The following is a 72,089-nucleotide window of genomic DNA, read 5'->3' as shown; positions in this document are numbered from 1 at the left end:
CTCTATGGTGGTCCCCCAAAGTCCTTATTGCTTGAAGGGACAGGCTGGCTCTGCAGAGATGATTACTTATGTCTCAGATTGCAGCCTAGCCATGGGAGGGGTGGGGGAGGCTGAGACACTTCGTGGCTCTATCCTGCAATGCTTTGCTCTTCCTGGAATCCTACGTGACTGCACGTTTAGGGCAATGGCTTATCTTGGTGCTTCAGCCTTGAAGGGGAAAAGATAAAGGTTAAGTAGACACTCCCTGGGAGATTAACTTGCCTGTGCAGAATCCTGCAGGAGTCTGAGCCAAGGCAAAGGAGACCAACAGATGAAGACAGCTGCGTCAGACTTTCAGGATGTTCTTAGGCCCAAGCGAACGAGCTATGTTTTTAACAAAAGCACCGTCTAGGAGCCTTTTACAGGAATGGCACCCTCTCCCTTGTCCCCTCTACCCAAAACCATTGAAAAGACCTCTACTAGTCAATTCTGACTAAACAAATATACTGCTGTGGGGAGGCCAAGACAAAGCTGACTGCCAGCCACCCGGCCCTCTTACTGGAGACACACCAAGTCAGAAAGCTGAGACCTCAGCTAGCGCATATCCTGCCAGGGAAACTTATCTCCTTTTCTCTCTCTCATGATCTGTTTGGAATGCAAAGGAGTGGTTATTTCCCACTAGAAGGTAAATTGCTTCACAGCATCCATTTTTCTTCCTCTTTGAGAACATTCCCAACACTGAACACACATATTTTTCTTACGTGTAATTTGATCTGGATGGTTTCTTGACCTGCATCCAAATCGAGCCGTGGGTAATTATTACTGTCACTGTTGTTATTAACACTGATATTTATCATAATCTCACAAATGCCGGGGACAGCCCTTAATCTTGCTGTTTTATTTGGTTGAAAGGAAAATGTGAGGCGCTGGCCTCCCTCCCAGTTTAGCCTCTTGTATTCACTTTTACCAAACCCCTACTATGGGGATAATTAGCCCAATTTCCAGGGATCCCGAGTCAGCTATAACTCTGAATTGCCTTCACAGGATCGCGCCAAGGCCAGCAGGTGGAAGTCACAGAAGTTAGATTAATCTCACTGCCGTGAGGACATATCCAATTGTTAAGGATTGTAACCAGATGCCTCGTTCAGCAGTGAGCTCCTTGTCTCTAGAAATATTCAAGTAGAGACAGAAGAGCATCTATCTTGTATGAAGCTGTAGAATTGAAGGGAAATTCCCCTCCGCCCCTTTGAGGAATTGCTGGTCTCAACTGACAAGAAGAAAGCTGGGGGAAAGATTCGCACATTTATTACAAGCATGGAGGCCGTCACAGCATATTTACTAACTGTGATCCAGAAACTGACAAACTCCTTCTTGGTAGTAAACGGGGAGAGTGGGGAAATGGAGAGAGTTTGTAGAAAAACAGGAAATGGCTTTCAGGGGAACGCAGTGCTGTGGCTCAGAGAGTACTCTGTTGCCTGTGACAGTCTGTTTGGTCTGTATAAGAGACGATGGTTTGGAAAAGATTCTCTGTGCACCAAACAATGGTCTATGATGAAAAGTCCATCCAGGTGTGTTTACCAGTCTCAGCCTGTCTTCCTGGGATGTGAGATTAGTTTTCTCTGGCTAATGGAGCTATGTGTGCAGCCTGAAGGGCATTCTGATTCTCTTTGGGCAGATGGGTCCTTTGGAAGATAAGAGACCTTTGTAGAAAATCTCTTTCTACTAGAGAAGGGGAGGAGACAAAGGGAGGTCAGAGGAACCTAAATTCTGCGCCTAACTTAACACCTTTTAGATTAAATTGCCCAACATACCCAAAATGCTGCATCTGGGGATATAAGTCATTGAGTTCTGCTCTATCCGAGAAAAAGAAGGAATCAGGACTGCATTCGGAAAATGTTAGAGTCATCGAGAAGGCATTCTTAGATTTGGGGGCTCCATCCCCAGAGATGGAATTCAGTAAGGCTGAGGCAGTGCCCAAGAACCTGCATTTCTTCTAGATGTCCCCTGGGTTGCTGGCCCCGGGGACAGACCCTGACAATGACCCAGCTGAGTCAGATTGGACTGTTAAACTTTGTCCCTGGTTTGAAGTTTCATGGTCAAGGGACAAATTACTTAAGGAGTAGCAGAAGCTAAGTGTGGCAGTCCTCTTAGGAGGGCCATGCAGACTTTGGACCATAGCGTGGATTTAATCCTCACCTTTTAGCATTGTTCTCTATTCATATGTTGCCTGGTTTATCCACCCATTTTGCAAGGCCTGTTTTTTTCCCCTCCACTCCATCTCAGATTGCTGGGAGTTTTCCATTGCTCACTGAGTTCAGATGGAAAAGCACAGAGTGGGAAAGCTTAAGCTGTGACTTTCATTCTTCCTGTAAGGTTATGCACTTTCTGACTCTGAAGCCTGAAAACAAAACAGAAAAGAAGAAAAAGAAAGGAATTGTTTCCTGGCGTGTGACGAGGACAGTCCCACTACCTTGCCTGATGATCTGTACTCAACTCTGCTCAGGAGTTGTGAAGTCATTGGATTGAACGGGTGTGGGTCCCACAGGCAGCTGTAATGGGGGATAAAGAGAGAAGAGCAGTCTCACAATGCCCTGTAGAGCATAACTTTCTGTGAGAGTTTTTATACTCTATGGTTGCACATCACTTCTCACGGACATTCCTGTGTTTGAGTGTCCTCCCATGCGAGACAGACCCAGGCACTGTTCAAGGAAGGAATGTGACACTCGGGGAGCTTCTGAGTTACTTGAAGGTCACAACAAAATTTTCAGAAGGAACTAAACCTACTAGGGGACTAGGGGGATGGGGAAGGAAGGGAAACGGACAAGCTCCGTTTCACCAGGGAGCCAGGAAGGAAAAGAAACGGCACAAACTCCACAAACTCGGGGGCACTGGAATGGTCCTCCTGGGCCTGTCAGGGACTTAGCCACTCCCATCTCTGCCTTCTCTCATTCCGCCATGCCTGTAGCAATGAAACAACACTCAGGAAGCCCTTTCTCCCTATCCATACCCTCCCTGCCTCTCTTCCCTACCTGTACCACTCTGGAAACCCAGGAAACATATCAGTGGTCCAAAAGAGCGAGGAGATGGACATCAGGCTAAGAAGAGCCTCTTGGCAGAGGTCTAGGGATGATGTGACAGTACCCAGAAAAACAGAGCCCTTCCCTAGGAATCCATATTTTAAGACTACATACCTCCTGAGGTAAGAATGAGACCTGGAAGAAAGGGGAGGATCCTGGCTTAACAAGGAATTGATTTCTTAACATTGGAGTGAATGTTACCAAAAAAGCAAAGAGAGCATTTCAAAACTCTGCCCCCCCTCCTGCCCCCCATACTCTTTGCATTTAATTTGGCTTTGTAGCTATTACAAGAGACCCCAAAGAAAAGCAACAGGTAAAATTCTGGAGAGAACAGACAGAAGAGAGTCCTGGGGAGATGTCTTGTCTTTGAGACTGTAGCAACGTTAGGGCGGTAGAAATGGGTATAGGGGATTCTTTAGGGTTCTGTTTGCATCCTGGAATTCTTGGCCTTGGACTCTTGCATCTCCCACAGGCCTGTGACATCCTAGAGGCCATAGCAAAGGAACAAACTTAGTGACACCAAAAAGGTCCTGTCCTACCGGCTCTAAAAGGGATGCAAAAGTGGTTCCTAAAGCTGTAGCGATGGCTCAGAGGTGCCACAGGAAGCCTGAGGACCCGATTTCAGACTAGCACAGCCATGGACAAAGCTGGGCATTTTGGAGTGCTACTGTGATCCCTGTGCTCGGGAGAGGAGTGCAGAGCGGAGAGGCTTCCAGAGCCCACTGGCTAGCTGGTCTAGCCAATCAGGGAACTCTAGGTTCAGTGAGAGACCCTGTGACAAAAATTAGAGAGCAAAAGGAGACACTGAACATTGACCTGTGACCTACATGTGCATGAATTATTGAATGCACACTTAGACACATGCATGCATGCATGCAGAAGTGATTAGCATCGCTCCCCAAGGAGATAAGTAGACCCAGCTCATCTTAAGTGCTAAGTGGTGTGGTGGTATTGTGTTCCCCAAAATATTGTGTACCTTAATAAACTTATCTGGGGTCAGAGAACAGAAAAGCCACTAGTTAGACAGTGATAGCACACGCCTTTAATCCTACCTAGCATTTCAGAGGTAGAAATCTCTCTGGATCTCTGTGAGTTCAAGGCCACATTAGAAACAGCCAAGCATGGTGACTCACGCCTTTAATCCCAGAAAGCCAGCCTTTAATCCCAGAGAGTGGTGGTAGAAAGCAGAAAGATATATAAGGCATGAGGACCAGAAACTAGAAGCATTTGGCTGGTTCAGCATTTGGCTGGTTAAGCATTCAGGCTTTTAAGCAGCAGTTCAGCTGAGAGCCATTGGGATGAGGACACAGAAGCATCCAGTCTGAGGAAACAGGACCAGCGGAGGAGATAGCTGTGGCTTGTTCTATCTCTCTGATCTACCAGCATTGACCCAATAACTGGCCTCAGGTTTGATTTTATTAATAAGAACTTTTAAGATTCATGCTACAAAGTGGTTGTTCAGTGGCATTGCTACATCCTCAGCAGGGCAATACTCAGGCCCCATGGTCTCCCAAGCTCAGCTAAAAGGAGCCCTGTTGTGGAATATTATTTTTAGGTGTGTTACTTTTGTTTATGTTGCATTTGTTTAACTCTGTGAAGCTGTGTTACTTTGCCTATCTAGAACATCTGATGGCCTAATAAAAAGCTGAATGGCCAATAACAAGGCAGGAGAAAGGATAGGTGGAGCTGGCAGGCAGAGAAAATATATAAAAGGAGAAATCTGAGAGGAAGAAGGAGCCAGAGAAGGAGGAGAACCCAGGGACCAGTCACCCAACTACACAGCAAGCCATAGAGTAAAAAATTTAAAAAGGTATACAGGAATAGAAAAGGAAAAGCCCAGAGGCAAAAGGTAGATGGGGTAATTTAAGTTAAGGAAAGCTGGCTAGAAACAAGCCAAGCTAAGGACAGACATTTATAACTAAGAATAAGCCTCCACGTGTGATTTATTTGGGAGCTGGGTGATTTATTTGCTCCCCCAAGAGAGCAAAACAACCTACAACAGAGCCCTTCTCCCAGGCACTGAGCAGCCTGAGCCAGGGAAGCTGCCAACAGACCACAGGGAGACAAGACTGGCTCCTAGGACACCTGAGGACGTCACTCCATAACCTTGCATGAGTCCTGTCACCTTCTGATGTTCTCAGCAATGAGGACATTCCTCTCATCTCACAATACAGCCAGGATCACCCGAGGACACTTCTTGCAAAGATCCAGCTGGCCTCATCTCTTTGTCACCTGATTCTGTGTCCCTTTCAGGAGATGGCCATCTTTCCTGCAGTAATAAATACCCTGTAACTGAGCCTGTGAGGAGGGTAAACAGAATCCTTTTAATCTACAAAACAATGCCTTGATCCTTTGTCCTCTTTCAGAAAGGGAGAGAGTAACTAATATCCCAACCGTCTTTGTTGAGCCTGGAACTCCTGAAAAGAAACAAATGCTTTGGAAAAAAAATAAAATAAAATTGTAATGTGAAGCTGCCACACATACAAACATCCATCTGCTTGTAGAAAACATGTCCCCAGTGTGACATTACGGGAAAGAGCATCACAATACAAGACTGGCTCAGATCACCTGCCCATGACATAAATATAGGTATATGGAGAAGTAAGCCTAGTTTCCTAGAAGTCACCTCTAATCCCTTCCTAAGTTGTTATTGATAGGGTCTCCAAACCCCAGTCCTACCCTCCATACAATGGGCAACATATCAATAGAATATATATGCTGTCTTCCTTCTCACAGAAGTGACAGTTGAATGTAGGACTCAAGATTTTCTTCCTAGAGGCAACAACTGGAGAACAACACAAAATTTATTATAATTAGAAAATACAAGATGAACAGTAGCTGGTGTGTTTGTCATAAGGACTTAAACTTTTCAGACAAGTTGCCACATTAAATCCTTGGGAAAACAAACAAGAATTGTTATTAGTGTGTGAGAAGTCTGAGGTGGTTCAACGCCTGAACTCAGATCTGTTAAACTTCAGTAAATGTGGGCACCCCCTGTCCAGAAAATGTCCCAAAAGAGAGTAGCCAGCTTCACTCAGGAAAGGTGATGCTAGATGCCAGAACAGTAAGAAACTGCCATGTTCCAGGGCTGCGCAAGGCCTGATCTGAACTGATGCCAACTAAAGAGAAGACAGGCAGCCGGACTCTGGCCATGGCCATATGCAGGAGTCATGTGTCCTTGGCAATTCAAGTTCTGTTCCCAGATCTGCCTAACCAAGGCCTGGAATGGTAGGTAATGTTTTTTTCGTGTCAGAGCAAACTCTTAGGTGTGAAAGGTAGCAATTAAATGAGATATTGTCCAAATTTTTTCTTAGGTACAAGGATCAGAGGGCACAGTGTTATAGTACACGCTACAACCTGAGCTCTTCTGGGAGCTTATCTCCTTTACAGGAATGCTGTATTTATGCACTGAGAGTATCAGATTGGCACAGACTCCACACCCAACACCCAAGAGAGATGGGCACATTTTCCCTGGCCTGCGTTCTGATTCTCCATGCATTTCCACTTGAGGTCTTAAGCTAATGTGAAGTCACCCAGATCGTGAGGATTTAAGTAGAGTAAGTAGAGTGTCTCATCTCAATCATGTGAAACTGGCTTCTGAAAGCCTGGCCCTTGTTAGGGAACTAAGGAGACAGGCAGGACTGGGAGATACTGGTAGGAATAGGAAGAAACAATAATCTTGTGGGTAGTATGAAAGATGGAAAGCCAGGTCCAAGCCCAATTTATGTATTGCATACTGGCTCATTCATTTAGTGGGACAATGGTGTTAAGGGGCATGCTCTGGGAACTGTCTGTTGGATTTCTGAGTTGAATCCTCTAGAACACAACAAGGATATCCTCAGTTTACCTCTAATGCCACAGTGTGCATGTATGTCCCATTCTGGTCTCCTGCAGAATCTGTGAGTTGGGCATTCTGTCTCTCACCTACAGGTAAGGTGACAAGAAGCTGTGCAATTTGTTCGAAGCCTAGTAGATGGGGAATTCTGGAGCCAGAATTCCAACCTACACCTGCCTGAATCCCAGCCCCTGTCTAGTTCTGCCATCTGCTCTGATGGCAATGTGACTATCAAGTCACTTTGCTCCCCCATGAGTCACAAGGCACTCTGCTTTGGACAAGTCACTCATCCACACAAGGAGGTACACAAGTTTACACCAAGTTCACCATGGTTCTTAGGGGTTTCTTCAAGTCAAGCAACCACTGCCACTGGCAACAATGATAATCCCATAAGTAAAGGATTTAAGCAAGGATGGCAAAGCAACTGTTTGGAATCTACAGCTATTATTATTCTTAGGCCTATGTTTTATAGAGTGAGAGCTATACGTCGGAAGTCTACAAGTCAGTGTGTCTGGCCCAAATGTCACCTCTATAACCACCACAATCAATATACAAAAAATCCTGCCTTTGTTCTAGAAGTTTTCTTTTTCATCCTTTCTACTCAGTTCTTACCCTATAGATATCCACCATTCCAGCACTAGAGATTAGTGTATCTAGCATAGGACTTTTACAGTTAGAATCGTAGACTCTGTCCTCATGGGTCTCACTTCTGGGCTTAGCATATTCTTTGACATCTTTTGCACTGTCACAGATAACACCCATAACACTCTTTGTAGCTGAGTGTTAACCCAATGTGTGGCTTCATCACAACTTGCCCACCCATCTTCCTGTTGATGAATATGTGGGTGCTCTGATTTTTAGCACTTACTAATGAAGGCAGGAGATTTTTCTATGTCTTTTTATGGCCATATACTCTCCTTTTTCTTCTCTAGGAGTGGGATGCTGAGTCATCGAGAAGGGGTACAGGTAACTGAAATACTTAACTCTGTCAAAGAGTTCTCTGAGATGATTTTTAGAAGAAGAGAGTCCTCATTGCTCCACATCATGGTCCACATTTGGTGTTAGTTTTTCATTCTAGTTATTCTGTCTGGTGAATGGTATCCCACTGTCATTTTGGTTTGCATTTCCCTGATAGCTAATGATGAGAAACATCTTTTCACAGTCTTAGCAGAAGAGCCATAGTTTCCTGCAGTATATGTCTCCTATAGTTAGGAACTGTTCTGATTTTAGGAGGCTATTGCATAAGAAGTAGAAAAAGACCTTGGAGCCAGCCTTGGGTCCCAATCCTCATCCTGCCACTTACAATCTCAGATGACCTTTGCTCTGGAGGTCATCCTTCTTTCCCCATTTCCAAGTCCCTGTAATGTGTCCTTCCTCTTCTCTCTCCCATGCAGAGCTGATAGAAAGGACAGGTCTCCTAAAATGAGTCAACTAGATTGCTCCCTGGAAAGTTTGAGAGAAAAAAGAAGAATAGTAGGAGGAGAGAAGAAGGAGGATGGGAGAGGATAAAAGGAGAAGGGACGGGGAGCGGGGGGGGGGGGGGGGGGACCATAAAAGGCGTTCCAGGAGCTGAATCAATAACATTGACATTGAACACTGTTGTGTGGAGGGGCTACCCACCACCCCCACATTTCCCCAGAGTGCCCTTCAGTGGGAGCAGCAGGAAACATTAGATAGAAGGATACAGACGGGGAGAGAAAGATAGAAAATACATGATAGCCTCAAGAAGGCCTGGAACCTATTCCAACGAGTCCTGACTAGCTCTGCCCTCAGATATTTATAGGAATGCCAAGGGGTGGAGCAAAAGACCCCCCCCCCACCAGGACAGGCAAGTGCAGACCATCTCAGACACCTGCACTCAGACCCGTGGTCCAATCACCCTCTTTATGCAGACCTGATGGGTAAAGCCACTAGGAAACCTGGAAATGGGCTCCCACACTGTTGGCACCCTCGCTTCCAACAGATGAACCACTAAATTTGAAGGGGCCCAGTCTGCATTACAGAGAAGAATTATTCAAATGGGCAGAACAGAGTCAAAGGCAGTGAATGTTACTTCCCTTCTCTCTGGTGGACATCACAGTACTCACTGGTACGTGGTTCTGTGAAGGCTGAGTCTCTCAGCATTTAATCAGTGTCTTCCTGGTTCCAAGGACCATGTGTCACTTTCTGGCTCTGAGCAATGAAAATCCCCCAGGAGAGTCTCTGTCTCTCACTTCCCCTGCTGGGGCAAATTTATAAGCTTCACGTTGAGATAACAGATCCAACAGTATGAAAGCAGCTTGGTCTCTGAGTTGCCACACGGAGGACAGCTGCCCTGGAGAACCACGAAGGCCTGCAGGCTAGGAGAAATAGCATTTGTTGTCTTGTGCCATGGAGATCTCAAAATTGTCATAACATAACTTAATCTGTTCTGTTAATAGTCTCTCTGAGCCTTAGTTCCCTCTTGGATAAGACAGGGATGGATATGTTCGCTGTTCATGCATGAAGTAATATGTCTTTGAGGTAACATGTGCTTTCCACGGCACCTAGACAGAGATTCTGAAGAAGCATGATTTCTTCTCCTTAAGCATCTGTGGTCTCCTGGCCTGGTTTGTTCTAGTATAGTCTAGGTGTACCAGACACCTTCAGCAGTAGATCGAGTCAGTGCACAGACGGTGTCATGGGACCCACATTCACACCACTCTCAAGGGCTTGTAGCGGTGTCGAGAGGGAGCTGCGTGGGTGACTACGGCTTGTCCTTTGTCAGGCGAGGCACAAAGGAGTGTGAATGATGCAAGGCTAGAGGCTGACTTGCATTGCTGCTGGAAGCTGCAGATCTCACTATGCTCCCGGGAAGCAGGAGCAAGCACCCAGGCTCTGTGGGATGCTCTCCTCCTCCTCCTTGCTGTGACAGATGGACAGTGACCTACAAGCCAGCACTGGGGAGAAAGGAGTTGGCTCTGCCAGCTGGTGCTGAAAAAGAAAGCAAGGAAAATCTATGCTGGAAGCACCAAGGTCAGCTTTGGACATCCTTCCCATACCGCATGTATGCCTGTCTTGCCAAACTGGACTCCATTACCACCGTGTGTGTGTGTGTGTGTGTGTGTGTGTGTGTGTGTGTGTGTGTGTGTGTGTGTGTGTGTAGAAAGTCATATTTGGGCTCAGCACAAAGTATTTATTCATTGTCATTCTTTTCTTCAGTTCTGTCTGTTTGACAGTTACCACACTAGCTGTTTACTGTTGGAAGGGCTCCCGCTATGGCCAACACCTCGCTCTCCAAGTTAGCACATTCAACCAGCCAAAACAGGACACAGTCAGGAGAACAGGACTTGAAACTGAGTTCAGTGTGGCTTTATACACTGAAATGATTCTGTTGTTCGGTAATCATCATTGGGCCCAACAGAGAACAACAATTCCATGATAGGAGTTCGTCGCACAGACAGAGGGAAGTTTCAGCATTTCCTGGTGTCTGAGACCTCAGGCTGGTTGATGAACCTGCAGAAACCACAACACCTCTCCAGGCAGAAAGGAGGTCGTCTGTCTTGAAGAGTCTCCAGAAAGCCCTTCCAGGCTTGCTTCAAACTGGCTTTATGACATAGGGCAGGCAGAAATGAGCCAAGAGAATAAGAAATGTCTCATCTACCTTCTTACCTACTTGTCTCCAAGCTCCAGTCTACCGAATGGCCATTTTCATTTTTACCTTCTTGCCTGTGAGCATTTTGGTGGGTGGGGGAAAAGGGTAGATTTTCTGGAATTTTATTTTATCTAGTTGAGATCCCTAAAATCTAAGTTGAGGGTCAGAAATAAATATATGGGTGAAGGGACACTAGCCCACTGGAGCATGTGACTCTGGCAGACCTTGCCCTTCTCCCCCATCCCCTCTGCTTTGCTAAACTGTCAGATTACATTCCTAAAGCCAGCCACCAAGGTCTATTCTCTTATTTGGCCACTTCCTCCTCCTGAGACTGCCTACCAAGGTCCAGCAATCAAAAGCCCCCTTTGGCTCACCTAATTAACATGTCCAGTTAAACACCTCATCCTAACACGGGGTTCCCCTTTACCTTTATAAACCACCATTTGCCTATGTGCCACGTCTGTCTCCCCTCTGTCCAGAGGAGTCCTTTGTCCCTGCAGGACAAATCCCCTCTTTCTCTTGTCCCTTCCCCTTCCCCCTCATCCCCATCTTCTTCACCACGGCACCCTAGCCCACCTAACACAGATCCCCCTTCTTCCCCTCTTAAAATGACACCTGCAAGGTCGTTTGCTGCTGTTTTCTGCCTGAGTCAGAAAGCAGCCACTTTAACTTTTCTTCCCTGCTTAATAAAAGATCTCTCTGTGAAAACAGGTGTTTGGGTGTGGTTTGTGCCTAATCTGGGGTCTGGGAGAGAGCTCCTGCTATGTGGGAGTCCCCTTCAATGTGTGTTATACATAAGCTTCCTTAAAAGAACCCAGGCCCCTATATATCTTTAGGACTGAACTGAAACCAAACTGCAGAAAGAATTTGAGTGTCTGTCCGTGGTTGAGAAGGCTTGAGACCCCATTTCCTTCTTCCTATGCAGGAAAGGGGCTTCCCCCTCCTTTCTGGAGGGGACTTCCATCTGTGAGTGTGACATTTGTTTACTGTAAGGGCAGCTCCTGGGAAAGTGAGTGGCTGGATCTTTCTTTCCTAGCACATTGGTGTTCTGCACACACAGTGTGGTTATTCAGGGTTTATTTGGTGATTTGTTTCCTTTCTCCTCTCAAGGGGGATTTTAATGACCTTGCCGCTCAGTTGCTCAGTTACTGGGGCTTGTTTGGTTTGGTTTGGTTTTTGCTGGTCTCTGAGTTGGGTGTGGAGTAGAGAGGCAAGGGTAGCAGCAGGGCAGGAGATGTATTACAAAGATAGTACAAAGAGGACCCTCTGGAAAGGAAGAGGATGGCCATGGGAGGTTTTCAGATACAGAATCCCAAGAGCAGGGAAAGAGAGGGTTATTGCATGGAACTAAGTACAGTGGGTTTCCATCATGGAAAGGACCAGCCCAAACAACTACCATCAAGAGATAAGAGCACAGAGGAAAGCTTTATCCCATGCAGAGGTGAGGGGACACAGAAGTTATTCCCAAAGCAGTACATTCCTTATGTAAAGAAAGCATGTCTTTATTGGGGAAGTCTACACATATTTATAAAGGAGATCACTATATGGGGTGGTGCACAGTGAGCATCTATTGTTAAGTCATAGCTGATTCTAGAAGGATGAGTAACAAATGTAGGGATATGCTTAGTTCAAAATCATGGATAACATGTTCAAACAGTTCAGGTGATAAGCAGAAACACTTTGGGGCCTACTCAGCTTTGATCACAAAATTTTCATTAAAAAAAAAAGAAAGAAAGAACATTTTGAAGGTGTTTTTATATGAGTTGCCCCTAAACATGCCTACCTCGCTTAGTGGCTGACCATAGCTCAGAGCAACACTCACACACTTGAAAAGCAGTCTAATTTATACACCTATAAACTTTCTAATATCCTCATTTAAAAAGTAGAAAGAAAAAAATTTTAATGGAAGCAGGGTCTCATGTAGGCCAGGTTGGCCTCAAAGCTTGTCTGTAACCAGGAACGACCTTCATTTCCTTCTGCCTCTGCCTCCCAAGTGCTGTGACCACAGGGGTACGCCACCACACTGGGCTGAGAGATTCCATGTGTCATATGTTCATAATACATATTCCATGACACAAGTCAAAAATAGCACCATTTGAAGTTGGTGATGCTTTCTATTTTATTCATCCTCTTTATCTGTACTCATGTCGGTCTTGTATTTATAGTCCTCGACAGTAAGGACTGGTCCCATCCTAAGCGGCCAGTCCCCACCTGCACTCAGCCATCCAAATGATCAGCCCAGGCTGAAAGGATTAGGAGGATGTAGGGAGAGGGGAGAGGGAGATGTTGATAAACATCTGCCGCGCTGGGTCCTGGTGTGAGGATCTGAAGAACATTAGAGAGAAAAACCGCTGGAGAGAGAGCCCTGACTGGTCCAGACAGGCTGGAGGTAATAAGAAGCCCAAACACTGTACTCGAAGCACTCTGGGAAGGCTCGGTCTCGGCTCCCTATCGACAGTGCACCACTTGGAAAAGGAGCAGCCTGTGTGCAGCAAGCAGCTGGCCTCTGAAACCTGAAGCCTATTCCTTCTCCCCCCTGTCATCTGTCTGTCTCCAAGTCATTATCCAGCATACATTAAGGTTTCGGGTTCTTTGTGTAGGAACCATCTGACACTAACCACTGATACCTGACCTCTCCCGGTCAATGATGATCCCCTACATTCCTTCCTAGCCACCACTTCCATGTAGACGAATTTCTAAATGGTCTTATTAAATAAAAAACACAGAGTCAAATATAGGGGTGAAAGCCTCAGAGAGATCAGGGAAATAGGGAAAGCCACCAGCCAACCTTACCTCACCAACTCTGTAGCTTCCAAACGCGAGCTACTTCCTGTCTTACCTGTGCCTTTTTATTGCCTTCCTGTTCTGCTCATTGGCTATCTTCGCCCAGCTACCTCACTTCCTTGTCACTGCCTGTCTGTACAGACCTCCAGGTCTCTATGGTTGGTACTGGGATTAAAGGTGTGTCACCACTCTTAGCTCTGTTCCGTAGTGTGGCCTTGAACACACAGAGACCCTGCCTGCTAAGTGATAGAATTAAGGGCATGTGCTACCACTCCCTGACTTCTATGTTTACTTAAAATGGCTGGCCTTTTTCCGCCTGATCTCCAGGCAAGCTTTATTTATTAACATACAAATAAAATATCACCACATTTCAGCACAAAAAAATATCACCACACTTCCATTTCCATGATGAATATCCTCTGTGGTATTTTTTCTTCTCAGTTTTTATTGAGTGTGTGTGTGTGTGTGTGTGTGTGTGTGTGTGTGTGTGTGTGTGTGTGTGTGTGATAACACGTGTGTGTGTGTGTGTGTGTGTGTGTGTGTGTGATAACACATGTGTGGAGGGGTCGGGGAGTGTGTGTGTGTGTCATACCACATGTGTGGAGGTCGGGGAGTTGGTTCTCTCTTTCTACTGTGAGTTCTGGGGATCAGGTCATCAGGTTGGCACAGCCAGCCCTTTCAGCGGCTTGCTTTACTCACTGACCCACCTCATCAGCCCCACTTGGTACTGTTCTATCTTGCAAATACCAATTTACTTATTTGCAAACCACATACATACACACAATCTACAACAGCTCCCCAATATGTCTTTCAAAACAGAGAGATTTTTATTTTCTGTTATAAAAGCAGTATACACTAATATATGTATATACATGTACACACACACACACACACACACACACACACACAGAGCCCTCTTAATGGCAATGCATAAGAGCACTGAAGAGATTTTAATCATCTATAAATCTGGTATAAGTCCCTTTTTGTTAAAAAAACAAACAAACAAAGAATGTTTGCATTTTATTTTCATAAAGATTGAGTCTCTAGTCCATCACAAGATAGGAAAAAATAATATACTTCTCTATTTTCTTAGAGAGATAAGTTAGAATTTTCTTGAAGGAAATGCCAGTTAAGATATTAAAAAAGGCAGTCTTGGGAAAGTAAGTTTGCAACTTCAGAGGTAGCAGAAACAATCATTTGGGAAATGGCTCTCAGCTGGAACAGGTTTCTCCACTAACATTATCATTTTTATTGCAGATGGAGATTCTGCACTGGATTACACACAACATTGATTCCACAACATCTTTAAGCACCTTCTTGATGCTAAGTACTCCTGAAAAAGAAAGACTCTCTTGCCAGTTGGCAGTGGGCATGAGCAATTTGGGGACTGATTATTCCAAATACGCCCTTAATTTACAGTGAATACAAAAAAAAATCAGCTAGCACAGCCTTTTTTTTTTTTTTTTTTTTTTGAAGGGCTTATGGTCTAAAGGGCACACAGCAAGGCTGTATGAACATGTAGGCAGTATAGTACCTGCCTCTGGTGCGGTGATGAATGTGGTGTAGTGAGAGATGGATTCATTGTGCAAGATCCTGGCACATCTCAGGCTGAATCTAGAAAGGATAATGTGCAACCATAATACTCAGAATCCTGGGAAACAGACTTCAAGTAATACAGAGGAAAGCAATACGTGATTCCAAAGGACAGGGATTCTAAAAACACCCACTGCCTTCAAGATACTCTGCTAAGCAGGTGTTAGAGCTACAGAAGTGTGGACGGCGAGAACTCTCCATGCCTAGACCATCAGATGGCACCAGCGTGCTCCAGTGTGGCTCAGCCTCTAATGTGACTTTCTTTTTCAAACTGAGGTACATTTTTCAAGCTGTGATAATAACAGCTCTCATCCATCCTTTTTTACTTTTCTAGTTTTATTTCAAGCACCTTACATATGAAAGCTCATTTTATCCTCGGATAAATCATATAGCTGGGGATACTGGGATGCAGCAATGTAAGCCCAGAGCATGTGAGTCACCCATCAAGGCCATCCGGTTCCTAGGTGGTAGAATTAAAATTTGACGCCGCGTTTGATCATCTGTGTTCGTCATGACTAGTCAGCAAGCAGCTGCTGTGAGCAGACTGTGTTCTGAGCATTTACACCATCCATCCCAACATCCCCTGCACACAGGCTGTGTGGCTGATACCGTCATCAGCTGGAAGAGAAAACTGAGCGTTAAACAGTCTCCTTGAGAGGTGTAGTTGTTTCCACCAGGTTGAAACATTTCCTCCAGGAGGAAGGAAGACAGCTTACCGGACTCCTACGAAGAAGTTCATATGAGCAGGAAGCAATCACTAGGGAAGGAAGACTCCTGGGCAATGGGACCAGCACCAAGTTATACAAGAAGCTGCAAGGTTGCAGTTTTCGGGAGTCATCACTCATGCTGAGGTTGACTTTTTGGTACTGCAGGTATTTGATCACCCCTGCTTATAAGTTACCTGTCACCCAGACTCCCACGATACCAGTCAACTCGCTGGTTCACCAAGCTAGACTTGGAGGGTATTGTTTCCGTGATCTGTCATTGGTCCCCCTCTCTGGGGCAAACAGACATTTGTTCACGTCTCCTCGCAGAAGGCCCTGTACAAGTTGCTTGTCTGAGATTGCAAAGTAGGAAGTGGAAGTGTTAGGCCCAAGGGACAGTGCACCTGAAAGCGTCAGAACCTGTCGACATGTTGTGGATGCGTAGAGGTAGGAGGGGCCCCGAGGGCCATCTAAGCAAGAAAGAGAACTGGCTGCTATGGGAAGCCAGAACGGGCTGCATTGGACAGCCACAAAAACCAAGACGGTTTTTGATAGCTCCAGCAACAATTGTCTTTGGCTGCAGCAGAACACGTCCAGGAGGTCACAGCAGCAGTCATGGACGCAAAGGTGATCAGAATGTCACTTTGACGATGAGAAAATTCCAGTGTACATAACTGTCCTATAATGCCCTTCCGATGACCCATGTTCCTGCTGCCTTACCGTCACATGGTAGGAAGAGAGACAACTTAACAGACATGGCTGGGGACTCTTTGGATGGGTGCGTGTCCCCCTCCCCTCCAGACTTAGCAGTATTGTCCTGATTGATCCTTTCACAGTGCATCATTTGTTTATACACAACCAGCCCACCAGAACCCAGCGGGACCACTACCCTTCAGCCCATCTGAATTCCTGCACACAGCACTTCACTGTGACTGCCACACCACTGCTCCAGCCTCCAAGAGGTAACCTGTGGCCGCCGCAGGGGGACTAGTCCCTGCCTCCACCTCCAAGACTCCAGGCTCCAGGTGCAGAGGAGGATTCACTCCTGCGGAAGGACTGACACTCTGCCTAGTCCCTTACCCCCCTGAGAACCACTGCTCCAGACACCTTCCAGAGCTGAAACACGTCTAAGGGCTGCGACACTCCTAAGCTTTGTTAGCAAGGTCTCAGCGACATGCTGCGGGCAAGGGTTCGGATCTCTCACTATTCTCCTCACGCTCTCTCCAGTGGCTGGCCTGTTTCTCATTTGAGTTGTTAATGCCCCACTTCTCTGTCTTCCCACTTCCCTCTTAGAGAGGACAAGATAAGAACTCAGTTGGAGACAGAAGAACCCCCTCGGAAGGCTCCCATCTCTAAGGAATGTGAGGGCCCTTTGAGACCCAGACTTGAACCCACACAGCCACCATCACAGTTCTCGTTGGAGGTCTCACAACCAAAGGGATGTTCCACAGATGGCCTTCAAAAGGTTCCAGGTAGGTTGTGAGCTTAGCTGGGAAAGGAAATCCGGGGGTGGTTGAATGTCCAGAGTGTCCAAAGATAGCAGGATGAGGCTTACGATCCACAGCTGGAGGTGAGAATGCAGAGACATTTTCATGTAAGGCAGAGGCAGGCAGATCTCTGTGAGCTGCAGGCCAGCTTGGTCTACACAGTAATTCCCAGACCAGCTGGGGCTGTACAGAGAGACCCCATGGGTGGGTGAGTGGGTGGGTGACTGAGGGGCATGAAGATAGATTTGTTTTCCAACAGTAAACTCATAAATAGAATGTGATAGTGAGTTCCCATTTATCAGGGGGCTTTGACAGAAAGCAGGGAAAAGGTGTCAGAAAGTCTACAAAGGGGAATTCTGTGCTGGTGGAAGAACTGGTTGAAGCTGCCTTTCAGGCCACTCTATTTTATTAGTTTATTGAATCTTAATCACCTTCAAATGCACTCAACACCTCTTAAGAAAAGTTAATGTATGACAAAAATCAAGACACAGAAGTTCCATAAAAGGCCAGCACCTGCATGTTTTAGCAATTGTTTGGTGCCCAGGGTTTGTAACGATGCTCTAAGGAAGCAAGAACATCTTCCATCTTTTAAAGGATAGCCTGGATCACATTCCTTGCAATTTACAGTTGGCAGCATTGTATGATGATCCACTTTGATGAAAACTCAAAGCTGCCCTTCAGCCACAGTCTAACACACACACACACACACACACACACACACACACACACACACACACACACACACACATGAACTGGGACAAATGGCAATCATTCTGGAACAGTCTCCAAATGGAAGGATTGAGTCTGGTCAGATGTGTCTCACATTCTCAACAGAAATACCCAAAGGTGGCAAAGCCTGGCTGCTGTTCTGCCCCCACTGCTCCCGGGTGCCAGACGGCGCTATTTCAGCACCGGCTGTGGTTACTCAGCTATTTCAGGAGTGAGCTGCTAGTGAGTTTAATTGCCAGGAACATCCAAAGAGCAGCTAGTCTCCAGGAGGGGTGTCTGGGTACCTACAAGTACAGAGGCTGTATTCTTCCTTAGGAGCCTGCTAGCCTTCACGGGTATGTGAACAGAGAGAGTGAATGACACCAGTTTCCGAGAGGATCCCACAAGCCAGCCATGGGCCCCGATAGAAATCCACTGAGTGATGGAGTCCACCCGGTTCATTTAAGCTCCTGACTGCCTGACTGCCCTTGACAGCATGGCAAGGCACTGTGCGTTCTGGACCCTGCTCTACTGCCTGCCGGTCCTAACTGGCTAATCACTCAGAGGGTTTGCTTGTTACAGCTGTTCAGCCCTGCTGCGCCCTGCTGTCCCAGGACAGGTCTGTCAGGTCCCCCAGCTTGTGTGCTGTGACCAAGAGCGGCTGTAAGCAGCCTGGTGATCAGGGATGACAACCCAGAATACAACCAAAGATGGACTGATCGTCAGTTCTTTTCTCACGGATCCTCAGCCTTTCCTCCACTTCTGTACTGAGTCTGTTCTCAAGGAACCTCATGACCCCCACCGGGGTCCCATGCCTGCGCCATGGGAGTATTCTCAGGACTCTTTGAGGACTCGCCAAATGCAGCTGTGCGCTAGACAGTCCGCTGGCCAGGGAGACCAAAGGCTGCGTGCTGGTCCCCGGCCTGCGCTTTCTGGGTGGTCCTGAGGCAGCAAACTTGTTTCTTCAGCTGCAAACGGCAGTAACCAGGCCTGGACTCCACTGCAGGGAGAGTGAGTGTGAAAGGAGAGACGAGTGAGGAAGCCTTTGTGAGCTGGGAAACTTGCTCCAAAGTAAAAGGGGTGACGTGAATCCAGGGAGGAGAGGGGCCCTAACGGGAGGCTCCGTGTGTGAATCCAGACAAAAGCCTGTCACTGACACACAAGCACCATGTGACTCTGCTGATAGCACATTCCCAGAACAGACAGAGTCAAGAGGCAGAAAGTAGCATGGGGATTGCTGGGAGCTGGCTGGGAGGAGGGAGACAAGGAGTCAGTCATTCACTGAGTACAGTTACTGTTTGGGAAGTCTAGAAAGTTCTTGAGGTTGTTTAGAACAATGTTAACATGTCTATGATTATTGGACTGTACTAGACAGTTAAGATCGGACTGGACACGTAGGTCAGTAGCAGACCACCTGATGAGCATAAATGAGAAATGCATTCTATCACAATTTAAATGTGTGTGACTAGATAGACAGACAGACAGACAGACAGACAGATAGATAGATAGATAGATGATAGATAGATGAAATAGATAGATGAGGACTTGGCCCACCTTGTGGTCTAAGCAGCTGCTTTTTTTTTAATGTGGTCTTTGAGAATTACATCTCAGTGATGGGCGGGGGTGGGGGCTATCCAAGAAAAGGATTCTGGACAATGAGGCCCCTGACCTCATCATCTTTCTGTGCTTGGAGGACTGACTATATGTAGTGCTTAGAAGGAGAAATGTGCCCCACCGGCTCAAGTGTTTGAATACTCAGTCCCCAAATGGTGGTGTTCTTTGGGGAGGTTATTGAACCTCTAGGAGGTACAGTCTTGCTGGAGGAAGTGTGTCACTGGGGGTGGGTTTTGAGGGTTTTTAGCCTCACCCCACTTCCTGTTCTCCGTCTCTATTTCTTGTATACAATTAGAATGTGACCAGCCAGCTTCCTGTTCCTGCGTCCATGTCATGCTTTTCCCACCATTGTGGATGCTCCCTCGGAAGTCATAGTTGAAATCAACTCTTTACCATTAAGTCGCTTTCAGCCATGGTATTTTATCACAGCAACAGAGAAGTAACTGGTACATGGTTCCTCTAACAAAATGGAGCCCAGAGCCATCAGACACCAAGGAAAACCTGGGCTCTGAGAGGAGGTTCTGGGGCTGTTATGGAGTTTCTGGGCTTCTGGAACCTTTGTCACATATGCCAAAGAGCAGGAAAGTAGTGAGAGGCACATGCCTGTGAACTCCTCCCTTGAATTCTTCTTTCTCACCTCTCAACAGAGCTCAGCTCTTTCTTCCCACAGAGCACAGCGACCACAATGTCCACAGATACCTCATTTGCATATGAAGCTTTCCTTTGGTCTCCAGAGACTCTTGACTTTCACCAAGACCAAACCAAGATTGGTCATGCTCACTCCAGAACCCAAGGACGCCTTTCTTTCTAAAATTACTTGATTTGTTGTTGTTTTGTTTTGTTTTATTGAGATAGGCCCAAGGTGGCCTCAAACTTGTTTTATAACTGAGGATGACCTTGAACTTCTGATCCTGTGCCTACAAGTACTGAGATTACTGGTGTGGGAGCCACCACATTGGGCTTGTATACTGTGATTATCTGTAGCCTTAACCATCTCTGTGCTATTGGATCTCCAGCCTAGAGTATTCTTATGACTCTTAATTTTTTTCTATACTTGAAAATAGATTTTTTTCCATACAGTATATCCTGATTATTGTTTTCCTTCCTCTACTCTTCCCAGTTCCTCCCACCTCCCCTCCCATCCAGATCCTGTCTTTTTCTGTCTCTCCTTAGAAAACAAACCAGCATTTAAGGGGCAATAGTAAAATATAATAAGATAAAACAAAAACAAACAAATCTGAAGAGGATAAAATAAACAGAAGGAAGAGAGCCCAGGAAAAGGCACAAGAAACAGATACAGACACAAAGACATACTTGGGAATCCCATAAAAACAAAAAACCAGAAGCCATACTGTATACACAAAACCATGGGGTAAACAATAATAAATATATATGAAAATAAAATTTTATTTTAAAAAAGCCCCCATAAGACATTATGAGACATGAAATCTCCACAGATGCCTTTGAGTTTGTTTTCTGTTGGCCATCTACTGCTGGGCATGTGGTCTACCCTTAAGAGTAGTCTCCCCACCCCCACCTCAGTAAGACTCCCTTGGAGAAAACTAATCTTTCATTTGCAAGTGATTACAAATTGGAAATAGCTCCTGGGCTAGGGATGGGGGCATATGTCCATTTCGGCTTTCAGCTCTGGGACTCCACCTGGTGCAGACTCCTGTAGGCCCTGTGCATGCTGCCCCAGTCTCTGTGAGCTCATACAGACTCATTCCTGCTATGTTCAGAAGGCCTTGTTTCCCTGGAGTCCTCCATCCCCTCTGGCTCTTACACTCTTTCTGCCTACTCTTCTGCAGGGTTCCTGGAGCCCTGAGGGAAGGAATTTGATAAAGACATCTTATTTAGGGATGAGTGTTCCAAGGTCTCTCTTTCTTTCTCTCTCTCTACATAATGTCTGTCTGTGAGTCTCTGTATTTGTTCTCATCTGCTGCAGGAGGAAGCTTCTCTGATGATGGCTGAGCAAGACACTGATCTATGAGTAGCGAAGACTGTCATTAGGAGTCATTTTATTGCTATGTTCCTTTTGTGGCACAGTAGCATTTCCACTAGGTTCCTGGGATCTCAGATACTGCACCACCCAAGCAGCGTTGGGTAAGGGTTCCAGCTCATGGGGGGGCGGGGCTTAAACCCAATCAAATATTGGTTAGTTTCTCCAACAAGCATTATAGATGTAACCAACCGTTTTATTAAATAAGAAACACAGAAATAATGCAAAAGAGAAAGCCGAGAGGTCAGAGCTCAGAGCCAAAATCTCACCCTTCCGCCTGCGGTGTCCCAGCTTCCCGAATGAGGGCCCCTTTTCCTGTCTGTTAGTCTATTTAAAGAGACAGAACAAGCCACAGCTATCTCACCTCACCAGTTCCTCAGCTGGTCCTGTTTCCTCAGACTGGAAGCTTCTGTGTCCTCATCCCAATAGCTCTCAGCTGAACTGTGTTGCTCCAAAGCCTGAAAGCTTAACCAGCCAAATGCTTCTAGTTTCTGGTCCTCACGCCTTATATATCTTTTTGCTTTCTACCACCACTCCCTGGGATTAAAGGCTGGCTTTCTGGGATAAAAGGCGTGTGCCACCACCGCCACACTTTTGCTATGGCTCTAATAGCTCTGACCCCCGGACAACTTTATTTATTAACATACAATCAAAATCACATTTCAGTATAATTAGATTACCACCACAAAGCATTGTGCCACCATTGCACGAGCTTATCTTGCAGGCAGGACACTGTTGTGGATCAAAGAGACAGTAGTTGGTTTGTTTACATTTCTCCTTTGGTAGCATGCAAAGTAGCGTCTGATGCCAGGAACACTAACTAGTAGGGGCAAAGGCTCTAGGTAGACGCCAGCTCAACTTCTCCATATTCAACTAGTTGTATAGGTGTTATTTTCAGCAATGGGACCTTTGTGTCAGTTTGTGAAGAGCAACCTATAGCCTTTGCTGGGTTGTCTGGGGGTTCCCATGGGGCCCCTTTGGCCAACAACTCAAATGTAATCCATTCCTGGTATTGAAGCATCATTTGGTGTCTAGTTGGGGTTCTGTTTTCCCCATAATTTGGCAATTTTATTTCGGTCACCCTCAATTATTAGGAAACTTCTACTGTATTAGATTTCCATAGATCCCTCGACTGGCCTTTAATTTTAGTTGTCCCTACCCATATTCCCTCCCTCATACCCCTCTTCCTCCCTCCCTGTTTGATGGTCCCATTCCAGGTCTCTCTCTCTCTCTCTCTCTCTCTCTCTCTCTCTCTCTCTCTCTCTCTCTCACACACACACACACACACACACACACACACACACACACACACACACACTGGCCATCCATAACTATCTATTCTATTTCCCCTTCCTAAGGAGACCTGTCCCTCCCCCAGTCTCTTACTCTTAACTAACCTCTGTGATTCTACAGATTGTAGCTTGCTTATCTTCGATGACTCTTGTTTTGTTTTTCTTTTGTCCATGACTGCTTTTTTGGGATCTCCATTTAAGACTGTTTCAGTGCCCCACCCCACCTCATTCACCCACCTATACCACCCTGTCAGCATGTCTGTGATACCCACCATCCCCAAGGCACAGTATATGGTTGACCTGATTTCCTTCTCCTTCCATCCACCCACCTCCTATCCCATTTAGAAACCAGACAGTAGAACAGCCTCTTGATGTAATTCAAAAATTATCAGCCTGCAGGTGCTCAGGGGAGAATGGAGAACTGTAGCAAGTAGAGAATTACCTACAATGCTCTCTGCAATCACGTTCTACACTGCAGCTTATGTGACTTTTCTACAGGTCACAGCTTAGAATCTGAAATGCTACCTGTCTTAGTTAGGGTATCTGTTGCTGTGAAGAAACACCTTGGCGATGGCAACTCATAAAGGAAAACATTTAATTGGGGTGGCTTACAGTTTTAGAAGTTTAGTCCATTATCATCATGGTGGGACGTGGCGGCATGCAGGCAGGCATGGTGCTAGAGAAGGGTGTCAAGTGGAGAAGGAGCTACATCTTGATCCAAAAGCAACAGGAAGTAAACTGTCTCACTAGGTGTAGTTTGAGCATAGGACACCTGAAAGCCCACCCCACAATGGGACACTTCCTCCAACAAAACCACACCTCTTAATAGTGCTGCTCCCTTTGGACGCCATTTTCTTTCAAACCACCACACTACCCAAGGTCTTGTATATTGAAACACTTGGTCCTAGGCTGCTGGTGCAGGTTTTGGAGATGGTGGAAACTTCGGGACATAGAGATTACTGAAAGACACAGGACAGTTGGAGCCAGGCCTTTGTAAGTGATACCCACTTCTTTTTCCAGCCCTAGCTCTCTCTGCCTCCGGATCCATCAAGTTTTGAAAGAACTCAGGCTTCTGCCTCTGTGGTCAGAGATACTCTAGCTGCCATGATGGACTGTATCCCCTAAAACCATGAGCCAAAACAAACTTCAGCTCCCTTAAATTGGTCCTACTGGGCATTTGATCAGAGCAATGTAAAGGTTATTATACACACTCATTCATTTAAAAGTGTTACCCAGCTCCACATTGCTCAGGAGGAGCCATCCCTGCATGTTCCTGCCCACATCCTCAGCACGCATCCCATCCTCCCCACCGACAGCCTCACCCTCTACCTCAACTGCTTCTTCTTTCTCTCTTCATTCCATTCCTTCCGAGGGACTGACAGTGCCCTCACTTGCCTCTGCACCCTTTCCATGCCAACTGCTTCCTTTGGTCAGGTCTCACTTGAGTTGTGGCTCCTTCCAATAAGGTTTTCTCACCAAATGGGCTAAGTGCCCCTGGGGAGGCCTGGCCCTCTGTTCTCACCCATTATTGTACATGTCCTCCCTCATCAAATGCTGTTGTTCTTGCCCATTTCCTGCTTACTTCTTCTGTTCTGAAATCCAGGACAGAGTCTCATCTGTGGCGACAACCCCAGCGCCTGCTCAGACACTGAATCCTTGACATTGATGTTCTCTCAGTTTGATAACTGGAGACACTCGGATCTGCAGACATTTAGTGATCTGTTCAAAGCTGCTGCACTGCTTAGTGAAAAGGCCAGCTTGAAGACTCTGGAGTTTTCGGGGTATCTGATAGCCATGTCTTCTTCCCTGGGCTATTGATAAACGTTGACCTGGACCTGATGCTTCGTCTAGACACAGCAGGAGGCCAGCGGCACTGCACTGTCGCTCCCTCCTCCCCGGGAAGCACAGGAGATAGTCTTGTGACTCTCAAGTGTTCTCCTTTCTGCAGACTTTGGCAGCAAGTCAAGATGCAAGAACCGATGTGGGAAGTGGGGAGAGAGGGCAAGTCTCTAATCCCAGGGCTTTGATAGACCAGAAAGAAGGAGAGAAAGACACGTGCACGTAACACACCACACACACACACACACACACACACCACCACCACCACCACCACCACCACACACACACACACACACAAAACACACACTCACAACACACACACAATACACACAGCACACACACATAACACACACATAAAACACACACTCACAACACACATAACATACACACACACAAGCCGGGCAGTGGTGGCACATGCCTTTAATCCCAGCACTGGGGAGGCAGAGCCAGGCAGATCTCTGTGAGTTCAAGGCCAGCCTGGGTTACCAAGTGAGTTCCAGGAAAGGCGCAAAGCTACACAGAGAAACCCTGTCTCGAAAAACCAAAAACAAACAAACAAACAAAAAAAAAACACATACACACACACATAACACACACCAAACCACACACACATAACACACAACACACACACACATGAAAGGAAGGGTCATCCCCGCCTCCCAGCCTCCCACCCTAACCAACAAGCTAGGTCCCCGTTGCACTTTTCACAGTACCCTTGACAGTGGAGGACCCTAATTCCCTAAGCAGTAGGCATGCATAGTCCTGATTTTATTTTCTGAAAGTCCCAGAGGGCTGAAGCCCAGGCTTAGGAGACAGCCAAGAGAACCCCAGAAAGACAGGGATGGCCAGCTGACTTTGGTCATGTTTAATGATCCATCTCCCCTCTCCTTCTCTCCCTTCTGCCTGACGAGCGGAGGATGCTAACAGCGGCTGCAGACCCCAGGAACTAACAGCCAGCAAGACTGGCTCTGTAGACACTGTGAGGACGACCACCTGGGAGCACCAGAGAAGAGAGGAGGCATGATCACAGTGTCAGGGGATGACATGTGGAAGGGGCCAAAGCAAGCGCACACTGTCAGTAACCAGAACAAGAGTGTCTTCTGCACTCCACACTCACCAAACAGGGGCCTTCAGAGACGCATGAAGTACTCCTGACACCCCTGGGCAGAGTACATGGAGGCAGAGTACATGAATAGCTCTCCTCCTACCTAGGAGGGACCCCCCTACCCAAGATAGGGCAGTTGATCCAAGCACTTCAATCTTGTTCTCTAGAGAAAATGTCCCGGGTAAGTGCCTCCCAAGAGGAGCAGCACCAAGTCACACATAAGTCCTCTTTGGAGAGAGGCAAAATGGAAGATACAGTCAAACACAAATGAACAGCTACAGCCACAAACACCCAGGGCTGGGTCGGCTGAGGTGGCAGTGACTTCTGATATGGAAGCCTCTAGAGACATCTGCTACAGAGCCAAGGAGATCCACCTGCCTGGGTCCCCCAGGATGCTGTGCATGGATGCTTTTCTTAATGAGCTCTTAAAGCAGGCTGTGCTTAGTGTTTTAAAAGAAAGAGCTGTCCTTAATGGATGGAGTGCCACCAGTACATCATGCCATTGCAAGTGCCTTGATGGTGGCAGTCCTGTGTCCTGGTGTCCAGTGGGTTGTGAGGCAGAGGAAGTGTGAGGAAGGAGGAGTAAGGGGAATGAAGAGCAGGAGAAGAGGGAGAAAAGAGAAGAACAGGAAGGAGGGAGAGGACCATCATCAACCATGCCCATTCTCAATTATGAAATCACTAACATCATTGCACAGGGTTAATTAAACCTCCAGAGAAAATTCAACTCCATCTTCCCATCCATCTTTGGATCTGTCTATAGTAAGGGCTTACCATATGTCTTTATGAGATACTGAACTGAACAGGAAACAAGCTGTAGCCAAGCTTTCTTTGGACTGCCAGCTCCCAAATAATGACATGGAAACTTACTATTATTTTTTTGAGACTTATTATTGATTATGAAAATTTGGTCTTAACTTAGGCTTGTTCCCAACTAACTCTTAAAACTTAAATAAACCTGTTTATATTAACCTATGTTCTGCCACATGGCTAGTTACCTCTTCTCAGTACAGTAAGTCTGACTTCTCATTATCTGGCTGGTAAATTCCCATCACCTCAGATTCCTTCCAGAGTTCTTGTCTATCTCAGGAAGTCCCACCTATCCTCTCCTGCCAAGCTATTGGCCATGCAGCTCTTTTTAAAACCAATCAGAAGGTGCTCTAGGCAGGTGAGGTAAAACAGAGACAAATCTTCCCGGTGTGATCAGCTATCCTGCAACAACAAACAAACACAGAGCATAGCCAGCCTTCTGCAAGAGCCCACACTGAGGACACACTGCCCCATGCTCTCATTCACCAGCTCTCTGCGCACACAGAAATGACAGCTCAGCAGAGGGCCCTTGCAAGAGGTGATGGGAGAGTCACAGTTGTCTCGTAGGAAACAGAAGGCTGGGAGTGCTCAGGACTGAATTTTTCAAGTTCATTAAAACTGACGTCCATCTCTTGGTGTGGCCTTCATCAGAACATGGGAGAATCCAGCTGTCCCCAGCAGGAATGTTTGTTATTTTCACAATCACTCTCATGGTTTGTCTTACCAGCCTGTTCCAGCCTTCGTGCTCCAAACTGACCTGTCCTTTATCCATTATTTCTCTATTTGCTGTTTGTTTTACTCTTGCAGTTGTGGTTACTGTGATTGACTGTGGAACTATGATTTAAGGCTCTCTGTTTACAAAAGACAGCTAACCATTCCCACGGAAATGAGTCCAGTAACTTTTTCATATTTCATCCAAGCCAGTCTTCAGGGTTCTGTGATCGCCTGTCACACTTCCAGGTACTGTAAACTCGGAGACTTTGCAGAAGAAAACAAACCAAACATAGAGGAAAAAGATGGGATTGTGGGTTTTGTTTTGTTTTAAAACATTCAAAATGCATGAGGTTTCTAATCATATTTTGCGTAGCTAATCTTTGAGGCAGGAGAGTACACTTTTATACACTTGCATATCTATGCCACAGATCTGGAAGACTCAAGCATGAAAACATCTGTTCCTCCATTCAGCAAAGTTTACTGTGCATCTATTAAGTGGCAGGCCCTGAGTACCAGGGATAAAACAGTAAAGGAAAATTCTCTCTCTCTCTCCTCTCTCTCTCTCTCTGTGTATGTGTGTCAGAGATCACAGTCTTATAAAAGGAGAATAAGTATGAATATAAATATGAATGTGGACAGTATGATAATGACACATGCTAAGAAAAAACAAAGCAGCAGTGGGGTACAGAGGATCTGTGAGCTGGTTTAGGAAGGCAGCCGGTGAAGGCCCCTTTGACTAAGGGAGATAATTGGAAATGTGGATTTCTGGTGATAAAGGGACAGGTAGAAAAAATAGCCATTGTGATGGCCCCGAGACAGCAGAGGCCCAGCAGGTGAAGACAAGAAAGAACGAGGGTGTCTGTGCTCCTGGAGGTGACAGTTATAGGGGATGAGGTCAGAGGTAACAGTTGGAGGATGAACTGTGTGGGCTCCCACACCCAGATCATGAAAATTCTGGGTGTTGATCTCTATGTATTCCTGGCATTTCTTCTGTGTCAGTCTATTGGCATAAAAACAACTCATTGTGCTGTTATACAGCACCATTGGCCAGGAGGGGCCCAACAGGAAGTCTTAGGTCTTTGGAGTGTGCCCGCAACACGGATCATGGGACCCAAATCTCTTCCTCTTCCTCTCTTGTGGCACAGCCAGTCATGAGGTGAGCAGCTTTGCTCCATCCCAGGAGAGCACCGTGATGAGTTATCTCACCACAGGCCCAAAGCAGTGAGAGCCATCACTCATGAATTAAAGCCTCCATAACCGTACACCAAAATAAACCTTACTCTTTATATGTTGATGATCCTAAATATTTCTTACAGTAACTGAAAACCAGCTAACAGAGATTAACAGCAATAACTAATAATGGAACAATTACATGATGTGCTCTATTAAAACTTATATGTATATCTTTTTTTTCAGTCTCAAAATAACAATTCCTTATTTCACTAAATTTTTGGTTCACAGGCATCTACTAAAATAATTAAAGCCATGGAAAACAAAACAAAACAAAACACAGCATATTAGCTACTTTTTTTCACTGCTGTGAAAAAAATGCCTGAGAAAAGAACTGAAGGAAGAAGAGGGTTATTTTTGCTCACATTTTGAGGGGACGGTTGGAGTGAAGACAGGTAATAGAAGTGTGAAATGTGTGTCCACATTATGTCAGCACTCAGAAAGCAGGGGGAGATGAATGCTGGTGTGCAGATGGACAGTTTCTCTTCTAAAATCTCTATATTTAGCCTGCGACCTCAGATCTTGGGATGGTCCTACCAACATTCAGAATGGGTCTTTCCTCTTCAGGTAAAACACTCACAGACATGTGCAAAGGTCTGTCTTCTGGGTCATTCTTAATGGAACAAAGTTGATCATGAAGATGAGTCATCACACATGGGTAAAAGGGACTATTATATCACTCTGTTTTGCCTAATTTTTTTTCTTCAAATAATGGAGGGAAGCCCTGGAGCAGGGTCTGTTTCTTGATTGAAAATCATCACAGGCTTGGACTCTTGGGAAAGGACCCAGAGAAAATATGAGTGCTTTTAGAAGACCCCATGAAGTGTTTATCCCCTTTACGTTCTGGAGATTTTTCTAACCCCGAAAGGTGAAATTTTTATTTGGACCCTTCACTTGACATTTTGTACTAGATCCCAGCTGGATACAGATTTCTTAAAGTGCTTTTAAAGACAGCAAACTCAGTTTTGAATGAAGATGTGTCGGCATGTGAAAGAAAAGAAGAGAGGTAGATGGATGGGCCATGTGTACTGGGTGATGTCAGAAAAATTACCCCATGAATCCTGATGAGTACTGAGAAAGCCCACTAGTAATTCTTTGGAGGAATATATGATGTTACCTACACATATTTTTAATGTGTATGCGGAGTAGGCCATTTCTCCTTCCCAGGCTTATAAATCCTCAGTGATTTTACCAATGCACTTATAATAATAACAACCAAACTCCTTAACTTCTTAATGGGACCAGTCTTGTTTGTTTGTTTGTTTGTTTGTTTCATGACAAGGTTTCTCTGTGTAGTTTTGGGGCTTGCTCTATAGACCAGGCTGACCTCGAACTAACAGAGTTCCTCCTGCCTCTGCCTCCCAAGTGCTGGGATAAAAGGCGTGCACTACCACCACCCAGCATGGGGCCAGTCTTAGTCAGGATTTCTACTGTGTGAAGAGATGCCATGACCACAGCAACTCCTACAAAGAAAAGCACTGAACTGAAGTGGCAGCTGAGAGTTTCAGAGGTTTAGTCATCATGACAGGGAGCGTGGTGACATGTAGGCAGACTTAGTGCTGGCTACATTTTGATCAAAAGGCAACAGCAAGCTGATCGAGTGTGACACTGAGCAACACTTGAGCAAAAGAGACCCCAAAGCCTGCCCCCACAGTGACACACTTCCTCCAACAAGGCCACACCCACTTCAACAAGACCACACCTCCTAATAGTGCCACTCCCTTTGGGGGCCATTTTCTTTCAAACCACCACAGGACCTTAACAAGTTCATAAGCAAAAACTAGCCTCTAATGGCTTGCCCATCCACAGCTAGCCTCTCTCCTTTTGTCCACTCTTTCCTGTTCAAGCTGGTCTTCCTTTTGGGTTTCTGAACCCATCAAGGTCTTTGCCACGTCAGGGACTGTAATGATGGCTTCTTCTTCCTGGAGCATACCTGCCTGTTGCATTTCCAAAGCATGAAGATGCTGCTTAAGTTTGGAGGGGGCATGAGAAGGGGTGTGAGGAGCATCATGCTTTAGGTGCTCATGTGCCAACCAGCTCTCAGATGGGCAGGAGGGCAGAGAAACCAGCCAGAGAATCTCTATCCACCCTCACTTAGGATCTCTTGCCTTCAGATGACTACTACATCCATTGTTTTTCAGAGTCAACCAGTGCCTCGTGAGTCAGAGATGCTACTTCCAGTTACTATCTGGAGCAGTTTTAGGATTCTTGGACATTTTTTTTTTTCTGGTTCAGCGCTCTTCTGGATTGCTGTCTAGTTCTGCCTGTAGAGCCGAAATGACCAACACACACTTTTCTGATCTTCCTGTATGTGGCTGCAACTATCCACACTGTAACTCCCTTTGCACAATAATTCTACCTCAACCGCAGCTGTTTGGGGCTCTTTTTTTGTGAGTCTACATTAAATGTACACAAATAATTGTTGTGTGGTGACGTTTTCATACCTGGACACAGTGCATTTTGAGCACACTTAAGTCTTTAGCACCTCTGGTCTCCTTCCCACTTCCAAATACCATCCCCCTCTCCCCCAACAGTCCCCACTTCCAAATACCATACCATCCCCTCTCCCCCAACAGTCCTCACTTCCAAATACCCTCCCCCTCCCCCAACAGTCCCTTACACCTTTTCCTTTTTTTTTTAGATTCTGCACATGATAGAAAACCTGCAATATTGTCGTCTTCCAAAGCCTGGCTTATCTTGCTCAATTCTTCTGCTCCATCATTTGCCTGAAAGTGATACAATTTTGTTTTTCTTTCCAGCTCCACAGTATTCCAATGTGCATGCGCACCTCCCTGTACTTACACAGTCATCGGCTGGCACCTACCTAAGGTGCTTCCATAGCTTGGACCTTGTGAACAATGCTGTAATGAACGTGGCTGTGAGGTATCTCTGTTTTTATGCTAACTTCAGGAATACTCCTAGGAGTGCCATAGATGGGTCATTTGCAGGTTTTTGTTGTTTTTGCTGATTTTCACAGTGATTGGGTTAGTTCACATCTTTCCTCAAAGCCCGGCCACCATTTGTTGCTGTTTCTCTTGGCGACAACAGTTTTAACTAAAGGAGATAGAATTTCAATAGAGTTTTGATTTGCATTTCTCTGCTGGCTATAGGCTATTAAACATTTTCTCCTGCACTTATTGGGCATTTGCACTTCTTTTGAAAACTGTCTAGTTAGTTCATTTTAGGCCCAGCTTTTGATTGTTTTCAGTCTGTTCCCTAAGAGCTGCGGCATCCTATTATAAATATCTTGACTTCCTCTGTTTCTCCAGGTCCTTGAACTAAGAGAAGAAAATAAAAAAAGATGAATTATTTTATTTGCTTTGTTTAATTTTCCAGATTCCCTCAGGGTCCACACTCAAAGCACACCAAACAGGAGAAGAAAAATGAGACGACTGAGAGATGGTGATCGGCCCAAGACTGTTTACTTGGCTTTGGAGTGAAGCAAGCCATCCTTCGACAGGCCTGGATCCATTTGCAAGGACTAAAGTAAGCCTGATTTTCCTTTTCCCTGTGATGTTCTGAATGACAGCCAGAAGGCTGCTTTCCACATTTAGCAATGGTGAATACAGGAGGCATTGCGTGTGCATGCACACATCACACTTTCAAGCCAAAAAAAGGGTGTCTTCTGTGACGCCAATAAATCTCAGAGCTGAGCACATTGACAATGCCTGTAAGGGGCCAGGCAGTTGCTTCATTCTTGATTGTCATCCAAAACTTAAAGGTTTCCTTTGCTTTCTCACTCTTCCTAAATGACTTGCCATTATCAACATTATCCTTATTAAAATACTCCAGATCTCTCGATCTATTAAAAACAATATCAAAATAATTGCTATTATCTCTATTGATAAATGCCAAACCTTTGCTGGTTTATTATGTGTTGGATAGTAGACTAAAAACATCCATGGAATGTTTGAAGATAACCCTATAAGATAAACACTACTGTTTGGTGGCTATAGAATTATTATGGTTTCCAGATCATAAAGTGAGCCTTAGGGAGGTTGAGTGACTTGTACAAGGTCAAAGATGGTGTTTTGTTTCAGAGAAGTGCTCTAAAGGCCCATGGTGATGGCTTGTTGTCCGGGCTGTTACTGTTAAGTGGCTGAGCCTTTAAGAGGGTGGGAGGTCTTAAGGTTATATTTGGGGTGGATCTTGAAGGGGACTATGAGACCCTGGTCTCTTTGTCTCTTGTCTATGACATGAGACATCCACTCTACCCACCATTACCACCCAGCACGCCAAGTACAGACTCCAAGAAAGGGCTCTGCTAATCTTGAATTGGAACCTCCATGGCCACACCAAAGCAAATCTTTTTTCTTTCTAAGTTAATTATCTCAGGTATTTCATTACAGTAAAAGAAAGCTGACAATACAGGAGTGTCCAACTCCAGTCCTCTGACTCCAGGACCCAAGCTCCTACACATTGGTGCCTCGGGATGGATGCAGAAAAGAGCGGGGCAACAGGAAATCACCGTTTAAACAGGCCTTGTCCTCAGTGACCATGTCCCAAATGGATCCACTTAGATCCAGCAGTCACTCCCTCTTACTGCAGCACACACCGGGACAGTTTTCCAGAACTCTGTTCTCGTTCCTCTGTGACGCTGCTGCAACACTGATCGCTTTGGCCCCACCCACGGGACCAAACTCTAGGAGTTCCTGTCTTACATGAAGCCCTTTGGGCTAGTCGCAACATTTAGCTGGCTTAGATTCGGAACAGAACCTTCTTGAACTAAACTCCTCTCTAAGTTGAAAGGAGCATTTTCATAAGGAGCTAGCATATTTATAGTATATGCAAATAGCCTCTCTTCAGGTCCCACAGGAAGAAAGAATTCTGCATGAGACATGGACATTAAGTGATCTTCTGCATGCATATGGGGACAGTCAGGGACCAAGGAAATGTCCTGACCTAGTAGGGAGGAAAAGACTATTTGCATTCAGGATGGAGTCATTCTGTGGCTACTGGCAAGAGGTCTTCACAACATAGGCTCTGTTGTAGGCTTCCGGAGAGTTCTTGGGACATGGCAGTTTTTTTCCTCAGAGTTAAGTGTGGTATTTGTAGTGTACACTTGCCGGACTGAGAGATGCCCAGGAGACTGGTAGAGCATTATTTCCTGGTGTGTCTGTGAGGATATTTCCAGAGAAGATTGGCAAATGGGTCAGTGAATGAAGGTGAGGGAGATGCTTTTTGGATTCAAGTAATACCCTCCATCATCTCTGAGTGTGAACACACACACACACACACATACACACAGAGAGAGAGAGAGAGAGAGAGAGAGAGAGAGAGAGAGAGAGAGAGAGAGAGAGAGAGAGAGAGAGAGAGAGAGAGTTTATCTGGAGAACTCCATTTGAGAAAAGGAACAAGGATGATACAGTAGGGTTCCCCCGAGTAGCAAGCTATCACACTCTAAATTCAACCACTACTCAAAGTGGACAAGTAGGGGTGGAATGTGGAGGGGGTGGGTTAGGTTTCACCTCTTGGAGTCAGGCGCATCAAAGACTTAGTGGAAATATTTTCCATCCGTCACAGACTGTTGCTTTGACTCAGTTTGACAGATGTTTTTGGACATTCAGCGGCCTTTCCAGATGTGCTTCTCGATATGTCAATTCAGTTGGCTGCACACTGGGAGGGAGCCCACAAGCACAGCCCGATGCTCCAAGAAACAGGTGGTCCGAAATGAAGCCCTGCGGGTCTGAGTGCCTGACCTCGGAGCTCCTGCTTTGAAGCCATTTTTGTTTTCTCTGTGCAGCGTGAAGTGGGCTCTCACTGAAATCCACTTCCAACCTCTCTAAGGCGTAACAATAGCACTCACTGGGAGCTGTGTGTGTGAGTGTGTGCTCAGAGCACCGCAAATGCCAAGTCATTAAACTCTCAGGGCCGCCCTGGGCGTTAGGTGTGCTATGATCATCCCTGTTTTACAGACAGGGACAGTGAGAGCTGAAATAATTTGCCCGAGGTCCTTTAAATGGTAGCATTTGGACTTGAACCTCGGCCACCTGACTCCAGATGCTGGATGTTAACATTTCTGCTGTGTTCTATTCATTTCCCCTTCGGGTAGACTAACTTCTTCCAACCCTCCTAAAGTCAAGTGTATGCTCATGGTGTAGCTTCTGCTTTAATTAGATGGTCTCAGGAATAGTCTGTGACAGAGGAAGAGACTGAACTCTGATACTTATTACCACCGCAGGGGTCTGCCAACCCGCCCCCTCCTCACCAACCACCCTTCTTTGTGTTCTGGAAGCCATTTCTATCCAGGCATGGAGATAATCATTGTAATGGTCATCTGAGAGGAGGGAACCTCCATTAAGAAAATGCCTCCGTAAGACCTGCCTGTGGGCAAGATTGATGAGGGAGGGCCCAGTCCTTTGTGGGTGGGGCCACCTCTGGGCTGGTGGTCCTGGGTGCTCTAAGAAAGCCAGCTGAGCAAGCCAGAGGAAACGAGCGGGTCATCAGCATCCTCCACGGCCTCTGCAGCAGTTCCTGCCTCCAGGTTCCTGCCCTGTGTGAATTCTTGTCCTCACTGCTTTTAGAGATGAACTGTTGTGTGAACCTGGAAGTGAAATAAATCCTTTCTTCTCCTCCCCAGGCCATGTGTTTTTTTCACAGCAATAGTAACCCTAATTAAGATAGACTTTAAAAAGACAAACAAACAAACAAACAAAAAACAACAGGGTTTCATTCGGTAGCCCAGGTTAGCCTACAACTTATTATGGTTGGATATATAGCACAGGATAGCCTTGCCCTGCAATGATCCTCTTGCCTCAGCTCCCCAAATGCTGGGGTTACAGACATGATTTAGATCTCTAATGTTCCCTCAACTCTGAAATTCTAAAGATGGGATCAACAGTCCCTGGCTCTCCACTGTGGTACGCTGCACTGGCACAGGACCATGGGTGAGAGAGGACCCAGTGACCATGGGCTCAAACGGCTGAAATCATGAGCAAGAGTAAGCCTTCCCCCTTTCTGTGGATTTTTCTCAGGCTTCTGTCACAGCCACATACAGTTAGCTCAGTAACAGGTCTCTGCTGGTGTCAGACAGCCGTGTGCTCCCTAAAAATGTCTGTTCTTTTGTTACTTGGAACTTAAGGTGTCCTTTTAGGTGACAAAATAGATTCCACAGATGTGGTCCCACTGAAGGTCTTCAAGGTGGGAGACTATTGGGGACTCTTCAGGAATAGGGAAGTTTCTTTTCCTCTGATCCATCCTGGGTACACTGGGACCCCTGTATGGAAAGACAGCCTGTGTCAGTCAGCTAGTCCCTCTGAGAGGCCCTGAAATATGCACCTTACCCAGAGGCAAGATTCATTATCATGGTTTCTGCCCATGGTTGTTGGCCCGTAACTTTGGGTCTATGGTGAGGCGGTACATCATGGCAAGAACTCACAATGGAGGAAGCTGCTTCTACCACAATGTCCAGGAAGAAAATGGCAGACAGGAAAGGGGGCAAGGCTCCCTCCCACCTCCCAAATTCCAACTTTGACTGGGTTCCACCACTTACCAATATCGCCATCTGCTGGGGACCCAGCCTTCGAGCATGGCATTTGGAAGACAGGCCAGATCCCAAAACACCACCCCAGTTCACCTACTTTAGATGAAGAGGGTCACACAGTGGTGATGCAAGACTTTAATCTCAGCAGAGTCAGGGGGATCTCCGAGTTCAAGGCCAGCCTGGTCTACAGAGTGAGTCCCAGGACAGCCAGGGCTACACAGAGAAAGCCTGTCTCAAAAGACAAAATATAGATGAATTGGGATGAGGAGGATGAAGGGGTCGGACCAGTTGGCTCTCTAAAACAGACTCAGGGTCTGCCAGACTTCAGGGCACACCTAGAGATCCTCTTGGAGTGAGTTTACAGACAGGGGTAGAACACATGCCAGGCTGGGAGAGAGGAGAGATAGGGCAGGTGATCAAGACAGCCCTTCGTTATGGAAGGACAGTGAAGAGTTGGGTTTCTCTAGAGAAGGTGACAGAAGATCGCCAAGCTTGGATGGGCAGGGATGGGTCTATTGTTTGGGAATCTAATCTGCGTGGTGATTGAACCATTCTACTTTCCAGGCCAGTTTTGGATGGACATCATTAAGTGTGACTAAACACAGGGAAGGTGTTGGTGGGGCTCTGTCGTCACTTGTGGGAATATCACCAGTGGAGCTCAGGCCTTTTCCCTCGACTGTTCCTAGCAGCTGCCTCCACGTCTTCCCACAGAAGCCCTAAGAGTTATTGCCAAGCCTGGGAAATAATGAAGATGTTGACTAATCAGAATCGCACCTGGATGTGCACAGGTATGGCCCAGTCTGTGCAGCCTCGCCATTTGTCACACTTTCCATGAGGCTACCCTAGAGCTTCATGCCTGCCGTGATTCGTGCGGCTGATCACACGTGTCTGGCCACATTAGTGCCAGCTCTGTGCTTTGGCTCCCCTGCTCTGTTTAATGCTTCAAGCTGAGTTCTCTACTCCCTGCCATGTTGATAGCAAAGACAAATTATTCCACCTCTTGTCTTTGACCCTGCAGACGCTAAGCCGCCAGCGCCTCTTCTTAAGTGAGTATTCCGGGGGGGTCTTTTAGGAAAGGCTGCTTTCCACTCTGTGCAAGTCAAGCTGTCAGATGATGCACCCCCAAAACACCTGACCCACATGTCAGGGGAGACCCTGAGCCACAACCATCACGACTATCAGAAACTGTGATAAAAGCTTGTATAAATCGCTATGTTTGGAGTTAACTTGTTATGCAGCAGTAGAGAGCCCAAGGCTCTAAGGTTTGATTCTTTTACTAGGATCATCTAAAAGCCTTGTATGAACATCATACATATGGGCCTGACTGTAGACACCGGGCAGAGGTTTGTGAAGGTGATTTCAATAGCTGCATGTCTAGATCCCAGGAGCTAAGGATACCCCTTAGGAATTTTCTTCCATTTTCAGAGATGGAAGACATGATTTGCATGGTTCTATGCAACATGCGCTGTTTCTCCAAAAGCACAGACGTTTCGCCATCTTGGAGGGTCCTATCAAAAACTTCAGAGGAGTGTCCTAATTCCCACTGAAACAAGCTCCTAGTCTATCAGGGTCTAATTGCATCTCTCTGCCAAGAACCCACACGTGTTTACACACAAATTTATGCAGAAGCAAAGCTCATGGACCTAGCTTCATTGAATTACTAATAGTTAATTAATAATAGTTTTGCTAGGTGGTCACCTTGACAAAGAAGAAAAGGCATTCTCTCTTTAGGAGCCTGTAACAGAACCACTAGAATGAGGCTGTATAGAAAACAGAAGAGGCTTCCAAGACTCTGGAAGGATGGGCGGGGGCGAGCACTGACACTCAGGAAAAGAGATTTTTGTGCTGAGATGGGAACGTGACTTTTTAAAGGCAGTTTTGTAGCAGCTTAAGGATCATTACTCTTGCCATGGGTAATGCAGCAGGAAGCAGTGTGAAGCTTCTGATCTGCAGTATTATACAATGCCTCGTGGACTCTTCAAGCTTAACAAAAGCACCAAATAATAACAAGTGCAACCAGAGACATCCACGGGAGCCCTGAACACCCTCTCGGTTCCTATGAAAGGTTGGAGTTGAGTGCTCTTTGGCAGGTGGAGTCGGGGCCAAGATTTCTCTCCTTGGCAGGCTTTGTTCCAGGTCGGTTTGAAAAGTGAATTAGTACTGTCTGGGCTCTGAAGCATGTGGAATTCACAGACCGGTGGAATTCTCTATCAGTAAGAGCCCTTGGTGTGTACTCGCCCACCAGATTTGTTTATCTGTGATGGGACTGAAAGGATTTCCCCAACGGGGCGTGTAGAGATTCTATGCTTTCTCAACAAATGTCTCCACTAACCAGGTCTTAGGTTCTTTATTCTACAGCAAGGATGTTTACAGCCTCTGCCAGCTGAGAACAAACACACAGAGATAAATAAGCCAGCCGACATGTGGGCATCTGCCTATCACTTGGGAGAGAAACTGTCGCTTTTTAAAAGCCCACAAACATATATGAATATAATATTTTATTAATTCTTTGAGAATTTCATGCACAGTATCTTAATCATATTCCCCTCACTCCTGCACCTAACTTCTAGTCACCCCTCCCAAATTTATGACCTCTTTACTGTTTAAACCATCCACGGAGTCCAATGTGTGCTACCCACATATCACAGATGTGGGGCCATCCAACGAAGCATGGTCAGCCTCCCAGAGGCCACGCCCTTAAAGAAAACTGGCACTGCCTCCCCCACACGCCATCCTTTGTCCACGGTGCCTTAGTTAGGGCTGGAAGCTCACGAGTGCCTCCCCCACCATGCTGGAATGTTGGCTGCTGTGATCTTGTGCAGGCAACCACTGCTGCGGGGAGTTCAAGTGCACCTGTCCCAGCCAAACCCTAAGACACTTCACAGATGTCGTCCTTGCCCTGGGACCACGCTGGTCTTCACTGCAGCCTTCCAATTGTCGTATATGAGCTGTCAAAGCAGGGACACCCACAAATGTGTTTAATGGCATGTTACCTTACTTCTTCCACAATGACAGACATCTGACTGGAAAGAAGAATCAGACATCTGACTGGAAAGGGCATATTTCTTTCACTTGGCATTGGGACTGGCTTGGTGGTTCTCAACCTTCCTAGAACTGGGACCCTTTAATACAGTTCCTCGGGTATGGTGGCCCCACCACCACCACAAAATTATTTTGTTGCTACTTCATAACTGTAATTTTGCTACTGTTATGAATCAGAATTTAAGTATTGGATAGGCAGGATATCTGACCTGAAATCCCTTCCCAGGGGGTCACGACCCACAGGTTGAGAACCACTCATCTAAATGGTGCCAATCATCAGAAGCTTTTCAGAAGTTTCCCAAGCCTAGGCTCATCTGCTGCATCTAAGCCTCAAGGTACAGCTGGATGCCCACAGGCCTCTGGAAGGACAAGTGAGAGAAGGACAAGGCCACTCTGTGGAGAGCTGCTCTTTCGTGTGTCTATAGCAAGGCCAAAGCCTCCAGATGAACCATGAAAAAGGCATCCCCTCATCTGCGGGGGTTGACGCCAAACATCTGGATGTTATATAATAAGCCATTTGGGGCTTTTTTCTTGCTCTCTTAAAAATAATCCCAACAGTGAAGTCTAGATTTGGGACCCTGCTTTCATGTCCTTTCCATATGGTCATCGGGCAGAGTAGTCTCGGTGATTTTTCTTTCCCATTAAAAGCTTCGCATGCACAATCAGGAGAAGGATCATAGAGCTGGAATGGACATTTACAGGTGACCATGAAGCCTTCCTCAGGCTCCTCAGCTGTCCCTTCTTTGTGGCCACAGTGCCTGACAATGGAAGACATGCCAGCATGCTAATATTCACAGGCACTTGTGGCCTATGCTTTGGAAAACACATACCTCTGCACTATGACTTGGTTCTACACACAAGTAAATGATACCAACAACTCGAGAAAATTCTGTTTCATTCCCTGCAATTCTGCAGGACACCCTGAAACAGGACAATGGGTCCTCATGCTTCCCATGTCCTTAGACCACAGCTTGATTATAATGCTGCCACGTTCTTGGTCAAACACAATGGATAGCCACACGGAGAGAGCAGCCCGGCCCTTGCTCTATCACAGGCTCTTTAGATTGGGCCCCACTCCTTGCTGTGGTCTTTCTGCTTCTTGATTTCTCCTATGGATCATGTACCACCATTCACTGACCCCGTGCAGAGATCTTCATGCAAAAGCAGTGAAGTACACGTGAACATCACTGTCATTCTTAATAGCAGCTGTCACTTTCGGAAATGCCCACAAGCATCCTTTAATGGTGGGCACACTCTCTCTTTGAGGGAAATATTGTTGTGGAAAAACTGAGATTCAAGAGAACTAAGAGCCAAGAGCAGTGGTGCAAATCCACAACCCTGGGTGTCAGGAGGCTTCAGTAGGAGGGTTGTGAGTTCCAGGTCAATCAGAGCTATACAGGGGAGACCCTGGCCTCCCCACACAGAAGTAAGGGGAGGAGAAAGAAGAGGAAGACAAGGAAAATGGGAAGGAAAGACAAAGGAAGAAGAGGAAGCAGGGGAGAACAGAGCAGCAGCAGTTGATGAAGATTAAGCAACTTCCCTTTCTTTGGAGTTGAGTTGAGACATAATTCGAGTCCGCCCACGGAAATGACACAGTAGAAAAGCCATTAAGATCTTTGCTTTGAGTTGGGCAGAGTGGCGCACACCTTTAATCCCAGCATTTGGGAGGGAGAGGCAGGTGGATCTCTGGGAAGTTCATGGCCAGCCTGGTCTACAAAAATGAGTTCCAGGACAGCCAGGATTATTACACAGAGAAACCAGTGGGTCTGGGTGCAAATTTGACCTCTCTGTCACTGTAACTTGGGGCAATTGTTTGGTTTCCTGAAACCTCTCTTAAATGAAGAAAATAACATGGCCATCTCCACGACTCTGTGAGGAGGAGAGAATGAGCATAAAATACTGGGTTTCAGTGACTTGCCTCGTGCAAAGTTTCTCTGATGATTAACTCTCATTAGAATCATCAATAGACTTGCCCGGCTCCCTCTGGGGTGCAGCTTCTAAAGGAACTGCTGTTGGCTTTAAACAAATAGTTATTCTGGATTCGGCTCCCGGTTACAAAACCTGCAAAGGGTTACTGGAACCAGAGAGATACTTACTGTTAACTCGACAAGAATTCTGAAAGCGGATAGTTCCAGCACAGGCCTGGTGACCTAATGGTGTCGCCATGTCCTGTGCAGCTGGGACTTGACCTGACAGGGGTTGAGGAGGGAATAAAGAAAAGCCTCGGAAGTGGCAGACACAGAAAGGCCGGGGTCAGGTGGATCCTGTGCACCTGGATGGAGTGGTACTAACTACCCAGCAACATGGAACTTCCACGTGTTTACTGTGTGCAGTAACAGAGGGGCAGGGTTAGCTAGCCCCCACAGGAAGTCTCTGTAGGTGAGCAGTCTTAGGCTGTAAGCATCTGCAAGAAGGAGACTACCTTTGGTAGTTTTTGCATATGCCAGCCAATCGTTTGTCAATACTTGCACTTGGCCCACACTGCCAACATTTGAACTCCAAGAGGCAACAGGGAGCCAATCCCTGCCTTAGACCACTGGTGATATCTCTGAGTACATAAGCTGGCCTACTTAATGGTAGATTTGATTAGCAAAGAACAGGGAGTCACTGCCTGATGAGCATGCCACAGAGACGGGGGTCTTGTTCCAGGTGGGAGTGATCTGAAGCTGTGAGAACCAGGTACCTGGAGAACCGTCAGGAGACTGGGACCACACTTACTTACAGAGACACAGGTGTGAATGTGCACCCAGGGAACCCCCAGGTCTATACTCACGGTCTAAGCTGTGTGTCCTATTTTTCCTATGGCTTGTGGGTATTTGCAGGAGTGGGAAGGTGCGTGGTTAACGATTCACAAAACTAAGGTCACTGTCAGAGACGACGAAGAACTTATCCTCCCATAATATAACATTTCTAACCGTATCTCCCATTATCCCTAGGAGATGCTTTGGTCTCATATGCCTCAATGTATTTTATTCTCTTCTTTTATCACTCCGTGGCTGGAACTGCCTTCTTACCTTGGCTTTGATAGCAAGTTCCTCCAAGGCAGGGAATTTTCTAGCATTCTGAAGAAAGCTGAATTATTCTATTGTTTATGTGCAAGGCACCAAGTCACACACTTTGTGCAAAAGGGAATAAATATATAAATATAAAGAAGAAGAAGACACCGTCTCTTTCTTGATCTGGTTGCATGAAGCATGGTGAGGATGGACTGAGTTTTACATGAAGGGCATAGGGAATACACCTGTTTTTTGAACATGTACTTTCTTCCAGCAGGACTTTCCCAGTTGGAATTACATCTAGATCCAGATTTTCAGCCACAGAAGAAAGTCAACCTCATCTGGCTGCAGTGTTCCCTGTTTCTTTTGACCAAAAATGGTTCCTTTTTCGGGTCCTCTAAGTTTGGTCACTGGTGTTCGCACCAGATTTCAAACTACGGTGAGGTGGTTCCAAAGATCCTATCTGCCTTCCGAAGCGCAGCTGCCCCCACTGAAGGAGGTAACTGATGTGCAGGGATTCATCAGACAGTTCTGAAGGGGATCCAGAGAAGAGCTCCCCATCATCGAGGGTGGTGCAGCAACTCGGCTCCTGAGACACAGTGAACAGGCAAGGCGCCATCTGTCTGCGCATGCGCAGAAACTACACGGCTCTGGGGGGGCTGGACCCGGCCTGAAGTTGGGCCAGGTTTGGTCAAGAATGGAATAAGGACTCACCATGGAAGAAACTGTTGCTTCACCATTAGACTCGGGAATACGAAACATGGATTCAAATTCCAACTTCCCATTTATTAGCTGCAAAACGTAGTTGAGATTCTCAAGTCTCCAGCGTTCAGCTGCCCCAACTCTCAAGAGGGACTTAAGAAAGCTGATCCCTCAAGGATGCCATGAGGAGTAATCGAGCCGATAATGTATGTAAGACACTAACCATAATGCTGTGTTTATGGTCACCACGCCCAGCTGAACAAAAATCTCACCGAATGGCCTTCCTGGTCCATCCCAGGATCTGTGAGTTGTCCGTGTTTTAGCTGTACAAACTACAGTCCAAACAAACAGACAAACTTGACCGTGGCAGTGACCTCTCACCACACCTGTGGGCTGTCTCGGTGTGTGAGCTCATGGTGGATGAGGGTTGGCTTCCTTTCTCCTCTGCTTTGCCAACCACTGGCTCATGATCCAGGCTGTGTCGTAGTCTGTGGAGGCTTCTGTAACAAAATACCTTAGGTGGGGAACTTAAAAAAAAAAAAAAAATGTACTCACTGTTCTGGAGGGTGGGAATCTGAAGATCTAGGCCCTGGCAGATTTGGTGTCTGGTGAGGGCCACTCCTTGCTGCCTGGGTGATGTGGTGTGGGCGGGTCCTCACGGGGCAGAAGCGGGACAAAACAGCCCATTTCAACCACATCCTTTGTAAGGGTATTAGTGCCATAACCATGACTGAATCACTTCTCCAGTGGCCCCACCTCTGACTCTGATCACATTGTATATTGGGTTCCAACATGAATTAGGGAATGGAACACCGTTCAGACCACAGTAGGTCTGTTAGGTTCAACTGTACCTAAGTGTTGGTGTCCCTGGGAGTGGGGGGGTGGCCACATGCGGGTTCTTACTCTTGGGGGATAATCTTGTGAGGTTTTCAGTTCTCTCTGCCATTGCTGGATATCCTCAAGCTACTTGTCCCTTGGCTTGGCCAGCCTATTCCAGGAAGCCACTCACTCTGGCGAAGGGGTCCTGGTATGTGGTTGGTACTCACCTGCTCCTGGGTTTTGCTTTGCTAACTTGTGGAAACAGAGGCTGTTTAACGGGGGCACGCGAGCGCGAGCGTGTGTGTGTGTGCGCGCGCACACACACACACACCCCCCAAGCAGGCAGCTGACTGTGTATCCATGGTTCCCAAAATCCAGGACACACCTGTAAATCTCTCCCGGTGATTCTCCGGCATTCACCTCTGTAGAATCTGTTCTGTTTCCTGCTGGTCTCTTCTTGGTCTTTAGTCTGGAAATGAGGCATGGCGACATCCTCCAAGCAAGCTCCAAGAGACAGTCTATATCTCTCCTGGGAACGGAGGCAGGAGAGTTTAGGTACAGCAGACGCAGTCATGGGCTCAGCAAAAAATTCCAGCACTCAGCAAGGCAGGGCTCCTTTTGGGGGCCTGTCGGATGCAGAGGAACATCGGGTGAAAGCAGACTGAAGACACTAGGAAATGACCTGGGAGCAGCTCAAAGGCTCTGCCCAGGTGACAGAACCGCAACAGCTGCCCGGTGGGATCCCAGATGTGTTTCCCTTTCCTGCTCCACATGTTAGCAACGCAGCCCCGATTACTAGCATTGCCTTCCGCCTCCCCCAGACCTCGCTGTTTCCCAGCAACACCTGATTTAAAGTAAAAACTTTACTTTAGGGGCAGGTTTGTGCCTATGAGAGAAGGGGGCATATGACTCTCCCCCTCCTCCACAGGACAAGAAAGAAGGGGAGGATGGCGGGGGAGGCAGGCAGCCTAGAGGACTCACTTAGGCCTCACACTAAATGAGGACGCCTGGCGCCTGCGGCGGGGTCAAATGGGGTCAGACAAGCTTATCCCTCCGCCTGGGAATTAAGGGCATCCTGAGGACAGCTGCAGAACAGGAGGGTCCCGGCCCTCCCTTTCTAGGCCGGTCGAGATCCCTGGAGAAGGGATATCTCGCGTGGTGGTGGCAGCGATGGCGTGTGCCTCTCGCCCACGGAAAGCGACGCGGGGCTCCGTGCAAAGCCCAGACGAGAGACAAAGAATAAGCTGTCAGTGTTGTACGCCTCCTACAGAACTGATGCTTCGTGTACGATCCCTAAAGCCAAAACCAAACCAAACACCCGTGCACACATCAACAGACTTTGCATCTGTGACACCCCCTCACACACACACCAAACTGTTTCTCCGAGTTCGTGACAACGAATGCGTTCCTTGCAAATCGCCCCAAAGCCACCCGGGACCACGACGGGTTTCCCCGGCTCGCCCGGGAGAGCTCAAGGCCGGGGCGCGTCTGCTCGCAGGCTGGAAAACTTTTGCGGGGAAGGGCTGCGCGGGCGCGGCGAGGGGCGGGTGGACACGCAGCGCGGCACTGCCACCTTGTGGCCGGCGGCTGCATCGCGGGCGACCGCTCGCAGCATCCAGCGCAGGACTCGAGCCTGGGGCCAGGCAGCAACGCACGTCCGCAGGAACGCGCCGGGCTAGCAGGAGCAGGGGCGGAGCGTGCCGACGCCGGTCACGTGGGTTAGCAACAGGCAGCAGCCAATGGCGGTGCGGATCAGGTGGCGCGTGCGCTCGGAGGCGCGGGGAAAAGGCGTGGAGAGCTCTGACTCTGCAGAGTACGCTGGCTAGGGGTGCGGTTGGGGATCGTGGTTGATCTTCCGACCTTGCCGTGGGGCTGGCGGGCCACATCTTCAAACTAGGACTTCCCCTTGCACAGCAGAGACAACCCCCCCCCCACGCCTGCCCGGGAGACAGCGAGCGAGGGAGAGGCAGGCAGCAGGGACATCACTGTCATCCCCCTGCATCAGCCACTTGTTGCTTTGCCAGAGCCTTAAGAGCGAGTCTGTCACCTAGATTCTCTTACGGGGATGATCCTGGCTGTCTGTCAGTGCTTCAGTCCCTTGCGCTTCTTGTAACAAATGGGCGTCAAGACTTCACAGAGCCTAAGGTCTGGCCAGAGGAGAACAAAGCAGAGGAAGCCGGGAATTGGGTCAGAGAGGAAAAAAGGCAACTTGGTTGGTTTTAATTCTCTCCATTGGAAAAGCCACATCCAAAAGTACAAATAATTGACTTTTATGGTAATCCCACGGTGCTGACATAAACCAGTCCTCCCTTAACGCCATGCTCACCACACCGGAAAATGTCAGGGGTCGGGGAACCAGAATGGTCTCTGACAAGTCCAGTCTCCCAGGGTTTTCCCTGGCTGAGCCCATTCTTTCCTGTGAATGGCGTCTCCCCCTCAGTACATCCTCTGAAACAAATCCAGGATGGCCCTAGACAGGCACCCAACCCATTCTTCTAATTTAGGGCATTTTGAGTGACTATGAGCTGTTTCACCATTGTAGGACATGGTTACAGAGACAAAAATGGCCCAGCATCCAGGATCTAGCCACCCTTAACATCCCCCTGTGTACTATTCTTTTGATAGCCTGCTCAGACTATTAACTATTCAACTGTGGGGTAACTTCCTCCTCCCGGATTTTATCTTTTTCTCTTTCAGGTCATTCAGGATCAGATTACCTCAGAGGGTGATGGAAATGACCTGCCTGTCTAGAACAGAAAGCAGTTTGCTGGGATCTACCAAGACAGCTTCCTTGAGATTGGCCATGCCTTACCATCCACAGACCTCGCTCTTTGCATCATTTGAGCCAGAGAGAGTCCTCAGAACACCCGATTTAATGTAAGGATGCAGAGTGTCGAGCTTATGCCTATGGGAGAAGGGAATTTAGACACTGAGAGGACAAGAAGGGGGGCAGAGGATGGAGGAAAAAGGCAGCCAGCCTCGAGGACTCTCCTGGGCCTCACACTAAGTGAGGATGCCTGGAACCTGCAGAGGGGATCGAGTGAGGTCAGACAAGCTAATCTGACTCTGGGTAATTTTTTTTCCTCCTTTATGTGGACCTTGACACCTAAGTATATCAATTACTTTATACAACAGACCCTGCAGATCCACTAATTCCTGGCTAACAATTATATTTCTGCAAATTAAATACGTTGTTGCTGTTGTTTTAAGTATGATACTTCTAAGTTCCTGGCTGGGATGTGCAATCAGCTTGAGTCTGTGGAGATGTCCTGAGTCCTAAGCAGTGGGTCCCACATACATGCTGGAGGACAAGAGACTGGTAAAGTGAAGCAGATTCCTGAAGAAAAGGGAGCAGGGATCACCCTGCTGCCCTAGGCAAGCGCTAAGCTGCCTCCCTGACACTGGTTGATGGCTCTCTGCATCCTCTTCCCCCAGCTCCTGCCTCTGGTCCTCAGCTCTTCTTGAGGTTCCTTTGATCATTGAACAACACGATGGTCCCTGTGTTTAATACTTTTAAACACTGGGATCAGATCTGAAGAGTCCTGGGCTAGGAATCCCAAAGGAGACAAACCGCGCCTGGCTCCAGCCCTGGCTCTGGCACTTGACAGAAATCCCCAACTTTCAGCACATTTTGACAGCCTGAACTTGGCTTTCCTCAGCTCCAGCGTAGGATGGAGCCTGTTACTTGGCAGCTGCACACGGTTGGGACCCAAGGTCCCAGTTTTCTTATCTACAGATTGAGGAATATGAACTAGATTTACAGTTTAGTGAGGTTTTTTTGTTTTTGTTTTTTTGTCCTGTAGAAGACGATACCCTTAAAAAAAAAAAAGTCACATAAAACCCCAACACATGAAGCAGACAGGTTTGCTTTAATCACCTGAAGGCCGAGGGCTCTGAGTCCCCTAAAACTCACTTTTACCTGTTAAAAGGCCCCTGAGGACGCTGTGTGGAACTCCGGGAACCCAATTTGAACTTCCCTGTGCTGGAGGACTGCTTTAAGGGAGCTCCCATCTCTAAAACCCCGGAAGCCAAGATTTTCCAGCTCTGGATGTTTCTGTGATGAGTGTGAATCCTGATTTCTTTCTTCGTGTATTACTATGTCACAGGAGACAATCTCACCAGCTCTATGAAAGCCAAAACAGGTTTTCCTGCTGCCCTGCCCACGGCTGTGCCTGAGAATAGAATTAGATTCTGGTGGAACATTACATGCTGTCTGTCATGAGAAAGGCCGTGATGGGGATGCCTTTAACTGATCTCATAACTTTGATCATTAACGTGTTCGTAGCTAGAAAAATAAGGAGGCTGAGTAACTTAGAAATCCTGGGCATGCACCACGACCTAAGACCCTAACGAGTTTCTTTTTCTGCCCTGCCTCTAGGCTGAGTCCCTTGATTACCCTGTCTGTATACCCACCCTGTTTGGAATAAGGGGGAGTGAGCAAAGAGACAAATTGGGTTGTAAACGACACACCAGAGCATCACACTATAAACGGGAGGGGAGCCGTTGTTGTGTTTGCACAGGTGGTTTGAGTTCACAGCAGGCCTTGACTTCCACTCAGTGAGCAGGGCCTCCACCTCCACTTCTGGGGGGCGGGGGTGTGTGGGGGGGAGGCACGTTCATGAGGGCAAACTAAAAAATCCAAGAACACTCCACAGTTTGGAGAATTTTTAAAGGAAACAGCCTGGGTAAAGGGCCTAGGGTTAGTCCGGAAGGATTGAGCCGCACGCGCAGTGCGTGAGATTCGTTGTCTCCAAACACAAGTTCTAGGGAAAAGCGACTTTAGGACCAGACTCAAGAACAACAATTCTGCTCGTGGCAATGACTTGGTTAGTAGTTAACTTTATGGGTCACTGAAGGTCTGGAAACAGACTATAAAGAAAAGAAAGGGTGACCCGGGAGCTTTGTGTTGGAAACGGCTGTGACCAGTTGCTTCTGGAATGGGGATGTATTGACTGCAATAAACTTTATGGGCTTGGCACCTGTCTGTTGAGGCTGGAACTGGAAGTAAACTTTGGACCGAGTAGCTGGTGTGAGCTGTATGTAAGAGGGGACACAGAAGAGATTCTATTCCAAACCGGAAACAATGCGGCATCCAACGGATACACAGGATCTGCCTTTGTTGATGACCTCTGGGGACTCTCTGCAAGTGTCTCGTCCTCAAGGTTGATATCCGAGTGAGAGGAACCCATCTCTTGCTAGGCTGGCCCTTTGTTGCTGTTTCATCTCCTAATTTTGAAATTGGAAAGCACGTAAAATAAAAATGAAAGACTTGGCTATTGAGAATCTGCTATCTTTAACTGTTTCCATTTGGGGAGAAACAGTGCATTATATATAATGTTAACTTCCATTCAGTCATCATTTCTAACTTCGGCATCCATCAATTTTCCAATGATTATTTATTAAGCACATGACATAGTCTGCTGTTAACGGAACATACTCTGAAGCTGTGAGCACCGAATATGAAATAAGATTCTGCCAGAAGTGCTTCAGGAAATAGACATTATTTTTTTTCCACTTAATTTTCAAAACTGGCAAAATGCATGCCTTATTCTAAATAGGATGCAGAGCCAAGTGTGGTGGTACACCCCTGTAACCCCAGCACTTGGGAGGCTGAAGCAGGAGAATCCCAAGCTTGATGCCAAGCCAAACTGTATAGCAAGCCCCTCTGTCAAAAACCAGTATTAGGAGAAATGAGACAAAAACATGGTGGAGAAGAGTGTTGAGCTCAGCTTTGGGGGGGGGGGGGGGCGGGCGGGTGTAAGGGCCAACCTAGGACTATTGTCAACAGCTATGTGGTGGTGAAACCAAACATTCCCTCTCTCAGGCTCTGGAAAACTGGATAGGTTGAACTAGGTGAGGTTTCTGCCCACCAAGAAAAGCTGTAATAATAGGTGATGTCTCCAAGACAAGCACTTAAGTGTTCTTCATCAGCTAGTCCTCAAAACAGTCCTGCATTGTCTGCAGTATTTTTTCCTCCATTTCCGCACGGGGGAACTGGGTCCAAGGTCATCCAGTGATGAAGGGGAAAAAAATCTAACTTTGAGCTTATTTTTCCCCACATTCCAAGTTTCATGACACCATTCCACAATACTGAACTGCCTGGGAGAGAAAGCCCAGTTTTCTTTTCCTCTGCTTATTCAGGGGTATCCTTATCGGGAGTGCTTGAGACCAGAAATATTTTCTATTTCAGATTCTGGAAGAGTTGCACATTCACAACGAGGTAGCTCAGGGATGGGACCCAAGATTCAACATTTGCTTCCTATGTGCCTTATATGCGTATCCTGAAGATAATTTATACAACACTTTTAATGCACCTGTGTTTTGCCTATAACTCATCACTTGAGGTTAGGTATGGAATTTGCTACTTTTGTAGCACCGTGTTAGTTCTCAAAAAGCCTGGATTTTGCACTTCTGGATGCATTCGTTACGTTTCTGTTGCTATGGTAAAGCATCACGACCAAGGCAACCTATGGAAGAAAGAGCTTCTGTGGGGCTATGGTTCCAGAGAGATAAGAGTGCACCATGGCAGGGACGGATGGCAACAGGGGCAGGCCTGGGGACTGGAGCAGCCAGGCAGAGCAAACTGCGAGCAGGCGAGGCCTTTTACTCTCAAAACCAGCCCTCAGCGAAGTGTTTCCTCCAGCCAGGCCACACGTCCCCAGACAGCACCACCAACTGGGGACCGAGTGTTCAAATGCTTGAGACTATGGGGGACATGTCTTACTCAAACCGCTACACTGGGTCAGAACATCACCGGGATCTCCTTAGTGTTGCCAACAGGCACCACAGTACCTCGGCCAGTACCCTCTAAGATCCCACGACTCTCCCAAAAGTGATTGCTGACGCAGGAGGTAGAAACATCTACCTAGACAGAAGAGCGGTAGTCCCGAGAGATGATGTGCTCACACCCACCACAGTTGAGTAGGACATTAGACATCTGGTTAGTGACTGTGCCTAGCTTTTGAAATCCATAAGAGAATCACCATCCAAGAAAAAAAAAAATGGTTAGGAGTGGCAAGAGCTTCAGTGACATCTGGCCAAGACCTTCCTGTCACTTCGTCTCACAGACCTCTTCCACCAAGCCTGGCTTCTCACGTCCCTTCAACTGTTCAGTCAACGGTATCTTGTGGAACAATAAAAGAAAATTGTACTTGAGTCCTGCTCAGAAAGCTGTGGTGGCCCAAACAAACTCAGGGTAGTCTGATACAGTTTCTGGCTTTCCTGTAGGTCACTACTCCTCTATGGACACTTGCAAAGGGCCCACACACTCCTCTGCATAAAAGAGAAGCCCATTGAAGACCCTTACACTGAGTGACTAAAGACTGAGTCCCTGGGATGAAACTATCCCATTAGTACGAGAAGGATCTAAAATGTCACCTCTACCTCCACAGACCTTCAAGGATGTTTTGATTTTCAATATATCTAAAACAAAAGAGCAATTTATCCTAAAAGTTACGAGAACAGGGCAAGGATGGACTGCAGTCTCTACAGGGTCTTGTGGAATACACCAGGGTTTCACCAGAGGATGGCTTGGGTTAGGTCAGCTATCCTAAGGACAGAAATAAGTAACACAAGTCTAATTTTTGTTTTGCTTTTTGTTTGGGGTTTCTTGTTTGCCTGCTTGTTTGTTTTCTTGTTTGTTTGTTCATTTAAGAAAAAAAGCTGGCACAGTAGGCTCAGCAGGTAGGAGTACTGGCTACCTAACCTGGCATCCTGAGTTTAAGCCCTTGTACCCTTATGGTGGAGAAAAAGAAGCAGTCCTCACAGGTTGTCCTCTGACCTGCACACAATGTGCACCCTGGCACACTCACACCAACACACGTACACTCGGTAAATAAGAAAAAAATCTAAAAGAAGATTGTTAACCTGTAGTTAGTGGATTAAATAGAAATTAATAAGTTGAGGAATGTCAACCTTAAGAAATTTTACATTTTGTCATGACAATACTGGAGCTGTCAGAAACAATACAAAGAAAATCTTTTGCATGATCAAGAAAGAGGAAGCAATTATGCATATTCTCAAGAACAAGGGCAGAAGAGTTAATTCTCCATGATTTGTTTATATTAGATCATCCTGAATCTGTATTGTAGATATAAATTATACTTCCTGCAATGAATTCAATTTTGTGTGTAAAGAGATACTTGCCTTCCAATCTATCTTTAGTTCTTGAAAACTGCCCCACGTTGTGCTGACCACATATCTATTCTGTGAACCTCTGTGTCAGCTCCCTAGGGTGACAATTAGCACTGGAGAAACCCTCTTGAGGAATAAGTGAATATTCCAGCGAGAAGTCTGGTTCACACCTCGAAAGCCAAGAGCTGCCACTAAGTAGATGCAAATCTACAGATGACTTCACCTCTCCAGCTCTGTTTTAAAAGAGGGAGCAACTTGGAGTGGTAATGTTGTAATCTTAGTTCCTGGAATACAGAAGCAGGGGGTCAGGAGTTCAAGGCCAGTCTTAGTAACATAACAAGTCCCAGGACAGCCTTGACCCTGTCTCAAAGCAGTAGGGGGAAGGACGGCAGAAAGATCAGGTGATGCCTTTTTGAGATTCCATCGTGGGCTATTCTCATGAACAAAAGCCGAGTCTCGGCCGTATGATGACATTAGGTCTACCCAGGTGAATTGCCAAGAGCTGAGGACAGGAGACTGAGCCAGGGACCCTGGCATCAAACACGGAACAAGAACCAGAGGCAAAGACTGCCACCCAGTTCCCAGGAAATCCCTGTGGACTCTAGGTGAAAGGAGACGTCTCTGGTTATGTACTAGAGCACAGGATATGACAGCAGGACTACCGTCGTGGCGTTGGCAGAATGGCAGTGTCCCTTGATTCAGCCAAATGTGTTTTCATCAGTTTCTTTATTTATGTGTGTATTAGTCTGTGCGTATGAGAATATATTTTTGTGTCTATATGTGTCTGTGTGCTGGGTTCTCTTATGTATGTATCAGTCTGTGTGTATGTGAATATATTTTTGTGTGTATATGTGTCTGTCTGCTGGGTTCTATGCCTCTGTCTGTCTGTCTGTCTGTCTGGAATAGAGGGGACACACAGGTTTACAAGGAGATGATTAAAGCTCAGAAATGTTCCAGGATGGGGAATGACTTCCATATTTATTTGTTTGTTTGTTGCTATGAATGTGTGTATGATGTGTGTATGTATGTACATGTGGGCACATGGGCCATAGAATGCATGTAGAGGCCAAAGGACAATTTTGTGGAGTCATTTTTCTCCTTCTACCTTCATGTGAGAGTTCTGGGCTTTGAACTCAGGTCTTTAGGCTTGCACCATTGAGGAATCTCCCCCGCTCCTCACCTATTTTTGAAATGCTTAAAAATTCCAAGCTGAGTGTTGTTCCCGCTCCCTGAACCCCTAGCGCCTGACGGCCAACAACAGCTCAGTGCTACTTCAAGGAGGGAGCCTTCATCAGAGTTACCCAGAGGTCCTCCTCATCCCAAGTTGTTCTCTGTTGCTGCACTGAGGACCATGACTAATAGCAACTTAGGAAGGACAGGGTTAATTTCATTGTATACCTTATAGCCCGTCATAAAAGGAAACCAGGGCAGGATCTCATGGCAGGAACCTGGAGGCAGGAACTGAAGCAGAGGCCATGAGAGGATGCTGCTGGCTGGTTTCCTCCCGATGGTTTGCTCAGCCTGCTTTCTGATGCATCTCAGGACCACCGGCCCGAGGGTAGCAGTACTCACAGTAGGCCGGGCTCTTCCACATGAATCATTAATAAAAAAAAAAAATGCCTCCACAGATTTGCCCTCAGGTCAGTCTTACACAGGTATTCTCTCAACTAAGGTTCCCTCTTCCCCAAAGACCTCAGCTTGTGTCAAGCTGATAACAAACAAACAAACAAACAAGCAAACAACAACAACAAAACCCAGCACAACCGACACCTTGTAAGTTTGACACACATCACTCTTAAATCATAACCTTTTCTTTCTCGCTTATCTCCAAGATCTCATGTTAATGGCACAATATAAGCACAACATAACTTTAAAAGTCCCACAGTCTTTAAAAAAAACCTCAAACATTTTAAAAGTTCATTCTCTAAAGATATCCAGTATCTCTTTAAAAGTCCAAAGTGTTTCAACTGTGGGCTCCTAAAAAGTAAGAAATAAGTTACATACTTCTTATTCTAAGAGGAAAGTATCAGAGCACAGTCACAGTCAAAGCAAAGCAAAATCCAAGTCCAGAAATAGAAACAGTCCAGTGTCTGATGTCTGGGACTCACTCATCATCTTTTAGGCTCAAAAGGCCTTGGGAAGCTCCACTTCTCAGTCTCTGTCATCTGCAGGACACACAACTTATCTGTTAGTCTCAGGCCAGCTCCATGCCTCTTGCTGCTGTCCTTGGTAGTAATCCCAGGGTCCTGGTATCTCCAACACTGTGGGGTCTTCGCTGTAACTGAGGCTATACCTTCACAAATAGCCTCTCCCAGGCCCTCTTTGGGGACCCCGACAGTGCCACATGGTTCCAAGCCATGCCCTCTCTCCATGATCTCTCCATCTTGGGACTTCCATACCAGCAACCTTAACTACCATGGGTCCTTCTCTGCCCTCATTTCCTAGTCCCAGGAGACTTACTGGCTTTACCTTCTGTTATGGTTTAAATGAAAAATGTCCTCCACATGATCAGGCATTTGAACAACTGATCCCCCCATTGGTGGCACTTTAAGTGAAGGGACCTAGGTAGAAGTAGATCTCTGAGGGTGGAGGGAGCTTGAGATGTATTGTCCTGTCCCTCTTCCTAACCCAGCTCTGCTTCCTGGTCAGTCCATACAGATGTGAGCTAGCAGCCTCACACTCCTGTGGCCACAACTTCTAGGCACCCTCACCACCACAATGGAACGTATCCTTAAACTTGAGACTAACTAACTATTTTCTCCTTTAAGTTGCTTTTGGTTGGGTATTTGGTAACAGCCACAAGAAAAGTAACTATACCTTTCTCTTTTCTCTTTACTCAGATCTCCTCCCTTGAAATGTCTGTGAAATATTCCCTTTATTCTTCCTCTTCTGTTCATGCCTGTCCCGCCCCATGCAGGCATTCCCAAAGACAATTCTCTCCCCATGAAAAATTATTAGTAAATCTTTTAAGAAACAGGTGGTTCTCTAATCCTATTCTACATAAACATATATCCATATTTGTGCATCAATTTTTTTTATCTGTGCTAAAGAGAAAGTTTTAAATAACCATTGATCATTCCTTAAATTCTTCTCCCAGTTTTTCCCAATCCCCAGCCAAGATCACAGTGCCCTCTTCCTGTGAGAATTTATCTCTTGGAAGCTAGCAAGTCCCCAGTCACTGCGTGCTTACCCCTCCATCCCCACCCTGGTGTTTCCCATGCTTCATTCCATCCAAGCTCTGTGGAAAGACAACATGGCTTTTAAAAAGGCCAAGTCTACTGAAGAAGACCGGAGAGCAGCTCCCTTCCTATGAGGCCAAGGCGCAGAGACACTGGAGGATCTTCAGACTACCGTGAGAGGGGCTGACTGGGCAGCAACATACTGTTTTTCTCGGGCATTCCTACCAGGGAAAACAAGACCTGAATTAATGGGGGGGGGGGATAATTAATAGAGCTTAGATCCAGAATGCCCCAAACTGAAATTTTACATGCACATACCTTGGTGTCATTGAGCATCTACTCGGTCCCAGGAGCCATTCTAGAAACCAAGCATGCAGTATAAAATAAAGACACTCCTGGTCCCTCCTCTTGGGTAGTTTATGTTCCAGTGGATAAAGACAAGCTGATAAATACATATCAGAGAGAAGGAAACCAGGACTATCCAGGATGAGCAGAGGCATACCTCTTAGAACCAGCACTCAGAGAAGTGCTTTGCTGTATGCACCCCTGGCTGGCATTATTTCCAGACACGCTACCTGTCACTCCAAAGAGGATGATTGAAAAAGGATGTTTTACTGAGTTAAAGACTGGGCACCTAACATGAGACATAAAGATTGGTAAGAGCTAAAGGAATTAAAGAAAAAAAAAACTGTTATATAATTTACAGCCACGGTTTGAATCCACCAAAGAATAACTAGTAATAGTGAAGAAAAAATATATTAGAAATCTGTCATTTTTCTGCAGCCACTGAACATTCCTGAGTCACCCAAACAAAAATGACACATTAAAAATAAAGCCTGCCAGTTATGAGGCAGAAGCAGGTGGACCTCTGAGTTCATGGCCCAGTCAAAATAAAAACCAAAACCCAAACTATTTTCTGGTGGAAACAAAATGAGTCTGTGTCATGGAGTCACTCTTTCCTGGTTAGTTTTGAATAGCCAAGGCACATCCATATTCTCTAAAAAATATAAAATGAACAAAAAAGGAGTTGTTATAATGGGAAAAGTACATGACATTTTTCTTCCCTGAGAAATTGTTGATTTCCCAGGGTGGAATGACAAATTCACTCATATATCCTCAGGGACAGAAGGGCCAGGGAGATGTGACACAAAAGCCTGATCTTATTACGTGTTCACCCTTGCTAAGCGCCTTCCCACACCAATCTCTTACTCTACCACTTCGTGCAATGGGTCTCTTTCACAGTAGCCAATGAACACAGTTGTCCGAGATTTCTTTTTTTGTGAGATGAGATGAGGCATCCTTTGCTGGAGTCTTTCTTCCTCCCTCCCTCCCTCCTTCCCTCTCCCCCTCCCTCCCTCCCTCCTTCCCTCTCCCCCTCCTTTCTTTCTTTCTTTCTTTCTTTCTTTCTTTCTTTCTTTCTTTCTTTCTTTCTTTCTTTCTCTCTCTCTTTCTTTTTTTCAAGAGAGGGTTTCTCTGTGTAGCTCTACCTGACTGTCCTGGAACTAGCTCTGTAGCCCAGGCTGGCCTCAAACTCACATGGATCTGCCTGCCTCTGCCTCCCGAGTGCTGGAATCAATACTACCACCCAGCATTGAAGTCCTTTATTATCCACCTCTTAACCACCCCACCTGTATTCACTGGATGTTAGGGAGTTCATCTGGTGGGACCATATTAAAACTTGTGCCTTTAGCAAACTATTTTTGATAGTGATTATTTTTTTTATAGTGATTATTTTTTTAAAAGGAACAAGAAATGAGAGTTTTGAATGTCCACTGGTTGGACTTTTATTGTGTTTGCATGTCTCTATAGGAATTCAGCCATAATGACAACTCCATCATGTTTCATGGTGAACAGAGGCATCTCTTGAACATTAGTGAGCTCCATCTCACCCACTGAGAAGACAGAAGTTGAAATTGCTATCCAATTTCCAAAAGCCTTTCTTTTGTCCCTGAACCACATTTTCCATCATCCCTTGCACTTGGGTATTGGCATGGGACTGAGACACTTCCTGGTCTAGGATATCCCATCCTTATTCTTGCATCTCTTCCCCCTGAGAGTCCCTCCACTCTTTCATGGAGATGGAAGAGCCCTTATGAAAGGATTTGCATCTCTAGATTACAACACTTGTCCAAGGTATTACCTGACACTTAGGAAGACTTGTGGAAGGGTGGGGTGACAGACACAGATTTATTTTTATTTTTTAATTATGCAGTTGTTTGTGTGTCTGAGTGGAAGTGTATGCATGTAAGTGCTGTTGCCAGTGGAAGCCAGAAGAGGGCGCTGTTACAAGTGGTTGTAAGCTGCTTATGCTCTTAACTGCTGAGCTCTCTCCAGCTCCCCAAATCTCTTTCTTTTATATGCTACTAACCAGGACACAATCCATTCTTCAGTTTTTTTTTTGTTTTTTGTTTTTTTTGTTTTTTTTTTTCTGTGTGTAATCCAGCAGGTAAGAGAGAAAGAAACACATGAACTTTTTTACTATACCAGGCACTTTACCTCTGAGTCTTTAGTTTGGATTGATTTGGTTTGGTTGTGTTTAATCCTCTCAGCAAACCCACTCTCCTATTTGCAGAGGAAGATCTCTAGGCATCAGAGAAGACCATGCGGCAGTGACAAAGCTGGATTCAGAGCAAGTCTTTGCAGCTGGAGGCCCGGCTCCTAACCTCTCCTGCAGAGGTCTTCCCTGACCAGCCAGCACTATGCTTCCAGACAGGTCTCAGCAAAGCCCCAGAAATGTGCAACCTCCCAGCAATCCAGAGAAGAAAGGAGCTCCTTGTCTCAACCCACCTCCAAGTTGCAGGAAATGTAAGGCCTTGATATTAACCAGGCCTAGACTCTCCTAAGAGAGAAGGACCCTATAAAGGGGTGTTTTAATCACGGGTATCACGTCTTATGATTGTGTCTGTTTGTATTTAGTGTGCCTGTTATCCTTGGTGTTTCCGCCCCGAGGACATCCAGCTGAACAAAATTGCATACATCTTTATGGATTACCCTTTCTGCATCCATAAGTTATCTGCCCTTTTAAAGTAATTTGCACTGAAACACCAAGTGTTTTTTCTAATGGGGACAGACAGCTAGTGTTTTTTGATGCAAATGACTCTGCTCGGCAATCTCCCCAGCCCAGAGCTAAATCTGCCGCGGAAGCAGAGGACTCGGGAGGCTCAGGGGGCCCGAGCTTCCAGAAACAATTTAAGCACAGCAGTTGGGAGTGACTTAAAGCCCTCCTCTGTGTTAGGGAACACTAAATGAGACATCAGGAAAAGATGGGAAATAATGAGCAGAGATGTTTCAATGGTGTTTATTATAATATTCTTCACCCTTGTTTTTTAAGAAACCCTCTTCCGTTCAGATCTGTCTTGTATTTCATGCAGAGATTAACTGATAAATAAAAGCATGAACATCCCAGGTCTCCTTTCTTCCTTTTTTGGAAAGGATCTCTAGGCCAGGGCACCCTCCAACTTCTATATAGCCCAGGATATCCTTGAACTCTTGTCTTCCTGCTTCCACCGCCTAAACTTATTGGTGTGCATCAACACATCCATTCTTGTGGGGTTAAGGATTGAATCATGTGCCTGGTGTATGCTAGGCAAACAGTCTATTTACTGAGCTATATGCACAGCCCTTCAATCGTATGTCTGAATGTTATTGAGGAATTTCACCTCAACCTAGTACCTCTTTCCACTACTCGGGCATCCTGTGTAGGCGGTGTACCTTGGTTTAGCCACTTAGGCCTGAAGACACCGACTCTCACCTCAGCGTCGCAGTAGATCTGAATGTTTAAGGAGAGGAGGAAAATAGGCCTGGGTCTGAGAAGGCATATTTGAGTGTTCCCACCTCTTAGCTAAAACTGAATCTATTTCTCACTGTAGTCACTATAGTTTCTTTTCTTGTCTTTTTCAAACATATAACTGACTTTGGAAGAAAAACACCCAGAAAAAAAGAACGCCTCTGAGACGAATGAGCTGTTTGAGAAATGGGCTCCACGGGCCAAAGAAGCAATTAAGCGTGACCGCGCTTGTTGTTCAGATCATAATTAATAATTGCTGTTAGGTCTTAAGCAGTAATCGCCACAATGTCACTTAGTCTAGCCCCATTCAGACCAGAGCACCCAGCACAGTGGCTCCCACCCTGTGAGCAGTCGGCCAGCACAGCCCTGAGGGTGGGAATGGAGACAGCTTACCCTGGGAACCCTAACTGGGGATGTTAAATCATTTGCAGGCCATTAAATGATCTGCACCCCAGGGGAGCACTGAGTCCCAGAGACACTTTCTCATGCATTCCACACGGCAGCCTCCCGGGCATTCTACTCTGCTCTTGTCCATCCCAGACTCTCCAGCCTCTTGGGCACCCTGGGACCTGGCCTTGCCGGAAGTGGACCTGCCACCTTGCCAGCTCCTCATTTATCACCCCCCCCACACCCCCTGGTTCTGGATGCTTTTTAGTGGATTTTTCACTCTATACCTCACCCCTAACTCCTAACTGCCCTGCTCCAATGTGTGTGCCTCCGAGTGTGGTTTGGGAGCTCTCTACAGCACACAGTCATGGGTGATTGTCTGGCCCGTGGATCCCAAAGCTTGCCCCAGAGCTGTGGTACTGAAGCTCCACCTGCTCCTTAGCTTCTGTACTTAACAATCATCATCACCCACCTCCTCTGATTCAGACACAGGCCCACTCACTAGCATATGCGTTTTCTCCTTGGGCTTCTCTGTTTTCACAGCGTAGTACTATTCCCAGAAGCGCAAGAGGAAACTCCACTAGTCTCTGGTCCTCCTTTGAAGGCTTTCTTCTACACTTTCTTTTCCTTATGTTCCATCCATGATCACCCTCCAGAGTGGTTCAGATTCCATCATTTCCTCCCTGGTTACTTCCAAAGCAAATGCTTACTCCTCTAAATCATCTAGCCCCTGAGACACAATGACAATCCATACAAATACAGGCTCTATCTCCGCTCTTGGGGATAAAGGCCCTGCAATCTGCAAACATGGATTTCTACCAGTGAGGCGATGCCCACCCCTCCTTCTACTACATACTACCCATGACACCCTGTTTCTATCTCTCTGTCTTTCACACTGGTTCCTAAAGGAGGAGTGGCGGATTTGTGTTTGGATGAGCATGTGGGAACACAAGCTTGCTGCTGTGCCAATCCTACATGAGTCCCCTTGAGTGGTCCCTTCTGTAGTCACATATGGATCACAGACATCCTAGGAAAGTTGTGCTGACGGCGAGAATCATGTTCTTCTGAACTCAGAGGCAGTCATAGGGAATAGGCAGACGTCTGGCCTCAGCTGACTTCTCTAGTAGGTGCCATCCAGAAGTCACGAAATAGGAAGAGTCATCCAGCTGAGCCTCCTTGATGTCCTACAGAGCCCCTTAGGGGAAGGCACAGCATTTAAGGTCTGGCTGTTAAGTAACATATTTTGTAAAGTTCAGCATGAACACCATTTATGAATACTAACATTAGGGTGGTTCCCACTTTTCTCTCTGTCCAAGACTGCAGCCAGGAGCTTGTGAGACAGAGTCAGGAAAGAGTCGTGTGCGTCTTGGACTATGAGAAAGCCCTGAGTGAGTTCCATTGTTTCTACAATTGTGATATCCACCCACCCCAAGATATATAGTACCGCTTTTTGAGATAGAATCTTCATTATTTTCCATGCCAATACAGGGCAAAAGGAGAGGAACAGGAAGAAGAGAGGGCTCAAAAAGAGGAAGAGGGAGGAATGAAGAACTTCAGGGGAGAAGAAAGGATGGTGATGTGGAGGCCACTAGATCTGAAGTTCAGTCCCATGCTCCCCAGGGCTGTGATCATCTGGGAAAGACACTTGGGTGCTCTCTCTGACCCCCAAAGCCAGTGAAAATCCTCCACCCTAGCTCCCACTGCTTAAGCAAAAAGCAGTGTGCTCCACATCTGGAAGCGTGGTTCTGACTCCATTCCATCCTATTTGCTTCCCACCGGCTTCTACGTTTTCCATAAATGATTGAAGAAAAGTTCTCAATGGGAAAAGAAAGCAATAAAGTCTTTCTCGTGGGGAAGCATTGTTGTCCAGCAGCGACCAGCGGTTCACTGATGTCTCCCTCAGCAGCTTCAAGATGAAGGTTGACCCACTGAGATGGCCATCTGGATCCTGTCAGAGGAAAAACCCAGCGGCCCTTGTCCTCTCCCTGGTCAGGTATCTCTTTTCAGCCACGCATCTTAGAACCTCCATTTCCCCGTGTCCCATGAAGGTAATCATAACATCTGCCTGCAGATGGAAGGACAGCACCTCGCACGTAGTACGGGCACGTGTTTACTTCCGTCACTCACTCCTTACTTTAGAATGACGGAAATGGGGACATCCACGGAGAGACTTGATTGTGCTTTCACCTCCTTTGTTGTTTAATTCTCAGAATCGTCCTGTGAGGTGAGTGCTACCCATTTTACAGACGAAAACACGAAACTTTTGCAAAATTAAATGACAGACTGTGGGTCTTACGAATGAGCAAGCAGAGACCTTGCATAAGCATGCCATGTGCCCTTTCTAGAGTCGAACTACGCTGAGTGTTCTAGATTCTGGGACAAGGAAGAGACAACACAGCCGGGCCCTGATTCCCATGGCCCTGATTCCCATGGCCTGCGGCGAGGTCCCCAGAAGCCAGTTTCTCCCTGTGAGGCTCTCCAGTCTCCTGCCTGTGTCTCCCTTAGTCTGCAGCAGCTTTAACTCCCCCCTGCCCCCCTCGCCCTGGCAAGTGTGATGGGCCCTCTTTCATTTCCACTCCTTAGTAAAACAAGAGTCTACCCGGACCAATTGTCTTTAAAATTGGCTCAGAAAATCCATGTTTCACTTGGCTGTGAACCTCTTCAGAAAGCCTGGCCAGAGGATTACTGCTCCCCGGTGTCTGAAACTGGAAAGAAGGGATGCTTGCACTCAAAAGCATTAACAAAAACTGTGAGAAAACCAACCCAAAGTTGATGCCAAGGCCATGTTGCCTCTGCAGTGAGACCTCTTTTGTCCACAGAGCTACTGTCCTTCACAGATCTGAGTGAACAAGCTTCCAGTTCTTCACTGTGGGCTCTCCATCACCTCTGTAGGGCCTGATTTGGCAACAACATGGTTCCAGCTAATAAATGCATGAGGGGATTTTGCAAATCTGTGCTTTCTAAAAGGCCCATCCACTAATAGTTTATCAACTACTTTTTACCTAACCATTTCTTTCAACAAAGAACAATTTTTGTTCCCAGGGGGGTCATTAGCTTTTTGACCATTTCAGCTACTCTAATTCATATTATCAACCCAAAGGGTTGGGAAATTTTTTCCTCTTCCTTTTGCCCAACCCCTCACCAGAAGGAACCCTGTCAACCCTGTCAGTGTTTAATGAACTTGAAATATGTTTCCTCCGACATTTTCCAAAACTATAATTAACAAAGAGTGTTCTGCATTTCCCATAGGGTGGTCATAATCTCACCATAAAATTTATTTCCAAGATGTACTCAGTAGAGGCTCTTTTATTGAGCCAAAACCATTGTCTTAACTGACTCTAACAATCACTGTGTGTCACGTGTATTTCTTTTCTCCTCTACTGCTGTCGGATTAGATTCTGGCCATTATTGTTGAATATGAAATGTCCTCCATGAGCTAATGGTTTGCCCCTGTGTGATCACATTGATGGTGCTGGCCCTAGCCTTTAGGGGTAGGTGGCTATAGACCTTTTGGGCAGTGAGGCCTGGCTAGCGGAAATGGGTCTCTATAGACAAGCCTAGAAACGTTGTTCCTGCCCTGGTTCCCACCTTGTTCTCTCTGCTCCCTGGTCAGTTGCTAAAGGAGAGTTTGTCACGGGCTCCCAGGAGTGTGGACTCCATCTTGCCTTTTCTACCAAAGGGATAAGTCTTTCTCTGAAACCGTGAACCAAAATAAAACTTGTCTCCGGTGAGTTATTTATATCAGATATTTTGGTCTCAGCGACGTGAAAGTAGCTGATACATTGGCCAAAGTAAGGGCTTTAGCTCCATACCACCCGTCCCAAGGATGGAACCCAGAGACACTGCTCCGCTGCTGTCCTGAGTAGGGAACCCAGGGAGACTTACGCAAGCTAAGCAAGTGTTCTACTTCTTGGCTACATCCTCAGTTCCCAAATTTTCTACTTTTTTTTTTTTTTTTTGCCAAAGAAGCCACAGACTGGGACAAACGACTGCACTCCAAAACTATATCTCAGAAGAAGTTTCTGGAAATGGTGAGATGAAATCATTTTATGTTCTGTCTGTGGTGGCCAGAAGGCTTCTGAGAGACACGAAAATGGAAAGCGTGTGAGGCAGGAAGATTCTGCGTGTGCTTGGTTGGGAGCCCAGCTTTCTGAACGAGTGCCTTTTCCTTTTTCTTTTTTTGAGGAGAAGTCAGTGGGTAAAGGGATTGGCAAGAGGACTAATTTGGAATTGTCTTTTCCAAATAGCAAGAAACACATCCCATCTCTTGCCCTGTCCCGAAGCTGAGTGACATGAATGAATGCCGGGCAACAAAAAACGCCACGTGAAAACTCTGTCCGCTCTTCTTGTGTTCATTTCTCCAGCTGGTTTTCACAGAAATGTTGAAAATGTTAACCACCCGTGGGATTCACCAATGAGTCTTCGCACATCCTGAAGAGCCGGGAGCAGTGGAGAGAGGCGGGTAGGATGCCAAACTGGGAGGGGGAAATCAAGGAGCAAGGTCCACAAACGTGGCTATCGTGAACTGTGCTCGCGGAAGCCAACGAAAACTTCGTTGGGCCCAGATATAAATATTTTGCACCTTTCTGCCAGGCCCTGCGCTTTATTACAGGAAGCACGGCTTAGGAATTCATAAGCGAGGGTTAGAAATTGGAAAGCGTAACTTGGACCCTGTCCCATTCCAATAAGCAGTCACAGGTGTGGTTTTCATGAAACTGTATATTTAGGGCTGGAGGGGGAGGGAGGGAGGGGAGAGAATTGCATGTTCTAAGCAAACCGTATTTGCATACACATTATGCGTGTACCCAACACACACTTGTGCAGAGATGAGCAAATGTGTTCTGTGTTGGCAGCTGCTAACCGTGTTTCCTTCAGGCAGGAACAGCAAAGGGGGGTTCCTTGAGCGGCCAAGTCCGATCCATTTGCAGGAGCTTCTGCGTTATGCTGAGAAGAGGTCAGAGGTCATCTCGAGGTTCATTCAACAGGTTTCGCTCACCTGCTGCTTTATTCCCTGGTTGCAACCTGGTGGCTCCCCACTCCAGGGAGGGACACAATGCTGACGCCAGACTTAGCCCAGATGTCCCACAGACATCCTGGACTCAAGCAATTCTTCACCCTCAGCTTCCCAAGCAGCTGGGAGCATGGGTGTGCACCACTGAGCCCAACTGTTAAAATTTCTAAAAATTTTTAGTTACATATATCCATATGTGTGAGTGTATGTTGACATGCACATGCCACATCACACACGTGAAAGTCGTCTGTGAGTTGTTTCTCTCCTTCTAGCATGGGGGACCCACTGGTCAGATTTGGATCCTCAGCTTTATTGGCCAGTGCATTTACCTGCTCAACTAACCTGCTGGTCCATTTAACAATTTATTATTTAGGCTCCATGGTGTTCTGCTTACAATGGCAGGGATACTACATGTTATGACCTCAGAATCACAGTCCCATAGAGTCTGATCCAACTGATGTCGTCAGGACTGTATCAACTCAGCAGCCTTATGGGTAAGATCTTGGCGACCTAGACAGATTTGGGGAAAGATTTAGTTGTCTGCAAATATCACAGACCAGCAGAATGTCAGGGAAGGGTCTGTCAAGGCACAAGACAATATGTGTATTTTATTTTTGTTGTCCCCAGGAAACAGTCATTAGAAGCAGTTCCACTTTTTCACCATTGACACAACTAGACCAAAGTTCTCAACCTGGGGGCCCTGACCCCCTTGCGGTCAAATGACCCTTTCACAGGGGTTGCATATTAGATAACCTGCACATCAGATATTTACATTATGATTCATAGCAGCAGCAAAATTGCAGGTATAATGTAATAATGAAAGTAATTTTATGGTTGGGGACCACCAACTAACTGTATTAAAGGGCCGCAGCATTAGGAAGGTTGAGAACCACTGACCTAGGGGGTCAGAAGAAGGTGTTGGAGCCCCTGATCACCTGAAACCAGGGTTATGGATGGTTGTGAATCATCATGTGGGTGCTAGAAACTGAGCTTCGGCCCTCTGCAAAAGCAACAAGTGCTCTTAACTGTTGAGCCATCTCTCCAGTACCCCATAAATGGATTTTTTTAATTCAGACTTTGTTCTCTTCCTTGTGGTATCTGATTCTGAACAAATATTCTCAAATCTGAAAAAAAAAATCAGAAAAATGTCCAGTCCCAAGCATTTTTGATAAGGGATACTCAGCCTATACTGAGGGTCAGGACTTGGGGGCGGCTGTTCCACTCTGACATACACAGTTCAACACACAGCAACTACATAGTTGTTTTTGTCCCATTGAATAGCTGAGAAATTTCTGCTCCGAGGTTTTGTTGAGAGACTTGTGCGTGAACAGAAGACTTTTCTGTTCTGATTTCTAATCCAAGTGAATTATTAATGATGCTAAAGACCTCCATCTCAAGATCCATCAGTGGGCTCAAACTTAAGGCTTTGTGCACTCTAGGCAAGCAGTTCACCCTGAGCTCCCAGGCTGAGTTCTGTGCCCTGCAGCTACCACTGAAATTAGGAGAGAACCAGCAGCAAATCCTAGCAGGAAGTCTCTAGTGAAGGAGCTTTTAAAAACCTGAGATCAGGAGTCAGTTCAATCAGTGAAATCCTCTTGGCTTTTTCCTCTTTCTTTTCTTTTTATGTAGCTTTGTACCTTTTAGGTTAAGGGGGAAAGACTTAAAATGCCTTCTTTAGAAATGTATATAGTCTAGGTAAATCAGCATCAACGTGAAAGGCACAGAATTAGGACCATCATTACTGGTCCTGTCTCACAGACGATCCCCTGGCCTTTGCTACCTTCTGAGTACAGCCATTTCTGGAGACTCAGAACCGTCAGCAGCAACACAGCACTGCCATCTCTGCATCCTGCGGACTTGGCTAGTGTGTTACATCTATTTTACTGGGAGCCTTGGATTCCCGCCCTCCTGCACCCCCCTCCCCGTCATCCCCCAGGGCACAGGCAGGCTTTGTAAGAATGTGAAAATCAATATGAAAGGTTTGTCAGAAGTGACATGTTTGTTAATGTTTTATTGATTATGCGATTGGGTGTAAATTTTCTAACTTAATAAAGCTTGAGGGTTTTTTTTTTTTCAGTAAAAAACAGAGGTTATTTAATTAACTCGCAACTTAATGCAAACTCTGGACATGATACATTGTGACTGCTTCAACTGACACCCGATTTATCACCCTGTAAGTGGGCAGGATAACACACCCATACAGATGAATGGAGGGACCCGGCAGGGACTAGACAAGGGAGGCTGGCATAAAAAAAGCAAAGTGGGAAGGGGAGGGGAGGGAAAGGAGAAAGTGTGGGTGTGACTATGAGCTAAGTACGGGGTATACTTAAATTGTCTTTATTAAACCCTCTACTGTCAGAATGCATGGACTGCAGGCCGATAAGGCAAAACCAAACCCAAACAAAAGAGAAACATCTACATCCTAGTGCTTACTACAAAGGACCTGGCAGTGTTCAGTTAATGGGGTGGTGGTATGGGGGACCCTAAGCGTGCATGTAGCTTAAAAGGAAACAGAAATTAGCAACAGGCTCTGTAAGAGTTAATAAGATTCCAAATGTTTGAAGTTCAAGCAATACCCACCCCAGCAAAAAAAAAAAATTCATGATAAATCATGTTCTGTATCAAGAGTGGAAAGCCAATGACCTAACTCAGTGACCATACAAACTCAGTTCCTGTTTTGTAGGAAAACCCCTGGAACTAGTCTGGCCATGGCTTTCTTTATGGCAGTCAGTACACCCTCCTGTGGTAAAATTACTAAATTCTGACCACCTCCAGCAAAGGATGCTGACACACACAGCTGTTGGACTCAAAGCCTTTATCATCCACACACCTTCGCCTCTTTAATACAAACCGCTGAGGACAGAAAATGAGGTTGCATTTCTTTATCATTCCTATTGGTCCCACCACGAGCTCCAATGCACTACATTGGATTGTTGCAGCTTTCCTGGCTTTAGACCATGGAACTGGACTTGGAAGGGAGCTGGAGCTGGAGCTGGCTGTGAAATGGGCTCCCTCCCCTCTGACAAGCAGTGGCAATTCCTTCAGAGCCACAGGGAGCTGTTCGACTCCCCTGCAGTCTTCCTGATGCTGCAGGCTAATAGCTGGACGGGCATTCGGCTTTTTATCTCCTTCCAAACTTCTTGTGCAGGAAATGATTTAAATAACTGTTTTGTAGTCACAAAAGCCTCTTGAGTCACCAATGCTTCCGTGAAATTGTAAAGGTTCTCGTGGAGCCACTTCCACAGAGCTTTTATTTCCTCCAAAGAGCATCAAATGGGGGAGAATTACATCTGGGTGCTAATTTCCCCAATTACCAGCAGTGGCTTTCTTTCCACCTGCCAGGTTAATAACCGACTTGTTTTATCACCCTGCTCGTGGAAGGAAGATTGTGTAGCTGGCAATTCTCTCTCCCTCCCCCCGCCCATTATCTCGAACATGTCCTTTCAAGCTTTCCAATGGAGCCCTCCTCTTGTGAATGTCCCCAAATTTCTCTCCATTTTAAATCTCACATTAATTCTTCCATATTGTCAACAGTAATTCTCAAATAAGAATTTCAATGAGAAATGAGCTCCTTTTCTTCTCTCTTATTTGAAAGTCTCCCTGGGTAGCTCGTAAAATATTTGGAAAACAATTTCTCAATGGAAACAATTCTACAGACCTATAGCCACAAAACCGGATTCTCTTTGGCATTCACCTAATTCAAGTTGTAAGTGAATGGCTTCTGGGAAACACACACACACACACACACACACACACACACACACACACACACACTTTTTTCATTTTATACAGTTTCATACCTTTCAAGTTTAGACAAATTTTAAAAATGCACTCTTTAAAATGCATACAGCTAAGATAAAGTTTGCATAAATATTAAAGGCACAAAATTCAGATCATATGATTATAGATGTCTTTTCTTGGGTAGAGAAAGAAAGCAGAGGAAGACATGTGCTGACTAGTCCTAAAAGACAGCTATGAACGTAGATTATGACTAAAGGGAACTTAGGTCCTCCTCTGAAAAGCATGAGTGAGATACCCAGTCAGATGTTCATCACAAGTGTCCTTTGAAGCCCGAGAGGGATGAGTTAGTATGCATGCCAATGACAGGGAATATCATCTTACATCAGACAGCTGGGTTTATGTAGAACCTGGACTGCTGCTTCAAAGGTAGATTTTCATCTACAGAAAGGGAGACGATGATTTCTGTACTTCTTTATTGGAAGGCAATGAAGAGAAGGTAAAAATATGTTCAAGACTTAAAATGGTACCTGGCATACAATGAGCACTTAGTACCAGACGTTTTTGTTTCTGGGTATACATACTCAGGTGTGAATGTCACCAACGTCACCAATGGCTCCTACCTGTTAACTTCCCTTTCCATACTCATACTTGTAAACTAAGTAAGAGTTAACCACTAGTTTGCAATTAATTAGCAATTAACAAGTTAGTTTGATGAGTTCTAAGGATGTAGAAGTAATGGATAGAGAAGAAAGGACGTGTTAGAGATAATGGGGTGGTGGGGGAGAGAATTGCCAGCTACACAATCTTCCTTCCATGAGCAGGGTAAAGTTCTAAGGATTCTAAGTAATGAGATGAAAAGCACAGTTTTTGACAGTGATGGAGGAGAAGATGTCCTGCCTGAGTCAACAGGCTCCTGCTGTCCCCACTGTGCCTGCCTGTCCCCCCCCCAGTATCTTCTCATCACAGAGATTTAAAAATGAAACATCTCTTCATAGCTTTTACTATTAGAACAAACCACCAGTTTGTTTGGTAGACAGTAGTGGATGGCATGGAGTTGGCAACAGCTCAGTTCTGGTGACTGTTCCGCGGTGGACAGCATCACAATGGTGGAAGTGGGTGGGAGACAGAAGGGTTATGAGGTGAGGCAGAAAGCCGGGGGTGGGCACAATGTCAATCTTCCACTAGGCCCCACCTCTTAGAGACCCTACCTTCTAGTACCTGTGGAATATTCCTTTACACTGTGAACATTTGACACTGTGATTCCTTCAATAGAGAAGCTGACTGGCCAATAGCTGAACAGGATAAAGTTAGGCAGGAGAGCCAAACTGAGAATGCTGGGAAGAAGAAGGATGGGGTCAGAGGAGTCGCTGGCAGATGCAGAGAGAAGCAAGATGGGCATGCTGTACTGAGAAAAGGTACCCAGCCATGTGGCAAAACACAGATAGGAAACATGGGTTAATTAAAATGTAAGATATAGTTAGTAGCAAGTCTGAGCTGGCGGAGCATTTATAATTAATATTAAGCCTCTGTGCTGGTTATTTGGGAACTGGTGGGCAGGACAGAAACTTCTGCCTGCAAGTGCCTTCTCACTTAGCCATCCAGGGAACCAAGCTTCCAGACCATGCACCTTTGGAGCAAGCCAAACCTGAACCATAGCAGCTGCTGAACTTGGCCAAGCTCCACTGATTTCTAAGAGATGGGCCGCATCATCTGAGAGTGACAGGACCACAGGGAAGGTATTTCTGGAGCTGCTGCAACCAAGGAGGAAATTAGCACTCATCTCTGAAAGACCAGGAGAAGCCCTGGTGACACAGGACTCGGGACAAGAGAGCTAGCTGACCATGCTGCTGTTGTGGTGCTTAATCACACTACACGGGGCAGTGCGGGGCTGCTTTCTATTGCCGCTGTTAGCATCTTCTCGTTCAGTGTTTTGAAACCCATAGACTATTACGCAACAACTGTAGAAGTCAGAAGGCTCAAACTGGCCGCTGGAGTTGTCCTTCCTTTGAGAAACCTTAATCTACGCAGACCAGACCGGCCTCGGACTCAGAGGGATCTTCCTGCCTCTGGGATTAAAGAAAATTCACCAGTACACCTAGCTCTTTTTCCTTCCTTCTTTTCTTTTTTAAAAGAAGACATGAATTAAAAACAAAAAAGATTTATTTGTGTATACGAGTGCTCTAGTATGCCAGCACGGCAGAAGAGAGCATCAGATCCCGTTGTAGATGGTTGTGAGCCACCATGTGGTTGCCAGGAATTGAACTCAGGACTTCTGGAAGAGCAGTCAGTGCTCTTAACAACTGAGCCATCTCGCTGGTCAGAGAAACCTTAACCTTGAATCCATTTCCTTCCCTTTTCTAGCTTCTAGAGGTCACCTGCACTCTTGACTTATGGCCCCCTCCTCCATCTTCAAAGTCAACCGCCATGACGCCATGTGACACTCCCCGCCCCCCCCCACCACCACCACTCATGCCTACCTCTTGGAAGAAAGCTTGTAATTACGTGTAGCCTGCCAGGAGAATCCAGGTTGGTTTCCCCATCTGAAGATTTTTCTTTTAACTGCACCAAAACTCTTCTTGCTAGGTATGAAAGCACACTCACAGCATGTGGACATAGTTGGAGCATCATTATTTTGACTGCCACATGACACAAGAAGACAAGATTACCAACCTGGAAGAAAACAAAACAAAACAAACAACAAAAACCACCCAGTAGAAAGGCTTTCACAGTAGCTGCCAAGAATCCTCCAGGAGCCCCCTGCTGTGGTATAAATGGTTCTCCACTATCCAAGTGATGGAAATGGAATCTTCAGTTTACATGATGGTGTTTAGAAATGGGCTTTGGGGAAGTACCTGGGATCAGATGAGGTCAAGAGACTGGGGAGCCCATCATGGGGCTGGTGGCTCCATAAGAAAAGCCAGGGAGCTCGGAACAGTCAGGTGCTCACTCCATGACATCCTGTTACGTTCTTCGCCGGATTATGAAGCAGCAAGAAGGTCCCTCCCCAAATGCCAGTACCATGCTCTTAGACTCCAGCCTCCAGAACTGCCAGCCAAATAAACTTCTTTTCTTTATAAACCACCCAGTTTCAACTATGCCAATATAGCAACTGAAAATGCACAATGACACCTACAACGTGGACTTAAAAGCTGCACTGAAACCCTCATTTCCAATGGGGAAACTGAGGCCCAAAGAGACAAAATGCTTGGCACCATGCGCATTGACTGAGCAGTCTGCAGTGGGCTGGAATCCAGTGTTTGACTCCATGCTCTGTGTTCTTCACAGAACAAATCCTTTCAGTCAGTTTCTCCACTCCTCTCTTTCTCCTCCCTCTTTTTAAAAGAACCTGCAGCCAGAGGCGGCCTCTTCATTTCCGGCTGCTTCTAGAACAGCGGGCTTCTCTTGAAGCAGAGAACCTGTGCTGCCTGCCTTTGCATCTGGTGCTCTGAACCTCGAGCGCCGTGCGGCTGTGGACTCTGAAGATTCTCTGCTTTCATCTTGGCTCAAAATAGCACCTGCCGTCCCGTTTAGCCTCAGAAACTTCAGAGGCTCCAGCCAAATGGGCAAATTTATCACCCGGTGAACTGACCTACATTCTACCTAATTGTTTCTGGCCTGACCATGACCCTAGGCGTCAGAGCTAAAAGGAAGAAAAAGTTGGCTAGATCTTAATGTGGTGAAGACTCTGTGGCCCTGGATGGGCCACAAAATTAATAACTGTCAGGAAGAAATTTACAGATGAAAGAGTCTGAGCACAGAATTAATTTTTACAAAGGACGCGCTTCCACTGATCTTTCAAGAAAAAGGAATTCTCAAAGCAATAATGTGAGGTTTCTCAGGGCCAGAGCCTCCCGCCCTCTTCACTGCTCTTTAATATATGTTGGGCCGGGTTGTATTTTATTACAAAGAGGGTCTACTTAGAAGTTAGCCCATGTGCACGCATGTGTGCCTGCATGTGTGTGTGTGGTTTACAAATGACATAGATTTCTCTCTAAATTACAAGTACGTCACCTTGTCCCCTCACCACTAGTAACATCAGAAACAAAGGGATTGCTGTTGTTTTGAAAACATGAGCTGATTGATGATGCTGTCTGCAGATACTGAAGATGTTGCTCAAATCATCATCAAATTCATTTTACTTCTCTGATTTTGTTTTTAATGCTTTGATTATAAAACCCCATTAGAACACTTCGGAGCCTCTTATTTCATCCTGGTCTTACAGTTTAGTCCAGTCAGCCCCTGTTGCATTCCACCTCCCCATGCACTTCCAATGCGGACCCAGGCATCATGGCTGGTTGAATATAGTACGTTGTTTTTGTGTTAGTCCTTGTAGCTTCACCTGCCTTGGTGTGCAAAGGGAAGCTGGGTCATTATCTGTACGTGTTTTCTTTTTCTCAAAGTTTTTCTTCAACTGGCATGACTTCAA

The 72,089-nt window shown here is 46.3% G+C and overlaps 3 long non-coding RNA genes across 3 annotated transcripts in view; 2 read left to right on the top strand and 1 right to left on the bottom strand.

Moving 5' to 3' along the window:
* Positions 1-42,811: 42,811 nt before the first annotated feature.
* Positions 42,812-44,922, bottom strand: LOC121829599 (uncharacterized). The gene is made up of 3 exons (XR_013051606.1): positions 44,796-44,922; positions 43,811-43,954; positions 42,812-43,106 (listed from the first exon to the last, which is right to left on the bottom strand). It is a non-coding gene; the product is annotated as an uncharacterized LOC121829599 (long non-coding RNA).
* Positions 44,923-45,153: 231 nt separating this feature from the next.
* Positions 45,154-46,612, top strand: LOC143273481 (uncharacterized). The gene is made up of 2 exons (XR_013051605.1): positions 45,154-45,637; positions 46,123-46,612. It is a non-coding gene; the product is annotated as an uncharacterized LOC143273481 (long non-coding RNA).
* Positions 46,613-68,780: 22,168 nt separating this feature from the next.
* The window catches only part of LOC143273480 (uncharacterized), a 3,799-nt gene continuing 490 nt past the window's right edge, over positions 68,781-72,089 (top strand). The window contains exons 1-2 of the long non-coding RNA XR_013051604.1: positions 68,781-69,078; positions 72,064-72,089. The exon at positions 72,064-72,089 is cut by the window's right edge and continues 490 nt beyond it. This is a non-coding gene — a long non-coding RNA (uncharacterized LOC143273480). The remainder of the gene's footprint in view (positions 69,079-72,063) is intronic.

The sequence above is a fragment of the Peromyscus maniculatus genome, chromosome 5, assembly GCF_049852395.1.
Source record: "Peromyscus maniculatus bairdii isolate BWxNUB_F1_BW_parent chromosome 5, HU_Pman_BW_mat_3.1, whole genome shotgun sequence".
Lineage (NCBI taxonomy): Eukaryota > Metazoa > Chordata > Mammalia > Rodentia > Cricetidae > Peromyscus > Peromyscus maniculatus.
Note: the sequence above shows the minus strand (reverse complement) of the source record. Positions and strands in the feature narration are given on the sequence as shown.